The sequence below is a fragment of the Paroedura picta genome, chromosome 16 (assembly GCF_049243985.1).
Source record: "Paroedura picta isolate Pp20150507F chromosome 16, Ppicta_v3.0, whole genome shotgun sequence".
NCBI lineage: Eukaryota > Metazoa > Chordata > Lepidosauria > Squamata > Gekkonidae > Paroedura > Paroedura picta.
The window spans coordinates 12,226,326-12,297,366 of NC_135384.1; the positions used below are offsets into that span (position 1 = coordinate 12,226,326).

General features: G+C 41.7%; 8 protein-coding genes across 8 annotated transcripts in view; 7 read left to right on the forward strand and 1 right to left on the reverse strand.

Moving 5' to 3' along the window:
* Nucleotides 1-9,771: 9,771 nt before the first annotated feature.
* On the forward strand, nt 9,772-11,106 carry LOC143825242 (uncharacterized). Its single transcript, XM_077313267.1, has 4 exons — nt 9,772-10,285; nt 10,534-10,620; nt 10,740-10,859; nt 10,991-11,106. The coding sequence occupies exons 1-4, from the start codon at nt 9,943-9,945 to the stop codon at nt 11,104-11,106; spliced, it is 666 nt and encodes a 221-aa protein (XP_077169382.1). The 5' UTR covers nt 9,772-9,942.
* Nucleotides 11,107-11,678: 572 nt separating this feature from the next.
* Nucleotides 11,679-14,174, reverse strand: LOC143826335 (uncharacterized). The gene is made up of 4 exons (XM_077315085.1): nt 13,366-14,174; nt 12,722-12,805; nt 12,459-12,542; nt 11,679-12,179 (listed from the first exon to the last, which is right to left on the reverse strand). Exons 1-4 carry the CDS (start codon nt 13,985-13,987, stop codon nt 11,680-11,682), a joined length of 1,290 nt encoding a protein of 429 aa, XP_077171200.1. The 5' UTR covers nt 13,988-14,174; the 3' UTR covers nt 11,679.
* Nucleotides 14,175-22,702: 8,528 nt separating this feature from the next.
* LOC143824976 (olfactory receptor 14A16-like) lies at nt 22,703-23,941 on the forward strand. Its single transcript, XM_077312823.1, has one exon. The coding sequence runs from the start codon at nt 22,703-22,705 to the stop codon at nt 23,699-23,701; it is 999 nt and encodes a 332-aa protein (XP_077168938.1). The 3' UTR covers nt 23,702-23,941.
* A 13,907-nt stretch (nt 23,942-37,848) lies between these two features.
* Nucleotides 37,849-38,838, forward strand: LOC143825243 (olfactory receptor 14A16-like). Its single transcript, XM_077313268.1, has one exon. The coding sequence runs from the start codon at nt 37,849-37,851 to the stop codon at nt 38,836-38,838; it is 990 nt and encodes a 329-aa protein (XP_077169383.1).
* A 5,886-nt stretch (nt 38,839-44,724) lies between these two features.
* LOC143825244 (olfactory receptor 14A16-like) lies at nt 44,725-45,660 on the forward strand. Its single transcript, XM_077313269.1, has one exon. It carries the CDS (start codon nt 44,725-44,727, stop codon nt 45,658-45,660), a length of 936 nt encoding a protein of 311 aa, XP_077169384.1.
* Nucleotides 45,661-50,799: 5,139 nt separating this feature from the next.
* LOC143826295 (olfactory receptor 14A16-like) lies at nt 50,800-57,416 on the forward strand. Its single transcript, XM_077315035.1, has 2 exons — nt 50,800-51,701; nt 56,379-57,416. Exons 1-2 carry the CDS (start codon nt 50,800-50,802, stop codon nt 56,566-56,568), a joined length of 1,092 nt encoding a protein of 363 aa, XP_077171150.1. The 3' UTR covers nt 56,569-57,416.
* Nucleotides 57,417-64,369: 6,953 nt separating this feature from the next.
* On the forward strand, nt 64,370-65,305 carry LOC143825245 (olfactory receptor 14A16-like). Its single transcript, XM_077313270.1, has one exon. The coding sequence runs from the start codon at nt 64,370-64,372 to the stop codon at nt 65,303-65,305; it is 936 nt and encodes a 311-aa protein (XP_077169385.1).
* Nucleotides 65,306-70,840: 5,535 nt separating this feature from the next.
* LOC143825246 (olfactory receptor 14A16-like) overlaps nt 70,841-71,041 on the forward strand; it is a 912-nt gene continuing 711 nt past the window's right edge. The window contains exon 1 of the mRNA XM_077313271.1: nt 70,841-71,041. This exon is cut by the window's right edge and continues 711 nt beyond it. Coding sequence (XP_077169386.1) covers nt 70,841-71,041 — 201 coding nt within the window.

Here is a 71,041-nt window from a genome sequence, read left to right on the forward strand (position 1 = left end):
TCTGTGGAGGGCAAGAGAAAAGCTTTCTCCACATGCATCCCTCACTTGATAGTTGTTTCTCTGTTCCTCACTTTTGGTATGATTGCCCATCTGAAGCCAGCTTCCAGCTCCCCCTCTAACTGGGATCTTGCTCTTTCTTTAATGTATACTGTGGTGCCACCCACACTGAATCCAATAATCTATACCATCCGAAACAAGGAGATCAAAGCCGAAATTTCTAAAGTCTTTTGGGGGAAGTTTCTGGCAACAGAAAAATGGTAGTTTTTAAAATCCTTAACACATAGTTTTCCGAAACAAAATCAGAGTCCAGTGGCAGCTTTAAGACCAACAAAGATTTATTCAAGGTTTGAGCTTTCGAGTGCAGGCACTCTTCCTCACTCGAAAGCTCACGCCTTGAACAAATCTTCGTTGGTCTTAAAAGTGCCACTGGACTCTGATTTTTGTTTTTGTGCTGCTTCAGACCAACACGGCTACTCACTTGAACATATTTTTTCTGTTCTTGGTTCCAGAATGTTTTTAGCGAGAAAGCTTTCACAGAAATCTAAGGATTTCAACACAGAATAGTTTGGCTATCAAAGAAAACTGATTAATGGTATCAAATAATTGATACCATTTCCTTTTGTGTTTAAAATTTTCTAAACACAAACAGACGGACAGACAAACCCTTACTTAGAGAACCTAGATTAGCCTCATATCATATACAGGAGGATAAGCAGGGTCAATCCATTACAGTCCTACAGGTTTGATGGAGTCAGGGGTGAAATAACACTTTTAAATTTTTGTTCTGTAAAGAGAAACTTGGCATGCAAAACTGTTTAGTAATCAGAAGCTTGTATTTGACTGTATCTTGAAATATGAGAACTGGACTGTTCTCAAGGTCAGGGGAAGAAGCAATGGATTGTTTATGTTAACAGAGAATTGGGAAAGAACAAAAGTTGCCTTTTGTGACCTTTCCGGGGAGCTGGCATGGATACCACAGGGTGGTACTGTGGGGTGTGTAAGGGGGTAGAGACCCCAGGCTATTGGTTTGACCTGAAAGGGCATTATCTTTCCCCGCCTCCAATGGAATGTTATAAAGTCTCATGTAACCTTTCGTTCTGCTCACAGATTTGGGAAACGCTTCTGTGTCTATGTGTCCTCTGCAGTAAAAATATTAAAAGGTTTTTCTCTCGTGATTCATTGGGATGGGCAAAGGGAACCCTAATTTGTCTATCTGGCCATCAGGTTCCCTGCTTGTTCCCATTATAATACATATATAAAGACATTAGGGTTGCCAGGTCCCTCTAAGTAGCCAATGAGGGATGGCTGTACACTAACCGAGAGTCGGAAAGATTGCTGAAAACTAACACTTCATGCCTACATGACCTGAAATTCACAGAGGCAGCACTAGAAGCACTAGAAGATTAGCTTCTACCATAGAGTTTTGCTCCCAAACCAGAGCATTCTCCCCCCCCCCACACACACACATACCTACATCACCTCTGGGTCACATAGTCACATCACATTGATTTACAACTTTCCTCCTTTTGGGTGGGATACTTCCCCTTCCCTCAGCCACCTGGCTGGTGGTGGAGGGATGGGGTCTGAAAGTTGGAGACCTCCAACCTCACTGGGAGGGGGGGAGGTCTGTCACCTGTAAAATCAATACCTTTTAATGCCAAGGTTGTATACAAATGCCCCATACATAAGATTTTCTTTCAACTGTCTAATTTTGTGGGAGTTCAGATATTTCATATTATGTTTAAATCAGAACATTTATTTTCATCCACTGAAACCCACTGTTTTGAGAGAACAATTTTTACTACTTTTTTTTTTTAACTATTGGATTTCTAGCCCACCGCTCCCCTGAGGCTCGTGGCGGGTAACAACATGTAAAAACCCCCATAAAATTATGATTGTTGTGATGTTAATTCAATGGCTCTTTTCAATAGACATATTATAACAATAATTGACACATTGTCATCATTTTCATTGATTGCTGATACTGCAGCCTGCCTGCCCCAGTCCACCTGAGCTTCCATTTTAAATTTCAGCGGGGGCTTCTAGAGATAAGCCAGGTCAGGATATTCTAATTCCCCGCATTACTGGTACTGCAGCACTAATGATCATCCTGAATCTGCTGGCCAATCTTGAGATACCTAGCTTTTTAAATTTCTTAAAATTAAGAATGACAACACAAAAATAGTTTTGTTATCAAGTGATTAAAATAGTTAATTAAATGTCCTTTTCATTTGTGCTTGGAATTGTACTAAATACAGAAAGATGGAATCAGATAGATAGAAAAATGAGAGAGAGAGACAGACGGGCAGGTACTCATTTTACCGACCTTGGATGGAAGGCTGAGTCAACCTTGAGCCGGCTGCTGGAATCAAACTCCCAGCCTCATGGTCAGAGCTTCACCCAGCATGTTGGCTGCCTTACCACCCTGGCCAGATAGAGGCTCATTGTAATGTCATAACCATATTTAAAAAGCACCTTGGTGGTGGAAGGGGGGAGGCAAGGAAGCATGAAGGAGCACAATTAAAAGAAAGGTCCAAGTAGGCACCATTTAGCAAAAAATAACTTTTGGAATGGGGAAGACAACAAAGCATTATGGGAGGATGGTTGTTGTCCACCTCCCAGCCTCCTACCTCGCCTATCCCTCACCCCCACACACAGGTGGCCAAGGAAACATGACAACCCTAGCTACTGTCCTTTTCAAAATTTATGAAACTTAGTCATGGTTTAGATCAGTGGTTCTCAACCTTCCTATTGGCACGACACTTTAACACAGTTCCTCATGTTGTGATGACCCCCAACCTTAAAATTATTTATGTGTTCTTTCACAGAAATTAAACCCAAACGGACCAATGGTGTGTAGATCCATTGTTCATGATTCCATATAATTTTTTTTTCTGGGGTTTCTCTTGTCGCACCATGCCGATCTCGCTCTTTTCTGCTGCTCCAGACAGACGAACGCTTTATCTAGATCTACCCTTCAAAGCTGTTGTGTGGATGGGGCCTCCACAGCCAATCTGTTGCCCTGTCATGACCCCTTTGAAAGGGTAATTCAACTCCCAAAGGAGTCCCAACCCCCAGGTTAAGAACCACTGTTTTAGATAATTCAGCTAAAAAACAATATTAATGATTCTGAAGCAGAGACTCAACACACATACCATATTCACAAACAAGAACTTCAGGGACATAACTAATTTCTTCTGCAAGACAGCATATAAAGCATTAACCCTACTTTACTTTATGAGTGCTCTCTAATAAAGTGTTGTGTTTCACAGCCTTAGATGGATCCTATAACACATTTCTGTGGAAATAGGTGAAGTTTTGTCTTCACTTGGATAGTCCAGACTATCCAATCTATCTAGATCCTGGAAGCTAAGGAGGGTTGGCCCAGGCTACCTACCCCCCCCCCCCTACACACATCTTGAAAGCTAAATCAGATTGGTCCTGGTAATTATTTATATTGGATACTGCCAAGGTACCCCAAAGTTGCAATGCAGAAGCAAGCATTGATAAGCCACCTTTGAAAGGTTGAATGTCTTGGGATTGCCTTGTGATTGATGACAACAAAGGTAAAACCCAAATTCAAATATAAGGGTGATAATGGCCTTGAAAATATAAATGATGTATATAGTGCCACACAATGTGTACTCCCGTGTTTTGTTCATATACCTTTCTGTGCAAGGAAGATTTTTCCAATCAGGTAATAACACAGACTATGAACCTAACACATGATTTTATGTTCTTGGTTGAAAAGAGGAAACCATAATTAATCTTTTTTTACCAACTCACTGCAGTTGACAAGGAGTAATGACTTATCTTGGGACTAGTCACTGAACTCTGCTGAGCCTCTTGTGGCTCAGAGTGGTAAGGCAGCCATCTGAAAGCTCTGCCCATGAGGCTGGGAGTTCAATCCCAGCAGCCGGCTCAAGGTTGACTCAGCCTTCCATCCTTCTGAGGTCGGTAAAATGAGTACCCAGCTTGCTGGGGGGGTCAACGGTAATGACTGGGGAAGGCACTGGCAAACCACCCCGTATTGAGTCTGCCATGAAAACGCTAGAGGGCGTCACCCCAAGGGTCAGACATGACTCGGTGCTTGCACAGGGGATACCTTTACCTTTACCTTACACCATAAAAAAAAAGTTAAAAAAGAATGAAAAAATGCTTCCAGTGAAAGGTAAAGTCCATTTCTCTCTCTCTCTCTCTCTCTCTGTGTGTGTCTTCTCTGCTTTTGATCTATCCACCTTCATGGTCATACAGCAAGATTGTCCTCTGAATATTCTATATAAGACAAGATATAATGTGCTAGTATTAGTTTAAGTTTTTCCCCAGAGCATGATCAAAACTGGAATTAGCTACTGAAGGATGTAGCGATGACCAAAGGTATAAAAAGCTGACAGAGGATGTAGAGATGGCCATAGGAATAAACAATTTTAAATGGGGATTAGATAGATTCATGGAGGATAGGCCTATCAGTGGTTACTAGCCATGGTGACTGTGGGAAACCTGTTTAGAGACACTAAACTTCTGAGTCTGAGAGCCAGGAGTCGACATCATGGGAAGATGTTGACATCTATGCCTTGTTGCTGGACCTCAAGAGGAACTGGTTAGTCACTGTATGAGACATTATGCTGAACTAAATGGACCACTGGTCTGATACAGAAGCTCTTTTTATATTTTTATGTTCATCCTATTCTCTCCAGTGAACAAAATCCCTCAGTTTTATAATGGACATGCTATTGTAAAATGTTGTAATCTCAGTTCAGTGTGCATCTCTCTATATATGGGATATACATATACATATAGGAGGGGGGAAAGTCATTTAATATGTAGTTGGAACAAATAGTTGTGTTTTCATCTCTTCTGCCCCTGCTTTTCAGATATACATGTCCAAAATTATGGCACCCACATCCATTTTGCTATTTCTTGCAGAGACATTTTTAATTTTAAAATATTAATAAAAACAATGACATATGTTCAAAACAGTAAAGGATATACACTACATTGCACCATTATACAATAAAAAAAAACATAAGGTTACAACTGAGACTTTTAACACTGACATTTCTTGTATTGCTTTAGACCAGATAGAATCTAAATTCTCTATATTTTTGTTTAATCGGTTTAATCAAAGTATTTTAGGCAACCAATCTTGGATCCCTGGAATGTTGTTTTCCTTCCATTGTTTAGCTTCCACCCTCCTGGAAGCTGTAATCATATGTAAAACGATTATCTTATATTAACCTGAAATTGTAGGAAAATAGTTTAGTAACACTGTATCTGGATTGTGGGGAATTTTTATCTCTAATCGAGCGGACTTCCACATTTCCACCACATGTGAAAGAAGTCTGACTTCTTCTCAATGCAGGGTGAACAGTGGATGTCTTTATTTTTATGATTTTTGCCATCTTTAGCAGGTTCTCTCTCAGTGAAAGGTTGGCAGTGCAAGCCATATTGTGGGTAAAAATAAATCATCACTTTTAATCTTCAAAGTTTAATTTTTGATCTTGCCACTTCTCGCCTGTGTACCCAGTTCTTTTCTTCTCAATCATTATGCAGAAAATCAGCTCTAGAAACAAGGCACTAAAAATGAAATCAAAGTAGTTATTTGAGATATTTTAAAAGTTATTTGAATCCTAATACTGATCTGTTGAGCAACAAAGCGTAAAGTAGTAATGTTCTCAGCCAGTGTTTCCATTTTAATGAAGTTCAGGGAGACATACAAGGTTTCCATCCAATTCAGTTTCTCCTCACAATTTAATTTCTCTTCACAGCATCTTTGGCATGAGTGACCCATGGTCAGCCAGAGAGCCTTATGGGGGAGAGTAGGGAGTTACACTGTACCTTCCCCAGCACTGGTTATATAATCTACCAATTTTTCTCCTTAATGAATTCATGAAAAGCTAAGTAGGGTTGACCCTGTTTAGTATTTGTAGGAAAGTCCACCAAGGAACCTTGAAGTCACAATGCTGGACCATGCAATAACATATCATTTCTGAATATCTCTTGCCTTGAAAACCTCATGGGGTTGCCATAAAGCAGGTAGAACTTGATGCTAAAAGTGGTATTTAAAAATTAACTCCAAATATAAAGGTGATAATGACCTGGAAAATCTGAATAAAGTATGTCTATAATGCCACATAGTTTGTGTGCACCTGTGTTTTGTTTATACACATCCCTTTTTGGTGCAAGGAAGCTTGTGGCAATCAGGTAATCATACAGACTAAGATGATATTATATTCTTGGTTGAAACAAGGAGCCATAATTTATTTTGACTTTTATCAGCAGCTCATTGCAATTTACAAGCAGTAATAATTTATCTTGGGATTACTGTCACTGAACTCTTCTGGGCTTTGAAGACCATTCCCAAGAACTCAAAAACAACAGACGTTTATATAAAACCTCTTTCCCATAAGACACACATTGACTGTGCTCCTTATTGTGGAGTCTGTGGATGGGCAAGAAAATATCAGCACTTGCTCACTATTTTTTTTTAAAGAAGTCAAACAAGAATGAAAACAGTCTTGCATTGAAAGGTAAACTTAATCTCTCCTTCCCTCCCTCCCTCTCTTTAGAATCCTAGAGCCAGAAGGGGAAGTTCTTGGCTTCTATGCCTTGTTGTTGGCCCTCCAGAGAAACTGGTTGGCTGCTGTATAAGATACGTTGCTGGACTAGCTGGACCCCTGGCCTGATCCAGAAGGGCTCTTTTTATATTCTTATGTTCACCGTACCCTAACTGCACAGTAGGCTAATTCTCTGTGGGGATGAAACCAGTCAAGTGATAATACAGTATATTTATTTATTATATCCATGCATGCATTTTACATTCTGTAAACACTGGATTTTTTTTGGGTCTCTATATAGCTCTTCAATATGCAAACAAACATGTTTCCAGGTATTGGCTCATGCCAACATTGGTGAAGAAGGTTACAACCAAAACTTTTAACAATGACATTTCTTGTATTGCTTTAGACCAGGTAGAATCTAAGTTCTCGATATCTTTTTTATTTTGGTAAGCATCTAGTTTAAACAAAGTATTTTAGGCAACCAATCTCGGATCATTGGAACGTTGTTTTCATTCCATTCTTTAGCTTCATCTTTAGCAGGTTCTCTCTCAGTGAAAGATTGGCTGTGAAAGCCATACTGTGGGTAAAAATAAATCTTCACTTTTCATCTTGAAAGTTTTCTTTGAGATCTTGCCACTTGCAGAACTATTTAAAAATAAAGTATACCCCCCACACACAACAAAAATGTCTCCTCTCCTGTTTACACAGATCTTTTATTCTCAGTCATTACTCAGCAAATCAGCTCTAGAGACAAGGCACTAAAAATGAAATCAAGGTAGTTATTCTAGATATTGACTATGTTATTTGAATCCTAATACTGATCTGTTGAGCAACAAAGAGTTTATGAAAAGTAGTAATGTTCTCAGTGAGTCTTTCTCAGGGATGCACACAAGGTTTCCATCCAATTCACTTTCTCCTCACTATTTCCTTTCCCTTCACAGCATCTTTGGGGTGAGTGACCCATGGTCAGCCAGGGAGCCTTATGGGAGAGCAGGGAGTTACACTGTAACTTCCCCAACACTAGTGAGATAATCTACCAATTTTTCTCTTTAAGGAATTCATGAAAAAGTGAGATACAGAGGAGGAATTTTTTAATCCTTAGGGCCATTTCACACAGAGCTCAAAGTTGCTATTTGGTTGCCGTTTGTGAAAGCGCTACTTCAAGTAGCGAAATGTAACTAGCCGTGCCCGTAACGCACAGCTGCGGTTTTTGCGGAATTTGGCACTTTCACTTCTCGCCACTTTCGTAACCCACAGGCTTCCGGTTCTCCGTCTTATCGCTACAAAGGAGGTCCCTTTTTAGCGCTTCTGGCCTCCCGTGCCCGTCAATCAAACTGCAGGCACACCTTTGACCTCGACCCTAAAGCCGAACTTGTCGGGGTTCCCTTTTTTTTTAAAAAACCCAGGAAACCCCGTAGCAACGCGTTATCGTCCAATCATTGGCGCCCTTGGAACGTGTTTTCTATTGTTTTCTAGGAACCAGATGCATTGACATGTTTGATTGGTTAATCCCCGCCCACAGTACACGCCCACAGGTTACCTGCTTATATGCACCTGGGCAGACACGCGGTCGGCCTCACTCTTTTGTTTGCGTAGCCTACTGCCCGCAGCACAGGTCAACGTTGCAATGGAGAGGCTTATTTTTCAATTGCTGGCTTACATGCTCGCGGTGGTCCAGCGCATGAATACCGCCTTGTCGCGTCGGACGTATGCTATCGCGGAGTACCGAGAACGGGTGGCCGGAACGCTGACCAGCAGCAGAAGACGTTCTGTAAGGGTAACCATGGCGGCCAAGAAACGCTGGCAAGCTCTGGCAGAGGTCCGGTTCCCCAGACAGTTCTGGGTGGACGAACGATCCTCTGACTGGTGGGAGAATTTTGTGTGGACTCGCTGGGATGATGACCACTGGATTGCCAACTTCAGGATGTCGAGGGGGACATTTTTTGAACTCGTGGAGGCTCTACGTGGACGCATGGAGAGGCAAGTCACTGGCATGCGGCGCCCCGTTCCAGTTGAAAAAAGGGTGGCTGCCGCATTGTGGTACTTGGCCACCCCTCAGTACTTCCGGACAGTAGCCCAGCAATTCGGACTCGGAGTCACTACGGTTGGCGATATCCTTAAGGAGTTCTGCCTCGCCATGGAGGCGGAATTGTTCAGCAAAGTCGTGTGCCTCGGAGACCGGCTTGGAGCGGTGAGTGTCATTCTATTCCCTTTTGCCCTTTAAATTTTTTTTCTTGTTTGACAGGTCAGCAACGAAGACGCGATACACCCCACGCTGACATGCAATGGCTTATATTCTTTTCTTTCCCTTATTCCAGAGTATGGACGGGTTTGCCAGGCTTGGATTCCCGCATTGTTTTGCGGCCGTCGATGGAAGCCACATCCCTATCCGTGCCCCCGGGGGAAGCATAAAAGAGTACGGGAACAGGAAGGACTTTTGCTCTGTTCTCCTGCAAGGAACAGTGGACTTCTCCGGCCGGTTTATCGATGCCGAGGTGGGGTGGAGTGGCAGGAGGCATGATGCCCTTGTTTTCAGGGAATCCAACCTCAGGAAAGCCATGGACGAAGGGGTCTTTGTTCCAGGAAACCCCACCGCCACCATTGAGGGCGTGCGTGTGCCGGCGTTGGTCCTCGGGGACGGAGCCTACCCATTACGACGCTGGCTCATGACTCCCTACAAGCGGCCAAGGACGGACGTGCAGAGCCACTACAACCTCAGTCACTCCCGGGCAAGGAATGTAGTGGAGCGTGCCTTTGGACGTTTGAAGTCACGGTTCCGTTGTTTAATGTCACGACTCCATGTACATATTGACAATGTGACTCCGCTGATAATCGCATGTGTGATTTTGCACAACATATGCGAGGACAAGGGACATAACATCCCCTTCCCTGAGGACGAACCTGAACCTGTAGTCCTTCAGGATACACAGGACATCCCTGAAGCAAGGAGAAAAAGGATATATGCTGAGGGGTGCAAGGTTCGGGACGCCATAGCCACCCACATCTACAGAAACAGGAGGCGTGTTTAATTGTTTTTCCTACTCTGTTGTTGAATAAAGTTTTGTGTTCTTTGTTTAACCTTGTCTTGTGCGGTTTGTGTACTTTGCCAGCAAAAAAACGGGGATTCTCTGGTCCAAAAGCACTTTGACAGCCCTAAATGCTAACTCCCCACTGAAATTGACAAACACAATACGGAAGCGCTGAATGGGGAAAGTTCGGGGAGGCGGGTAGCCAGGAAGTATTGGCGACCCCTGTCAAACCGGAGGATCAATCCACTCATGTTCCAAGGAATAATTTTATTGGTGGGCAGCTTTGATACATTTAAAAAACGGGGTGGTCGATCGGAGCAACGCACGTTCGTTCCCTAACCGTCATTCCGAAGATGCCGAAGCCACGGAAGGGCTCCTTCTGGCAGCGCGCCGAGGCTGAGGCACTTCTGGAGCTTGTGCTACAATCAAAAAGTGTTGGCCGCCTAATGGCCAGCACCCATTGCCACACCAAGGGTGCCTACCTGGTGTTGGCTTCAAAGCTGAGGGAGAGGGGCTATGTCCGGACCTGGGAGCAGGTCCGGACAAAATTCAAGCGCCTTAAGCTGGACTTCCTAAACAGTCTGGAACAGTGGGGGGGGATCCCGCAGCCAAGTGGGAGGACGGTCTTCCACGACCAGATGGTGAAAATATGGGAGAAGGCTGGGAAGCCCCCCCTGGACATGAGGAGGCATATGGGTGAGTGCTGCCCTCGTTGTGTTTTGCCCTTAAACATGCATGGAATGACTAGCTGCCTCTTTCCCCTACTGTCCCCAATGAAATTCGAGAAAGTATTTAGATGCTGTCAACCCCCTCAGACTTAGCCAGCCAGTACTGTAGAACCACTTTGGTTATGCGCTTAGACTCTAACTGTGGTGTGTCCACCAGCTGTGTTTCATCTCTGTTTTGTGTGCTTTTAATTATGATTTGTCTTTTTCTTTGCCCAGCCACACAATCACCATCCAAGCTGGCAACAGCACCTGAGCGTGAGGAGGGGGAGGAAGAGGGACCTTCCACCTCGGGACAGGCTGCAGGTGAGAGTTTTATGTATGTGAGGGAGACCCATGTGTGTGTACCCACACGGAGCCATATGGGAGCCTGATGTGATGCTTCCTTTTGGAGTGTGATCAAATTCTTTGTTTGATTTCTATAGCTGAAACTGTGGAGGCAAGGCTGCGTGCCATGGAGGCCAGAGTTACTTCCCTGGAGGCTCAAGTGGCGGAGCTGAAAGGGGAGATTGAGCAGCACAGGCAACAGAGGGAGGCGGAAGAGCGTAGGTTATGTTCCCCACTGCCCAACTCTTCTCACACTGTGGCTAAGGCCACTTAAAAGTGTATGCATGTAAACTAAAGAAATTTGAAAATATGTGTGGTACTAATGTGTACTTTTTCTCCCTCCCCACAGTTAAGAAGAAGGAGGACGAAGAGCTCTTCCGGCGCAAAGTTAGGGGGACCGTGGGACGGCTGTGCAGGAGAGTTAGGGCGATGGAAGGGGCTGGGGAGGGGAGCGGTGAGACCTGAGTTTTGTTTCCTGTTTGTGTTTTGGGGTAGGGGTTGGGGGGGGGGGCTCCAAGTTTCATTCCCCAATGTTTTTCCCCTGTTAAATGTATACTTTTGTTAAAAAAAATTGGTTTTCCAGGGGGGTGGGGGGTGGTGGTGCTGGTGGGGCTCCAAGTTTCATTCCCCAATGTTTTTCCCCTGTTAAATGTATACTTTTGTTAAAAAAAATTGGTTTTCCAGGGGGGTGGGGGGTGGTGGTGCTGGTGGGGCTCCAAGTTTCATTCCCTAATGTTTTTCCCCTGTTAAAATGTTTTTTAAAATAAAATGTTATTGCAAATTTTATAACAAGACTCCAGTGTGACTTCTTAAACTCGCACATATTTAACCCCACACCACACTCCTAAAACTCCTCGAACTAACACCCCTCCAACCTCCAACCCACACAGCAGTACCACAATATACACAATCACTAGAGAGGCCGCTTTCAGCCTTGCAGATTCTACAGTAGGGTACACAGAGACAGAGTCAAAAATATAAACTTTATTCAACAAACAACAAAACACAGATAACATGAAATAGAAAAAGTGGGCAAAACTAGGAGGGGGAGTACTTGTCTGCTGGTTTTATTTTTCTCTTTCCGAGAATAGTCCTCCTTCTTGTTTGGGTGGAGGCATTCTGAGAGGGAGTCGGTGGGGTGGGTGCTGGAAGTGGTGGTGTTGGTGTGGGTGGTGGTGGGGGGGCGATTTGTGGAGGGTAGGCCCTTTCCATGACCGCTACAGCCCTCTCCATGAGTCTCCTTATCAGACGCACCTCCTCCACGCCTTCGCGTAGGATTTGGTTTGTCTCTCTAAGGACTGCCCTCAATTTTCTCCCCTCCTGGGCAATGAGTGTGAGCATGGCTTGGTCAGCGGCCGCGGCACGCCGTGACTCCTCATAGCAGTGCTCAAGGAGCCTCTCTCCCACGCTTGTCAAGACGGAGACGCGCCTCAGCCTGCCGCGTTCCCTCGTAAGCCTCTCCTCTGCTGGGAGCGCACCTCTAGGTGGTGGGCTGCCTGGAGCCAGGGGTGGTTCCTCCTCCTCATCTGAAAGAACCTCTGTTGGCAAAAAATGAGAAACAAAACTGTTAGTAACATCCAAAAAGTCAAAACACACCATGGTGGACATGGTGTTCTTTTTTGTCCCCGTGTTTTCCTGCCAAGAATTTAAACAATCCCCGGCGAGCACATGGCTATTGTTTGTTTGCCCATGGTGTGCTTTTACTTTTGCCTACTTTCACAGCAGGACTCTCAACAATTAAAAGGGAGCACATGGTTAGTGCCTAGCGACATTGTCCTGCAGCTATGGCTCGAAAGGAACAGGTCATGCACGCTCACCATCTTGAATCTGTATCCGCCTGCGCCGGGCAGGAGGTCCAAGCACCCTAGGCTGTTCCTCCTCCTGTGTTCCGGGTATGAAATCTGCAAAAAAAGGAAAAAAAACAGATCTAGGACCAAAGGGTGGCAAAGCCAGCTTCAAAGCCTACACCAGCAACGCAGAGGGACTCTCTTCTTTCTCTTAGCAGTGCTGCTGCCCTGCACAAACAGAAAAGCACAAAGCAGTTAAAACAGCCCCCCCCCCTATTTTTACTAATACCTACCAATGTTAGTTGATGCCCCCGAATCACTATCCACGTCAGGTGCTGCTGGAGACTCTAGGGGCCCCGTCCCTGGCAACTGTGTCTCTGTGGACAAGAGCAGAAAATAGTGAAAAACGAGCAAGCATACACCATGAACCACAAAGCAAGCTCCCAAAGTTGTGAGCCAAAGTACTGCAGAAGGCCTATGGGCGAGGCATGCTGCAAATATTTTGGGGCTGTTGGTTAAACATGACCGTTTCAAATACTAACCACATCAAGCACTCCACAGCCAACCATCTTAATAAATCTTTTAAAAATTAAAATTAAATTATAAAATTAAAACCGTTTCAAATAGTAACCACAGCAAGCACTCCACAGCCTACCTTCTTTTAAAATCTTTTAAAAATTAAATTATAAAATTATAAAATTAAAACCGTTTCAAATAGTAACCACAGCAAGCACTCCACAGCCTACCTTCTTTTAAAATCTTTTAAAAATTAAATTATAAAATTATAAAATTAAAACCGTTTCAAATAGTAACCACAGCAAGCTCTCCACAGCCTACCGTATTATGCGTTGCAACGAACACACGAGAAAACGATGCCCAAACGTCAGAACACACATTTGCTTAAAAGGAAATATAAAATAAAAAGAAAATCACTTACCGGAGGCAAGGGGCGTTTGCTCAGGAGCCTCCTCTGGCTCCCCAGGAACGATGGCGATCAGGTCCAGCGTTACCGATTCCGCGGCTCGTTGCTGGACGGGGGGTGGAGGGCGAAAGCTGGAGGAGGTTCCCTCGCCGGGATCCTCCTCAGCGGGTGGTTCCTCGACCGGGGCAGCCGGCTTCCGAACCACCTTAAGGCTCCGGCCGACGCGCTTCGGCCTGCCGGATCCTTCCCCGTCCCCGTACAGCTGGCGCTGCTCCTCGAAGTAGGGGCAGGTCACCTTTTCGTTGCCGGAACCCTTGTTATGGTTCACGGCTCTCATGTACTCTGCCCTCATTGTCTTGGTCTTCGACCGGCATTCAAGGCCGGTCCTGTTGTGGCCCAGGGCGCGCATCTTAATAGCCACTTGTTCAAAAACCTCCCTATTCCTGTGGGAGGACTGGAACGCGTCCTGGATTTTCTCCTCCGAGAAAATCCCGATCAGGTCCCTGATCTCCGCGTCCCTCCAAGTTGGGCCACGGCCGGTTGCAGGGACGGACGAGGCTTGAGAAGACGATTCCATGTTGCTTTTGCTAGTAGCTGAGCAAAATGGTGGTGGGAGGTGCAGGGTGCAACGGATCATATACCTTCCCGCACACAAAGACAAAGGGACTAGCCGGCTCCTGATTGGTGGAGGGCAGCAGGGGACACGCACATTGGCCACATCAGGTCACATGTCACGTTCAAAACTCCTCGCGCGGGAACAGGATCTGCTCCTAATGGCCAGATTGGCGCCCTTGTTGTTTGACTTAACGCATGCGCGTATTCGTTTACACGCGAGAAGAGCAGTTTGAACATGCAGCGGGAGCCATTTTAGGAAAATGTCCGCCATTACACAAACGCATGCCGGTGTTCAACCGAGAGCAAGTGCGGCAGTACTCGGCAGTTCCCCAATAATATTCACCAGCCACAGCATAAATCAACCAAACATGACATGTAACTGGCGTACGTTCGTTGGCACGCTCAGAGGAATGTTTTTTAAAATGAACGGGGGACGGCGACTCCGCTTGCCGGAGGTCTAGCCGCCAATGGAAGGGGTTGTCCGCACCCAAGCACAAGCACGCACCGGGAACCACACAAAGACCCACTACACATAAGCCGCCCCTCATGATATCACCTCGAATCATGTCTATTGAACCCCTGTAAGCTAAGCAGGAGACTGCGAGCGGCGACCGTTCGTTGGCACGCTCAGAGGAAAATTTTTTAAAATGAACGGGGGACGGCAACTCCGGTTGCCGGAGGTCTAGCCGCCAATGGAAGGGGTTGTCCGCACCCAAGCACAAGCACGCACTGGGAACCACACAAAGACCCACTACACATAAGCCGCCCCTCATGAAATCACCACGAATCACGTCTATTGAACCCCTCTAAGCTAAGCAGGAGACTGCGAGCGGCGAATGTTCGTTGGCACGCTCAGAGGAAAATTTTTTAAAATGCTCCCTGTACGTTGACTCCGCTAGGACTGGCCGATGGTAGACGGGGTTTTAAGCTTTGGGCAAATTTTGGGAACGTGACGGTGTGTGCCACTGTGCTTGTGAAAAACTCTTGTGGTGTCCGGGCAGAATTTCCGAAAGTGATCGTGCTTGAAAGCCAGTCGCTGTCCCGTTGCCTCGTAGATCCCCGCTCGCTCGGAGAAAAAAAAAATGGCGAACAGTTCGCCGGAAGTTTGGAGGACAGGCTCGGGAGGAGGGACTTTGAAGAACCCGCAACAATGGTAACGCACAGGTCTTTAGCGCTACTGTTGCAGATTGGTTGCAGGAGTGTATCGCTATCCGGAGGGTGAATCCAGTTTTCTGGATTCCCCTAGAAGCGCTACAACGAAGCGCTTTTTGCGGGTCGGTTTCAGGATTGTTGCAGATTGTTTACGACGTCGTGCGTTATGGCAAATTAGTAGCGTTTTCAATCAGCAACCATTGTGCTATTTTTAAGCCGTGGGAAATGCCCCTTAGTTTCCGTTCAGATCCTGTCTTTTGTTTTAATCCAGCTCATTTAGTAGAGTGCTTTGCCAATTGCAGTTAATTTTATGGGTGGGCTGCCAGAAGTAGAGCAAGACTTCTGACTATTAGGTTTTTAAGGAAGGAGTCTGTTAGTCTTTTCCTGTCATCCACCTAATGCCTGTTTTTCTCCTACACAGACAACAGACCTGCTACCCAAGATACAATGTCCAACCAAAGTGCTGTTTCTCAGTTCCTGCTCCTGGGATTCTCAGACATTAGAGAGATGCAAATATTAAGCTTTGGGTTTTTTCTTGTAATTTACATGGCCACCCTTATTGCAAATATTGTTGTCTTCACCGTTATAGCCAGTGGCCACCATGTTCATACTCCAATGTACTTTTTCCTAATGAACTTATCAGTCATTGACATCAGTTCCATCTCCATCACTCTCCCTAAAGCCATGGCTAATTCACTCCTAAACACCAGGCTAATTTCATATTATAACTGTGCTGCACAGGTATTTTTCGTTTCCTTCTTCTTGTTTGCAGAAGTGATCTTGCTAACTGTCATGGCATATGATCGATATATTGCTATCTGTGATCCCCTGAACTATGGACGAATAATGAACAGGAGGTTCTGTTTTCAAATGGCCATGAGTGCCTGGATGGAAGGACTTTTGTTTGGAATTGTTAATGTGACTAGCACATTCAAAATCACTTTCTGCTCCACTGTAATTAATCAATTCTTTTGTGAAATTCCTCATCTGCTCAGACTCTCCTGTTCTAATCTTTATCTCATTGAAACTGCAGTTCTCATAGTAGGTTGCTCTATTGGAACATGTTGTTTGGGTTTCATAATTGCATCTTATGTTCATATTTTCAAAACAGTACTAGGAATTACTTCTGTGGAAGGCAAGAGAAAAGCTTTCTCCACATGCATCCCTCACTTGATAGTTGTTTCTCTGTTCCTCACTTTTGGTATGACTGCCCATCTGAAGCCAGCTTCCAGCTTCCCCTCTAACTGGGATCTTGGTCTTTCTTTAATGTATACTGTGGTCCCACCAATACTGAATCCAATAATCTATACCATCCGAAACAAGGAGATCAAAGCGGAAATTTCTAAAGTTTTTTTTGGGGTAGTCTAAAAATAGTAGTTTTTAAATCCATAACACATATTTTCCCTGTTCATGTTTTCAGAATGTTTTCAGTGGGAAAGTTTTCACAGAAAGCTAAGGATTTCAACACAGAATAGTTTGGCTATTAAAGAAAAGTGATTTAAATAGGTCATTAAAGATGCTTTCTGTTTGTGCTTGGAATTGTACTAGAGATGGATGTATGGGTAGAGTTGAATTGGATCTGGCATCCCTAAAATCAATGTAATTTGATACAAAGATTGTGTTCTTTGCCTGGAGCAAGGAGATTTGCCGATCACTACCACCATCAAACTGGTATTCCATCTTGACTGACTTAAAGGCTACTTCAAAACATGTCAAATTAATGGAAATTTCAGATGAATAAGAATTTATCTTATATTGTTGCCAAATATGCACGATTAGCAATAAAATCTAGGTGTGCCTGAGTGAATATGTGTAAGGGTTTAGATGCATCTTTTGGATTATGAAGAATTACCTAATCTTTAATCAAAATAATATTGTTGTATTCTACTGTTTTTATTTTGTCCTGGTTGCCAACCTCAATAAATGTATTGTGTTTTGAATCAGACAATGTTTTTATTCTATCATTGAAATGTAATGCTTTCCAAAATGAAAATGGCTACAGATGATTCATAAGATGTTATGTTGTCTAATTTGTTGAAATTTCTAAGAAGACACATGATGTAATAACACAGTCATAAAACAGAAAGAAAACAATTATAAATACAACTACTGCTGCACACAGCTGTTTTCATTCAAACCAAGCAACTTAAGTTTACAGCACAAGACATGCTGGCTGATACAAGATTGCATACAAGCATAGAACAACTGTCTATCTATCTGTCTGTCTGTCTGTCTATCTATATCTATTTTATATATTTATATTCTAAAAAGAAGAAGAAGAAGAAGAGTTGGTTCTTATATGCTGCTTTTCCCTACCCGAAGGAGGCTCAAAGCGGCTTACAGTCGCCTTCCCTTTCCTCTCCCCACAACAGACACCCTGTGGGGTGAGTGAGGCTGAGAGAGCCCTGATATCACTGCCCGGTCAGAACAGTTTTATCAGTGCCGTGACGAGCCCAAGGTCACCCAGCTGGTTGCATGTGGGGGAGCGCAGAATCGAACCCGGCATGCCAGATTAGAAGTCGGCACTCCTAACCACTACACCAAACTGGCAGAGACATCACCCTGCCAACAAAAGTGCGTTTAATCAAGGCTATGGTATTCCCAGTTGCAATGTATGGCTGTGAAAGTTGGACCATAAGGAAGGCCGAGTGTCAGAGAATTGAGGCTTTTGAACTCTGATGCTGAAGAAGACTCTTGCGAGTCCCTTGGACTGCAAGGCGAACAAACTGGTTAGTCCTAGAGGAGATCAGCCTTGACTGCTCCTTAAAAGGCCAGATCCTGAAGATGAAACTCAAATACTTTGGCCAGCTCATGAGAAGGAAGGACTCCCTAGAGAAGAGCCTAATGCTGGGAGCGATTGAGGGCAAAAGAAGAAGGGGATGACAGAGAATGAGGTGGCTGGATGGAGTCACTGAAGCAGTTGGTGCAAACTTAAATGGATTCCGGGGAATGGTAGAGGACAGGAAGGCCTGGAGGATCATTGTCCATGGGGTCGCGATGGGTCGGACATGACTTCGCACCTAACAACAACAAATATTTATATTCAGCTTCTTTTTCAGCAATTTATCCTGTAACTCCAGCCTATAGAACTACTAACAATGCACTTATTAAATGTTCAGTTAATAGAAAATTAAAATAATGCCTAATATCAGCATGAATACCAAATTTTAAAAAATCACAATTCATTACTAGTATTGAAACCTAAAGGTGCAAGAGACTGTAGTTTGTCTATATAAATACATATCCTATGGTAAAATTGCTTTGCTGGCATTGCCTGGATTAAGGGGATGAGACACGCTCAACATCGGAAACTGAAAACCAGAAAATGAAGGTCATTTTCAGAGAGCTCCATTTCAATGTAGTGGCTGACTAAAGGAGTCCCCTAATATCCATTTTTAATGCAGGAACGTTGTTCCAAAATGTGCATTTTGATAGCCTGCACAGATTGGCCAACATAGATTTTTTCAGAAGGACAAATTATAAGGTGAACTATATTTTGGTATTACCACTTAAAAAAACAACAATATTCTTTTTTAAATCCATTGCTGACCACTCAAAAGTTTGGCCTTAATACTAAATAGTCATGCTACACAACTAGAATGCCTATAATGATCCATTGGACCCTCCTGAGATTCTATGGTACGAGAATGTGGTATCAATGTATACTAAAAGACTCCTAAAATATATGTTCTTCCTAAAACAATTAACAGGACATCCTGGCAACCTGATAAATCTGAATTTAAATGCCAATGTTTCCGCAGAATGCTGCTAATATGGTTGGAAATAATTGTTGAATAACAAGCAACAGTATCTTCACTCATGAAAGAGTTCAGTTGTTTATTCTGATTCAAGATTAGTGGAGTAAGGAGATTAGTTCTGTATAAATGGAGATATTTACAAAATATATCAACCTCTTTGGGATTCTGATGTGCAAGTAAAGAATATTGTTTTTTTTTACTATTTGAAAAATATAAGAGGTTGTGTATTACAACAGAGAATGTTTGCTCTCATTCAAATTGCATCTTGACTTGGCATAAGCATTTTGCTCACAAAAATATACAGACTGTACAAAAGTTAATACAAGTTAGCAGCATTATCATGCCTCACTGTGACAAGCTAAACACTTGTGAGATCTGCCAGCAAGCTAAAGAGACTGCCTCACACTATAAGAAGATGTGGAACACAAATAATGAAAAACTGTTAGAAAGAGCTGTTTCAGATCTTCTGGGACCTCTTAAGCACTCTCCAGGAGGAGGAAATATTTTGTGACTTTTATTGATGCTGGAAACCATTTTACAAGTATGTGTTTTATAAAATCTAAAGATTAAGCATGAGAGAAATTTAAAATTCACATCGTGATTTTGAATAACAAATTCAATAAGATTCCATAGATCTTGTTCACTGATAATGAGACTGAGTATTGCAGCAGCAAGTCTAAAAGATTTCTGAAAGAGGAAGGAATACAGCATAATACTAGTCCTCCATTTTCCTCAATAAAACGATTCAGCTGAACATCTTAAACAGGACTGTCCAGGAGATGGCACATTGGCTGGTCTGACACCTGCTGGGCACAGGCTGTAAACACAGGTACGTATTTCAAAATTGCTCATAATATAACACAGTTCATTGTAAATAGGTAATTTTTCCTGACCAGGATAAGCAAGGCTACCTATTCTCAACAGATTTTGGAAGCTAAGTAGGGTTGACCCTGTTTAGTATTTGTAGGAAAGTCCACCAAGGAACCTTGAAGTCACAATGCTGGACCATGAAATAACAAATCATTTCTGAATATCTCTTGCCTTGAAAACCTCATGGGGTTGCCATAAGGCAGGTAGGACTTGATGATAAAAGTGGTATTTAAAAATTAACTCCAAATATAAAGGTGACAATGACCTGGAAAATCTGAATAAAGTATGTCTATAATGCCACAAAGTCAGGCAATCATATAGACTAAGATCTTTACACATGATATTATGTTCTCGGTTGAAACATGGAGACATAATTTGTTTTGACTTTTATCACCAGCCGACTGCAATTTACAAGCAGTAATAATTTATCTTGGGATTACTGTCACTGAACTCTGCTGGGCTTTGAAGACCATTCCTAAGAATTCGAAAAGAACAGACATGTATATAAAACCTCTTTCCCATAAGACACACATTGGCTAAGAACCTAAAGTGCTCCTTATTGTGGAGTCTGTGGATGGGCAAGAAAATATCAGCACTTGCTCACTATTTTTTTTAAGAAGAAGTTAAACAAGAATGAAAACAGTCTTGCATTGAAAGGTAAACTTAATCTCTCCTTCCCTCCCTCCCTCCCTCCTTCCCTCCCTCCCTCCCTCCCTCCCTCCCTCCTTCCCTCCCTCTCTTCAGAATCCTAGAGCCAGAAGGGGAATTTCTTGGCTTCTATGCCTTGTTGTTGGCCCTCCAGAGAAACTGGTTGGCTGCTGTATAAGATACGTTGCTGGACTAGCTGGACCCCTGGCCTGATCCAGAAGGGCTCTTTTTATATGCTACCCTAACTGCACAGTAGGCTAACTCTCTGTAGGGATGAAACTAGTCAAGTGATAATATAGTATATTTATTTATTATATCCATGCATGCATTTTACATTCTGTAACCACTGGATTTTTTTGTCTCTATATAGCTCTTCAATATGTAAACAAACATGTTTCCATGTATTAATATAAAAACATGATGCTCATGCCAACATCAGTAAAGAAAATCTCTCACATTTCTTGTTGACAAGCTTTGGTTACACATTGTAATATCAATTCAATGTGAATCTCTTTATTTGGCAGAAGCACTATAGATACAGGAGAGGGGGGGGGAGGAAAAGAATTTAAGATTGAACCAGATTTTTAAAGATGTATTTCCATCCCTTCCATCACTGTCTTTTGCCAAGTTAAAAGACAACACTTACAAACATCCCTTTGGCTATTTCCTGCATAAATCTTTAAAAGGAAATTATCCCCACCCCAAAAAGCCCCGCAGTATCTTGTCACTGTATGAGATCCATGTAACACACAATAAAACAAGCACTTTCTCTCCCTAGCAGGACTTCAAATCCTGATTTAGACCTTTTTAAGGAGTCCTGTAAACATAACAATCATTTCTTCAGTATGTACAAACTGGATAAAATGACAAACTCTCATTTCTTAGGAAACATGAAATAGTTGGTCTTCAGTGCTAGAAAACCTAAGCAGAAAACAGAAGATCACAAATCATTATCTTTTGTATTCTGTTATCAGTTTTTTTTCAGATTCAGATACCTTTATTGGCATATGATTAGATATACATATAGCAACAAATACTAAAATTCCAGGCAAAGACATATGTATTACAATAATAGTGCCTTATGTCGTGCAGCCAATCGGCATCTGAGGTTAATTGGTTCTTAAGATAATTGACAGAATTTTTGCAGTGTCCACTATCCATGAAGGCTCCTTCCCACTCAACATCATCTTCACTTGATGTTTCTCCTCAGCAAACATATACTTCAGTTTTCCCATAAGAAAACCCCAGATAATGATGGTACATCTTAAATTTGGGGCAGTTGAATAATAGGTGTGGAAGTGTGTCTGGTAATTTACATCTGTGCAGGCTACCTCTCTCATTTTGGGGAATTTGAAGGAAATGATCTCTTGATATGTTTGGAAGAAAAATATTTAGACACGCAAGAAGAAAAGCCCTTTTGGGGAAGTAATCATCTAACACTTTTAGGAATAGTGGCATTGATTTGTAGGCTCAAGGGATGTCCCAGTGTCCAGGTGAACAGTCCTATGTCTTTCAATCTGCTGTGAACAACCCTTATCCTATTGCTCCCTTTTAATCTTTTTGTTAAAATGTAATGTTAGCAAGTATGACTTATTTTTTTTTAATTTAGCTTTCTTTTACCACTCTGGAAGCTCAAAGGAATTTGATGTTGGCAGGATTGGGGAATCTCTCTTTACTAGTTTATCATTACAACTATTTTTTTTTCCGGAAAGGAAACCCCTCTGGACAACTTCATGCCAATCACATACACGAAAATACAAACAGTTTAGGGCAATGGCTTTCATCATTTACTGTGGCTCTCATGATTTTGCCTTTTCAGGGTGGCACTCCTATGCAATCACACATAATGGCTGTCACTATCAAATGCTCCATACAAAACAGATTGCCACAATATTCCAGTTATCAGTTTCTATCAGTGATCATTTCTCAATGCTTCAAGAGGTTTCCAGAGCACCAAAACATAAAGAGAAAGCCTTTATGAAATATCTGTGCATATCCTACCTATCTGCAAGTTTCAAACAACATAAGTGAGATAAAAATTAATGCATTTCTGTTGGGCTGAAAGGAAGGGGAGGTCTCCTTTGACCATGCCGAAAAGCTACACTTGGAATAATGAAACCTTCACATATAAAATCTATATGGAACTGGGTAAAGAGGAGACTTGGGTGAAACAGAACAAAGAATGAGAGAGACAGAGAAGGGGGGGGGCTGTATCCAACAAAGTGAGAATATTCTCTTCATTAATATAATCGAAATCAAAGTTTTATTTTTTTCCTCCACAGTAATCCAGGGAAACTCCATGGAAAGAAATGACCAATTCCAGCACTGTTATGACTTTCCATCTTTTGGGTTTCTCTGACACCTGGGAGCAGAACGTATTGTACTTCATTTTGTTATTGGTGATTTATTTGGCAGCTCTGACTGCAAACTTCCTCATCATTTCAGCTGTGTCCCTGGACCAGCACTTACATACTCCTATGTACTTTTTCTTAGTGAATTTATCTGTGGTCGATCTGGGATCCATATCTGTCACCATCCCAAACGCCATGATTAATTCCCTCTTGAACACATGGGAGATTTCGTATTCTGGATGTGTCGCACAAGTGTATTCCTTGTTCTTTTTCTTGATATCAGACTTGTTCCTCCTCACAGGCATGGCCTATGACAGATATGTTGCCATCTGTGACCCACTACACTATGAGACAGTCATGGATAGAACAGTCTGCATCAAGATGGCAACCAGTGCATGGGTTGTTGGTCTTCTTTACTCAGGCTTACACACCGGCAGCACCTTTGCCATCACCTTCTGCTCCAACGTCATCAACCAGTTCTTCTGTGAGATCCCACAGCTACTGAAAGTGTCTTGTGACAATTTGTATCTCATTGAAGTTGGAGTTGTTGTTTTCAGTGCATTTATAGTCTTCTCGTGCTTTGGTTTCATAATTGTTTCATATGTGCACATTTTCAAGTCAGTGCTGAAAATCCCTACCACCCAGGGCAGGAACAAAGCATTCTCAACATGTGTCCCCCACCTTATTGTGGTCTCCTTGTTTGTCAGTACTGGAAGCTTTGCCTACCTGAAGCCCGTCTCCCATTCCCCTTCAGATCTGGATCTGGTGGTAGCTGTTCTGTATTCCGTGGTCCCTCCACTGATGAACCCAGTCATCTATACCATGAGGAACAGGGACATCAAAGCTGCACTATGGAAAATATTACAATGTGGCATTTTTTCAGGTAGAGAAGCAAGCTTTCCTGTTATCAATCTACTTCCAAGGCACAATTTATCAAAGAAGAAAGACTTTTCATAGCCAAAAGTTCCTTGAGAAAGAAAAACCTCCTAATTTACCTTGCGTCTGGATAGTTCTGAAGGGAAGCTTTTTTCCCTTCAAAGTTTTGATGTGGTAGTGATGTTGAAGAGAAGATTTAGACCTCTTTCCCATAGCTTTGGCAATATGAGACTATTTTTGAGAATCATCTACATCTCTGATTAGAAAGGTTGCAGAGCACTGATTTAAAGGACAAGACATGCCGGCTGATACAAGATTGCATACAAGCATAGAACCACTGTCTATATATATTCAGGTTCTTATTCAGCAATATATTCTGTAACTCCAGCCTATAGAACTGCTAACAATGCACTTATTAAATGTTCAGTTAATATAAAACTAAAATAATGCCTAGTATCAGCATGTATACCAATTAAAAAAAAATCACAATTCATTACTAGTATTGAAACCTAAAGTTGCAAGACTCTGTAGCTTGTGTATATAAAATATATCCTATGGTAATAGTGCTTTGCTGGCATTGACCTGATTAAGACACACTCAACAGCGGAAACTGAAAACCAGAAAACGAAGGTCATTTTCAGAGAGCTCCATGTCAATGTAGGGGCTGATTAAAGGAGCCCCCTAATATAGGTGATTGGGACGTACCCCGGGCGTGATTGCCATTGCGTGGAAGCCGTCGGCAACAGAAGACGTGGGGGGACTACAAGTCCCAGAACACCCTGGGGCATCTTGCGCACGAGGCTGGGGGAAGAGGGAACTCGATCAGCTCTTCCCAGCCTCCTCTCTGCTTCCCTTATAGGGAGAGGGCTGAGAGGCTTCTGCCTCTTGGCATCCTCTGCCCTGTCAGTTCTTAATCCATGCTGGTGGCACCTGCTTGTCCCGCTACCAATTGGGGTCTGTGCTAAGTTGCACTCAGGGCCAATTGGGGTTACCAGCTGAGCAATTTGGCACCCATTCGTTTTGCATGGGGTTAGCGACTGAAGTGGCTGCTTCAGGGTTATCCCCGGAGGATATAAGGGCATTGGGTCGATGGCGTTCAGTAGTGCATAAACAGTATGTGCACCCCAGTCTATTGCTATAACGATTATGTACCATGTTCCATGTTGCAGGTATGGATTGCGGCCTTCTGAGAGTGCTGGTTATTGAGCACAGTATTGTCCATTGGGCTGCTTGTTATTCTGTGAGATCCGGATAGAACAATAACCTTGGACTGGATGGTCATTACTGGATTTCATGGGCAGGACGCCGGGGAATGGAATGGCCCTCATTGTTATCAACATGAACATGGCTGTTCGATGTACTGGTATTCCCGACATCTTAATTGTTCAACTTGGGGGAAATGACCTCACCAGCATGACAGCTGTCAGTCTGGTGGATTCCATCAGAAGAGATTTCAAGTTCATTCCTGCCAATTTCCTGGGATTCGGATTTGGCGGACAGCTTTGTTAGAGTGGAAAGTTTGGAGAGGGGCTGTTTCCCCTAAAAAAGTTGATGTTGCACATAAAAAGGTTAATCAAGCGGTGGCTAACTTCCTGGTTCAGGAAGGCGGTATATTCATTCTGCACCCTGTCATCGGTTATGGGCCTTGTACAGGTCTGACGGAGTCCATTTTTCTGAATGGGGGATGGATTTCTGGCTGCATGACTTGTGTCATGCCCTCTTGGATGCTTACAGGCTTTGAGCGTTGGCAGGAGCTTTGGTATGTGGTTCCCCCATCCCTTCTCTGTGGCAGGATTTGAGCATGGGGAGGAACCATATATAAGCAATCCCAGCATGTGTGCTGGCATGCTCTAGTGAGGGGGCCTCTGTAAGAGGCTGTGGGCAAGCGAAACCAGGAGGCCATCACTCATGGAGGATGGGCCTTGGCAGAAAATCTGCACTTCCGGGTGGGTCGGAAACCGGCAGAGATTCACACCTCAACGGGTTCCCAAAAAATCTGGTCACCTCCCAAAATCCATCCAACAGGTCATTGGGGGCACAGGGAGCACGGTGGGGTGCCAAATAACCCTGTGCATACCTGGTTGGATTAACAATTGTCTGCCTTGTGGCCAGTGGGCCACAAGAGGACTGGTTCCTGCACCCCCATGCTCTCCAATGCTCATTTGTTAATACCATTGAAGTTGTGGACTGTTTAAAGTCAAAATAGTGGTGTTGCGTGTCTTTGACCCATTATGCACGGGGGTTTTAGCGCACATTCGGGGTGGAATGGCGGCGACTAAAATCACCGATAACGCACAGAGCCGGCTGCAACCGGCTGCAGCTTCGGTGCATGCCGCCGAAAAAGCCGCGTCAGTGAAACGCGGAAGAAAGCGCAGCTTCCGGGTGAGCGGGGCGCAACCAGAAGCGGCGCCCGGATCGGCGCATGCATAATCGGTTACTCTGGGTTTTGCCGCCGTTGCGCCCCGCCCCGTGTATAACCGGTATGCGTCGCGTCTTCCCCCTCCGCGTTTTCCATGTGACCCGAAATCGCCGTTTCGGCGGCCGTGCATAATGGGCCTTTGTGGCGAAAACATATTCCCCAGCATGGCAATCATTTTTAATGCAGGAATGATGTTCCAAAATGTGCATTTTGATAGCCTGTATAGACTTGCCAACATAGGTTTTTTCAGAAGGATAAATTATAAGGTAAACTATTTTTTTGGTATTACCAATTAAAACTCAACAGGTTTTTTGAAACCCAGTGCTGGCCATTCAAAAATTTGATCTCAATAGGAAATGGGCATGCTACACGACCAGAATACCTATAATGATCCATTGAACCCTCCTGAGATTCCAAGATCATCTGGTCTCAGTGTGTACTAAAAGACTCCTAATAGATGTGGTCTTCCTTAAAGCAACTAACAGGACATCCTGGCAACCTGATAAATCTGAATTTCAATGCCAATGTGTCCATAGAAAGCTTCTTATATGGTTGGAAATAATTGCTGGAATAACAAGCAACAGCATCTTCACTCATGAAAGAGTTCCATTGTTTATTCTGATTCAAGAATAGTGGAGTAAGGCATAAGGAGATTAGTTCTATATAAATGGAGATGTTTACAAAATATATCAACCTCATTGTGATACTGGGGTGCAAGTAGAGAAAACTGATTTTTTGCATCTTGATTTGGCATAAGCATTTTGCTCACAAAAATATACAGATTCTACAAAAGTTAATACAAGATGGCAGCATTATCATGCCTCACTGTGACAAGCTAAACACTTGTGAGATCTGCCTGCAAGTTAAAGAGACTGCCCTTCACTATAAGAAGCTACAGAGCACAAATAATGAAAAAAACTGTTAGAAAGAGCTGTTTCAGATCTTGTGGGACCTCTTAAGCAGTCTCCAGGAGGAAACATTTTGTGACTTTTATAGATGCTGGGAGCCATTTTGCAAGTATGTATGTTATAAAATCTAAAGATGAAGTATTAGAGAAATTTAAAACTCACAATGTGATTTTGAATAACAAATTCAATAAGACTCCATAGGACTTGTTCACTGATAATGAGACTGAGTATTGCAGCAGCAAGTCTAAAAGATTTCTGAAAGAGGAAGGAATACAGCATAATACTAGTCCTCCATTTTCCTCAATAAAACGATACAGCTAAACATCTTAACATGACTGTCCTGGAGATGGCACATTGGCTGGTCTGACACCTGCTGGGCAGAGGCTGTAAACACAGCAGTTTGTTTTTATAGCTACGCATTTCCAAATTTGTCATAATATAACACAATTCATTGGAAATAGGTAATATTCCCTGACCCAGATAAGCCGGGCTACCTGTTCTCACCAGATTTTGGAAGCTAAGTAAGGTTGACCCTGTTTAGTACGATACGATAACTTTCATTGTATGTAGCCAAAGGCCGTTAAAAACACAATTAAAACAATATGGCACAAATATAAATAAATAAAACAATATTTCTCCAATGTATATTTGTATGAAAGTCCACCAAGGAACCTTGAATTCACAATGCCGGACCATGAAATAACAAATCATTTCTGAATATCTCTTGCCTTGAAAACCTCATGGGGTTGCCATAAAGCAGGTAGGACTTGATGCTAAAAGTGGTATTTAAAAATTAACTCCAAATATAAAGGTGATAATGACCTGGAAAATCTGAATAAAGTATGTCTATAATGCCACATAGTCTGTTTGCACCTGTGTTTTGTTTATACACATCCCTTTTTGGTGCAAGGAAGCTTGTGGCAATCAGGTAATCTTACAGACTAAGATCTTTACACATGATATTATGTTCTTGGTCGAAACAAGGAGCCATAATTTGTTTTGACTTTTATCACCAGCCGACTGCAATTTACAAGCAGTAATAATTTATCATGGGATTACTGTCACTGAACTCTGCTGGGCTTTGAAGACCATTCCCAAGAACTCAAAAAGAACAGGCATGTATATAAAACCTCTTTCCCATAAGACACACACTGGCTAAGAACCTAAAGTGCTCCTTATTGTGGAGTCTGTGGATGGGCAAGAAAATATCAGCACTTGCTCACTATTTTTTTTTAAGAAGTCAAACAAGAATGAAAACAGTCTTGCATTGAAAGGTAAACTTAATTTGTCCTTCCCTCCCTCCCTCTCTTTAGAATCCTAGAGCCAGAAGGGGAATTTCTTGGCTTCTATGCCTTGTTGTTGGCCCTCCAGAGAAACTGGTTGGCTGCTGTATAAAATACGTTGCTGGACTAGCTGGACCCCTGGCCTGATCCAGAAGGGCTCTTTTTATATTCTTATGTTCACCGTACCCTAACTGCACAGTAGGCTAATTCTCTGTGGGGATGAAACTAGTCAAGTGATAAAACAGTATATTTATTTATTATATTCATGCATGCATTTCACATTCTGTAACCACTGGATTTTTGGGGGGGTCTCTTTATAGCTCTTCAATATGCAAACAAGCATGTTTCCATGTATTAATATGAAAACATGATGGCTCATGCCAACATTGGTGAAGAAGGTTACAACCAGAACTTTTAACACTGACATTTCTTGTATTGCTTTAGACCAGGTAGAATTTAAGTTCTCTATATCTTTTTTATTTTGGTACGCATGTAGTTTAAACCAGTGGTCCCCAACCTTTATTAGGCTGGGGACCGGCAGGGCATCGGGCCGCGCCCGCAGGGCCCGCGGCCACGCCCACGCTTCGGGCCGCGCCCGCGGGCCGCGCCCGGCCGCGCCCGCGGGCCGCACCCGCGGATCGGGCCGCGCCCGCGAGCCGCGCCCGGCCGCGCCCGTGGGCCGCACCCGCGGATCGGGCCGCGCCCGCGAGCCGCGCCCGGCCGCGCCCGTTGATCGGGCCGCACCCGCGGGCCGCGCGGGCGCGGCCGGCCCTCCCCGCAGTAAGTAGCTTCCCGGGTTTTTTACTGCGGGGGTTTTTTACTGCGGGGGGGGCGGGGAGAGGGAGCCGCGGCCCGGCGCTTTGGTCTTTGCGGCCCGGCGCCGGGCCGCGGCCCGCAGGTTGGGGACCACTGGTTTAAACAAAGTATTTTAGGATCATTGGAATGTTGTTTTCATTCCATTCTTTAGCTTCATCTTTAGCAGGTTCTCTCTCAGTCAAAGATTGGCTGTGAAAGCCATACTGTGGGTAAAAATAAATCTTCACTTTTCATCTTCAAAGTTTTCTTTGAGATCTTGCCACTTGCAGAACTATTTAAAAATAAATTATACCCCCCACACACAACAAAAATGTCTCCTCTCCTGTTTACACAGATCTTTTATTCTAAGTCTTTAGTCAGCAAATCCGCTCTAGAGACAAGGCACTAAAAATGAAATCAAGGTAGTTATTCTAGATATTGACTATGTTATTTGAATCCTAATACTGATCTGTTGAGCAACAAGGAGTAAATGGAAAGTAGTAATGTTCTCAACCAGTCTTTCTCAGGGAGGCACACAAGGGCCTAGTCTGCACACAATAGATAATGCACTTTCAATGCACTTTAGAAGTAGATTTTCCTGTTCTGCACAGGAACATCCAGCTGCCAAAGCACATTGAAAGTGCATTATCCTGTGTGTGCAGACTAGGCCAAGGTTTCCATCCAATTCACTTTCTTCTCACTATTTACTTTCTCTTCACAGCATCTTTGGGGTGAGTGACCCATGGTCAGCCAGAGAGCCTTATGGGAGAGCAAGGAGTTACACTGTAACTTCCCCAACACTAGTGAGATAATCTACCAATTTTTCTCTTTAAGGAATTCATGAAAAATTCATGAGGAATTTTTTAATCCTTAGTTTCCATTCAGATCCTGTCTTTTGTTTTGATCCAGCTCATTTAGTAGAGTGCTTTGGCAATTGCAGTTAATTTTATGGGTGGATTGCCAGAAGTAGAGCAAGACTTCTGAAGATTAGGTTTTTAAGGAAGGAGTCTGTTAGTCTTTTCCTGTCATCCACCTAATGCCTGTTTTTTTCTCCTACACAAACAGGCCTGCTACTCAAGATACAATGTCCAACAAAAGTGCTGTTTCTCAGTTCCTGCTCCTGGGATTCTCAGACATTAGAGAACTGCAAATATTAAGCTTTGGTTTTTTTCTTGTAATTTACATGGCTACCCTTATTTCAAATATTCTTGTCTTCACTGTTATAGCCACCGGCCACCATGTTCATAACCCAATGTACTTTTTCCTAATGAACTTATCAATCATTGATATTAGTTCCATCTCCATAACTCTTCCTAAAGCCATGGCTAATTCCCTTCTAAACACCAGGCTGATTTCATATAATGAATGTGCTGCACAGTTATTTTTCTTTTCCTTCTTATATTCAGAAGTGATCATTCTCACTATTATGGCGTACGATCGATATATTGCTATCTGTGATCCCCTGAACTATGGGCGAGTAATGAACAGGAGGTTCTGTTTTCAAATGGCCATGGGTGCCTGGATGTCAGGACTTTTGTATGGAATCGTTAATGTGACAAGCACATTCGCAAACACTTTCTGCTCCACTGTAATTAACCAATTCTTTTGTGAAATTCCTCATCTGCTCAGACTCTCCTGTCCTTCTAATCTTTTTCTTATTGAAAGTGCATTTCTCATATTAGGTGCCTGTATTGGAACATGTTGTTTATGTTTCATAGTTGCCTCTTATGTCCATATTTTCAGAACAGTACTCGGAATTACTTCTGTGGAAGGCAAGAGAAAAGCTTTCTCCACATGCATCCCTCACTTGATAGTTGTTTCACTATTCCTCACTTTTGGTATGGTTGCCCATCTGAAGCCAGCTTTCAGTTCCCCCTCTAACTGGGATCTTGCTCTTTCTTTAATGTATACTGTGGTGCCACCCACACTGAATCCAATAATCTATACCATCCGAAACAAGGAGATCAAAGCAGAGATTTCCAAAGTCTTCTGGAGAGCAGTTCATGTCAACAGAAAAATGGCAGATTTTTAACCTTAATATGCACCATTCTTATGTATGATTTTCAGAATGTTATTTAGTGAGGAAACTTTCACAAAGCTCTAAGGATTATTACATTTAGATAGTTCCGTTATCAAAGAAAACTAATTTAAATACATCATTAAATATGCTTTTTGTTTGCATTTGGAATTGTTCTAGAGATGTATGTATGTATGTTTAGAGTTGAATGGGATCTGGCATCCCTAAAATCAACGCAATTTGACACAATGATTGTGTTCTTTCCCTGGAGCAAGGAGACTTTCCTATCACTACCACCATCAAACTGGAATTTTCCATCCATAGAAGACTCCTTATTCCATCTAATCTGACAATGTGTATATGTCAGGATGGTAACACTGAGAACACCAAATGGGTGCTTTTTGATTGCTGTGTGTACAACCAGTTACGTCAGGAATTGCTGTGTTCCATTTTGACTGACTTAAGGGCTACTTCAAGACATCCCAAATTAAAGAAACTCACTCCAGATAAAAATAAGAATTTATCTTATATTGTTGCTAAATATGCAAGAGAAGCAATTAAATCTAAGAGTGCCTGATTATGTATAAGGGTTTGGATGGATCTTTTGGATTATGAAGAATTCCAGAATTTTTAATCCATATTATATGGCTGTATCTACTGTTTTGTATTTTGTACTGGTTGCCAACCTCAATAGATGTGTCGTGTCTTGAATCAGACAATGTTTTTACTCCACCTTTGCAATAGAATGCATTCCAAAATGAAAATCACTGGCTACAGATGTTCCATAAGATATTATTTTGTCTATTTTGTTGAAATTCCTAAGAAAGTATAAATAGAACTACTGCTACACACAACTGTTTTCATTAAACTAAGCAACTTATATTTAAAGTACAAGACATGCCGGCTGATACAACATCTCATACAAGCATAGAACAACTGTCTATATATTTTTTATATATTCAGGTTCTTATTCAGCAATATATTCTGTAACTCCAGCCTATAGAACTACTAACAATGCACTTATTAAATGTTCAGTTAATATAAAACTCCTGGCACGAATGAATGCTTTCCCCTCAAAGGTCTTAGAGGGAAGATTTCACCATATCCCATACCATGCGAGACTCTGTCCATGTGGTTCTGGCTGTCCTGACTCTGTCTCACACATTTTGTTAGATTGCCCCTTATATGAGCAGTGTCGGGATGACAGCTTTGTTGCTTTGCTGGGAAACAAGCCTTCTGTAAGTAAATCTATGACCTTGCAATTTCTGCTCTCTGACAAAGACCCAGAGGTAACCATTTTAATTGCCAGAGTTTTAACTAAGCTGTTTTTATAATATGCTGCCTACCTTGTATTTTATATTTTATAGTTTATTTAATCATTTTAAGATCTGTTTGATTATGTAACCCCATAGCCTATTTTATTATTTTGTTGAAATTTTAATCCCTATTTTTATGTCTTATACATATTTTATGCCAATAAAAAGTTACTGACTGACTGACAACTAAAATAATGCCTAACATCAGCATGTATACCAATTAAAAAAAAAACAATTTATTACTAGTATTGAAACCTAAAGGTGCAAGAGTCTGTAGCTTGTGTATATAAAATATATCCTATGGTAAAAGATGCTGGCATTGACCAGATTATCTTTTGCCAAGTTAAAAGACAACACTTACTAATATCTATTTTGCTATTTCTTGCAGAAATCTTTAAAAGGGTCAAACTCTTTTCACAACAAAAACTTGGATTATGGTCTTTAAATTTTAGTTTGTCAAGTGAAGACAAACTCACAAACAAACTTCTATAGAAAGAAAGCTTTAACTGGAAGTAGCTCTGAACACTATAACTTTAGAAGTCAAGACTGTTTGATATCAAAAGAGCAAGCAGTTATCAATACAATTCTCCCACCTAAACCCAAGCGTTCCCAGGGGAGGGGGGAACCTCTCACCCAGGTGCCTTGGCTTCCTGCCAAGGTGTTGATGTTAGCATGGCCTTGGTCAGGCCGGTGCCTCGGGCTAGCAGATAAGATGTTTACAGGAACATTGGCAACAATGTTTCCCAGCGGGGACGATATGCAGTGTGAAAATGCAAGGATCAAAGGAGGGGCGAAATCAAAGGAAAACTACAGGCATAAGCATTCTGGTTACATGGGAATGTTCTCACAAAGACACAGCACACCAAGATGGAGTCTCTTAGGTTCATGGAAATGCAAACATGGCAGAGAGCAGGGACTGATCCTGACATAGTTAAGGGTTCACTTTAACAGCGAAGAAGGAAGTCTGATTCAGTTTATACTGAAAGAAATCAAAACATCCAGTCGGATTCGAATTGTGGAGGGCAACTCTAAAGAACTCAGACTCAGCTGCAACCTCTTATCACAGGACGGAAGTCAAACGTGAGCTATAGAACAATATAAAAAATTAACAATTATTTATTAAAGTGCACCAATATTAGGTTAAAAACAAAGTAGAATTATATTTAAAAACTATACAGATCTAACTGCACATGAACAGACCAAATACATTTCGACCCTACTGGGTCTTCCTCAGTGGTCAATAATATTAAATAATATTATTATATAATAATAATATTAAATAAAATTATGAAGTATAGTTAGTTGGTCAAGGGAAATCTGTTAGGTATAGACCCAACAAATACTGGTATAGTGTTTCCTTTTGGAGCACCACCTTCTGTGATATGTAATCTCTAGGAAAACCACTCTCATCTATTGTTTTACTCTGCATAGATAGTGCATCTCAAGTGTGTCAGAAAAAACTATTCAACCTCTTATCACATCAATCTGAGAGAGATCTCTTGCATAGAAAAAAGGCTAGTTGAGCTAGATTACCAAATATTAATTATTGATGCTAATAAAGCATGCTCTCCCCTGACCTTCGGTATCCTCCCCTATCTGGGCCAAATGGACCCATATATCAACATTTTAACCAACCCAAATCTGCACAGAGTCATCATACAGGCAAGGATTAAAGTGATGCCATCTGCAATCCTGGAGGCCAGATTTCGAGAGATTCCCACTGGAGTTTCAAAGCGGTTTATAATCCCCTTCCCTGCTGGCAGCATGTGGGGGAGAGTGGAATCAAACCCGGCTTGCCAGATTATAAATCCACTCTCCTAACCTCTACACCAAGCTAGAAATGCATTTTTAATATGAAATAACATTCATTGTGATTAAATTAAATTCAATTAAGTTAAAAGCAGTAGAAAGAAACTCCCATGATCAGTCTGAAAGAAGTGGACAATTTTGAAACATCTATCTTTATCTCTTCTGTACCCCAAAAGAAGACCTGAGACAACAGCATGGGTTTAACTAGCTACTACCAGTTTTCAGAAGATGTTGCTCTGCACCAAAGGCACTACTTCACAAGCCCTGTCCCACCAGCAAGCCTGTAATGTTCAGGACACCACCTCCATCACACCACATGGCTCAGGGTGCTCCCTGCTTATATCTACATTCAATTAGTAACCCACTATACCCCCCTACACTGGTTATTGCCTAAATGGTAAGAGAACCAACTTAATTAATCCACATTTTTTACAAAAATAATTACCACCAGCCTGAATCTTATGAAGCAGGTGAACGAGGGCCCTGCCCAAGTGCCAATCAAAAAAAAAAATTCTTGTTGGGCTTCAAATAATGGCTGGATAATCCTGTGATATCAAAAGTGGATGGTTGGGTCAGCAGCATGTGGCAAGCTAGAATGTTTAACCCTTTCCATCTGCCTTCCCATTGCACATCAGTTTCATCATACAACTAGTTTGGCCTTGAGCCTCATCAGTGCCTGCTACAGTCAACCTGAGCTTCCATGGCAAATTGGTTTGGGAGCTTCTGGAGGCAACCCTGGTCAGGATATTCCAATTCCCTTCCTTTTTTGCATCAATAATTAATATTCTTTTCTAAAAAAAGAAACACTAATTCTTTCAGTGGAAGCATCATAAGTCATCTGGCTTTGGAAAGGGTCCGGTATGATGCTCATCCATGCTGTGAATTGGAAGATCACTCCTATAGCCACATAACCCAGCGAATATTTTTAGCAGCAAGTAATCGCGGTCTACAGACAGGAATAGCATCTCTTGGGAACGCTGTTATTGAACTCTTCTGAGGTATGTGGTGTACATCCTCAAGAACAGCACAGAATATATATGAAACTTCATTCCCACAAAGTATACCTTTACTATGGATTCAAAGAACATATAATCAGTGAAGATGTGGATGGACTTGAAATCCTCAGTCAGCTCAGATATACTGAAAGTGCCTCCCTGAAAGGTAAAACTCTGTCATATCTCCTTATCTCCCTTTTTCCATTGTCATCAAACACCCACGTTCTCAGACTTGCAAGGGTGGTAAAGATATAATCTACTACTGTTCCCTCTCAGGCTAGGCATCATTCCTTCTTATCTACTCCCTAAGCCTAGTTTATAAAATTATTGTAATCATGAAGAAACTTATGCCTAGAATCAATTGAAATGTGGAATGTGCTATCTAAATGTTGAAAACTAGATATGAAAGGAAAATATTTGGAACTAAAATAGGTTTTACAGGCATGTTTGGGCTATCTGAGAGACACTTCAGATATTCCCCGGGCAGAATCTTGCCCAGTTCTTCTGCTTACTGCAGCCCCCGAGCCATGTGGCATTTGTCCAAGCTGGTCTTATGGTCCCCAGTGTAGTATTTTGGAGTGGTCAAAAAAGACCTCTGCTCCCCTTTTCACAAGGGGGGAATGCGGATTGGCTCTGACCAGCATCTCTCAGTTGTTTTATTTCCCACCATCCAAACCCTTATGTTACCGTAAAACCAGAGACCAGTAGCCATGTATTTCTTGGAAACATTATTCCATTTTCTGCACCTACAACCATGGTTTCCCCCAGCTTTTCTGCTATCATGGTATGAAGAATTGTGTTTGCCAATACATGGTAACCTCACTTGTGTGCATCCTTCAGATTGGTGGAGGCAGACTGAGACATAAGACTAGAAAGTATTAATAAAACTAATCTGGATATGTATCCTATCTCTTCACTCATTCCTTTTCATACTGACATGCACCTACACATGCCCAGCCAGTTATTTCGGCATTCCCACTTTTTACTAGCAAACTATTCACTACTCCCCAGAGATATACATTCCCTTTTCACAAAGTGCTTTAGATCAGGCAGTAATTTCATATTCAGCAACTCTCTTTTAAAGACAAGAGACTGAAGACTGGGCCAAGGAAGTTAATTGCGTTATATTCAGCCCCCAATAGTAATTTTCAATTACAAATGAAGGGAATCTTGATCTTTTGATCTTGAATGGACATTAGAGACCTTTGTTGTTTGAACAAAGTGTAGTAGTTACTAGTCTAGCACCGTAATAAAGACTATGATGATGATGAAGTGTAGTAGTTAATCTGTCTGGTTTCAAGGTAGCCTCATTGATCTCAGTCTGCTGTAACCCTTGCAGGCAAACAAAACAGCAGTGTCTTGTCAGTGGGTTAGATCGTGATAAGACATAAATAAAAAAAGCACTTTCTTTGCCTATCAGGAGTGCAAACCATGGCTTAGTCATTTTATGGAATCCACTGTAAACATTTAAAAAAATCGTCATCATGTCCAAACTGGAAAAAAATGGCAAACTGTTTTGTTGGGAAACATGGAAAGGCTATTCTTCAGTGAAAACAGTGATCCCTACAGTCAAAGATGGAGGCCATTAACCTAAACTATTTGTTTGAGGTGTACATGAAACTGTCCCGAGAAATTTATCTCTTGAAATATGCCTCTACCGATAAACTGTAAAGAGATTTCCCCCCCCTCATTGGCCAACATCACATTTCTCTGAGCTTTTAATGTGGAACAATAAAAGGTAAAGGTATCCCCTGTGCAAGCACCGAGTCATGTCTGACCCTTGGGGTGGCGCCCTCTAGTGTTTTCATGGCAGACTCAATATGGGGTGGCCTTGCCAGTGCCTTCCCCAGTCATTACCATTTACCCCCCAGCAAGGTGGGTACTCATTTTACCGACCTCGGAAGGATGGAAGGCTGAGTCAACCTTGAGCCGGCTGCTGGGATTGAACTCCCAGCCTCATGGGCAGAGCTTTCAGACTGCATGTCTGCTGCCTTACCACTCTGCACCACAAGAGGCTCTTTGTGGAACAATAAAAGTAGGTAAATGAGTTGTGCTTGGTATGATTTCATTTGAAATACAGGACAGTAGGGGAGCAAAAAGAAAAAAGTTCTTCATAAGCAGAGAGAAAGGGATGGTACTGGAGGTGGCCAGCTTTTCTGTTGGCAAATCCGATCTCGGAATACAAATGATAATTCTTTGTGGCCTTTTGTTTTTTGTTTAATATTTTGCCTTTGTTCACTCCTTTGCAACTACACTGGAAAGTGGTCACTGTCATCAGTGATATACAAGAGAAGTTGCCACAATATTTGAGTAAGCAGTTTCTATCGATGAACCTCAATGCTTCATGGACATATAAAGAAATCCTTTCTGGAATAGCTATGCAAATCCTAGCTATTTTCAAGGGTTAAACAATACAGAGTTAATTGATTGGATCCAACCATCTTTGCTGTTGGAAAGAAAGGATGGTGGGTGTCCATTCTGACCGTGCAAAAAAAACATACTGGAAATGATGGGAACTGCATATACAAAACCCAGATGGAACTGTGGAAGGGGATTGTAAAGAGGAGAATTGGGTGAAAAAAGATGGCTGAATCTAACCCACTGAGAAAATGCTTGTTATTACTAAAATCTGAATCAAGGTTTCGTTTTTCCTCAACAGCAATCTAGGAAACGTACGTGCAACAAAATGTCGAATTCAACTACAGCATTCCTTCTTCTGGGTTTCTCCGACACCTGGGAGCAAAACGTATTGTACTTCATTCTGTTATCAGTGATTTACTTGTCAGCTCTGACCGCAAACTTCCTCGTCATTTCAGTTGTGTCTCTGGATCAGCACCTACATATTCCAATGTACTTTTTCTTGGTGAATTTATCTATCATTGATCTGGGATCTATATCTGCCATCATCCCAAATGCCATGATTAATACCCTCTTGAACACCTGGCAGATTTCATATTATGGGTGTGTAGCCCAAGTGTTTTCCTTGTTGTTTTTTTTGTCATCAGACTTGTTCCTCCTCACTGGTATGGCCTATGACAGATATGTTGCCATCTGTTACCCACTACAATATGAAACAGTGATGGATAGAAAAGTCTGCATCAGGATGGCAACCAGTGCATGGGTTGCTGGTCTTCTTTACTCAGGCTTACACACCAGCAGCACTTTTGTAATCAACTTCTGCTCCAACATCATCAACCAGTTCTTCTGTGAGGTCCCACAGCTACTGAAAATATCTTGTGACAATTTGTACCTCGTTGAATTTGGAGTTGTTGTTTTCAGTGCATTTATAGGCTTCACTTGCTTTGGATTAATAAGTCTTTCATATGTGCACATTTTCATGTCTGTGCTCAGAATCCCTACCACCGAGGGAAGGAACAAAGCTTTCTCAACATGTGTGCCCCACCTTACTGTGTTCTCCTTGTTTCTGAGCACTGGGAGCTTTGCCTACTTGAAGCCCAGCTCACAATCTTCTTCAGATCTGGATCTGGTGTTTGCTATACTGTATTCAGTGGTCCCTCCTTTGATGAATCCAGTCATCTATACCATGAGAAACAGGGACATCAAAGCTGCAGTATGGAAAATGTTTCAATGTGGCATTTCTTCAGGAAGAAAAGCACAGTTTCACTGCCATAATTTGTTAAAGAACAAAGAATGTTCATTACCAAAAGTTCACTGAGAACAGGTGTGGATATTTGCCAGGCTCTACACAAGGACAGGAGACTTCCTAGGCTCTGTGGCAGAACAGGTGTGAAGTAGGTGGCACTTTTCAGATTTGCAAGAAGAACTTGTTGCAGGTCCTGAAAAATAAATGAGAAGCCTCCTCCCTCACTTCTGCTCTGTGGCAGAGCTTACTGGGCCTTCTGCCCTACAGTAGAGCAAGGGTAGTCAACCTGTGGTCCTCCAGATGTCCATGGACTACAATTTCCATGAGCCCCTGCCAGCAAATGCTGGCAGGGGCTCATGGGAATTCTAGTCCATGAACATCTGGAGGACCACAGGTTGACTAGCCCTGCTGTAGAGGTCCACTGATGGTTGTTCCCGTCCTCTGGCAGAGAGGTTGTTAGTTCAGTTCTGGCTTTTGCCAGTAATTTTTCCAACTTGAATGGAATAGGCATCAATCTGTATGTGTGTTCACTGCAATGTCCTATCAGTGCTAGAGAGAGAAACTGACTGCTCTAACCTGCCCTCTGTTGCTGAAAAGACAATCTATCTTTTATCTGACCAGGTTGATAAAATAACATAAAAGGTAAAGGTATCCCCTGTGCAAGCACCGAGTCATGTCTGACCCTTGGGGTGACGCCCTCTAGCGTTTTCATGGCAGACTCAATACGGGGTGGTTTGCCAGTGCCTTCCCCAGTCATTACCGTTTACCCCCCAGCAAGCTGGGTACTCATTTGACCGACCTCGGAAGGATGGAAGGCTGAGTCAACCTTGAGCCGGCTGCTGGGATTGAACTCCCAACCTCATGGGCAAAGTTTTCAGACGGCTGCCTTACCACTCTGCGCCATAAGAGGCTTAAAATAACATATAAAACCACTATTTTTGCCCTTGGCTGCAAGGAAAATAAGGACCAACATTGTTAAGGCAAGCTCTTAATACTCTTGCACTTGTACTCATGTATGCTGCTTCAGTTCTTTGGTCTTACATTGTATATTTTTATACAGTTCTTTTATTCTATTTTACTGTTTATAAATCTGTATTTTATATTTTGTAAAGGCTTATGGCTATATACAAATAAATGTATAAATTATGGACTGCTTGTTCCAAGTTGGGATCCATAAGAGGTAGACAGGTTCTAGGGGATGAGTGAGACGGAACAGGCAGAGCCAATACTCTAGTGAGAACATGGAAAAAATGCATATGCAGATGGGCAAAAGTTAAGTTCCCAAGCTTGCAGCCATAAAACTGTCCAGTCTTCCTCAGCATCTGCCCCATAGAACAGCACCTGCCCCATTGAGGGAGGAGGGAAACCAATATTTTGTTTGAGGAGGAGGAAACTGCTACAGCCATGGTGCCAAAACATGGATGTGACACTCACGCTTCTTGACTGTCATGATTTGTAAACTTGGTCCCAGTGGGTCATGTAATGTCTGGCCAGGCCCTAGGGTCCAGTGCGGCTGCTGGCTGGGCCCTCCATCTTCTGATGCACTTGTGGGCGGGACAATGGACGTCACATCCGTCTGCACTTCCATTAATGAGGCACACCAGAAGATGTGTCCCATATCAAGAACTAACCCTTCCTGTCTACCAACTCCATATTTATATAAATATGTAATGGTTGAAGATGTCTTGTTTTACTGTATATGAAGTATGCATTTACATGAAAGCTTGAATAAAACTTTGTTGGTGTTGAACATACCGCTGGACTCCAACTTTGTTTTGTCTGAAGAACAGATAAAGTTATTTGTGACAAATTATCTGATGCCTATATTTATGTAAAGTTACCTTATTCCTGTTGCCTGTACCTCATAAGTCTATACTTGATTTCGACCTGATCATTTGCCCTCAAGGATTTTAGTCTCTCCCCTTGCCATTGAGCTTGGGGATCTCACCAAGCTCTCAGCCCCTAGCTGCGTACTTCTACCATCTAATCATCCCACAACAGCGTAGAGCATTCATGTTAGCTAGAACTAATGCTCTACCTTCTGCTGTTCTATATGGGAGATTTCAACAGATCCTGCATTCAGCTAGGCTGTGCCCATGTGGACAATGCTGTATAGAATCAATTGCACACGTTTTCTTCCATTGTCCATTTTATTCTTCGATCCGAGCCAAATTTCTTAACTCACTGCTGTGTTTAAGAGAACTGCATTCGGATGAACAAAAGACTCAGTTGTTTTTGACATCCCAGAACCCTGATATAATTGAACCAGTAGCAAAGTGTTTACATCTTGCCATGAGAAATCGTGAATGTATTATGTCTAAAGCATGATCTTTGCATTTGTTCTCACTAGCAGTGGATCCTTTTGCACTTTCCCTTCTTATATTGCACTTTTATATGCTATTAAAGGCTTGTTGTTGTTGTAGTCTCTCCCCTTGGCTCCCTAGCTGGGTCAGCATGTAACAGGGTGGGGCATCCAGAGAAGAAAGGAGAAAAAAGAGAAGAGGGGATGTTCCCTGCAATGGGAAAACCTAGGAGGGAAGGTGAAATTGAAAAATCCACAAAATAAATATTGGGGGGCAGGAATGGGGTTTTGTGCATAGTCTATTGCAACTTTTTGGGAACAAAAAGAAGCAGTCATTCTTTCAGCGGAAACATCCTAAGTTAAATGTCTGGTTATGGAAAGGATGGGGTATGATGCTCATCCATGCTATGAATTGGAGGATCATCCTATGACCACATCATCCAGTGAATATTTTTCATCAGAAATTCATTTCAGCCTTGAAATAGACATACATTCCCTTGGGACCTTTGTTACTGAAGCCCTCTGGGATATGTGGTGAACATCCTGAAAACCAGTACAGAATGCATATAAAGCGTCTTTTCCTCAAAGTATGCGTTTACTTTGAATTCAGGCACCAAATCATTGCAGAAAATGTGGAATGGGTTTGAAATCCACTGCCAGTTTCTGATAACTTTGTGGAAAGAAGAAATCAGATGACAAAGGGCCTCCCCACAAGGTAAAACTCTCATTCATCTCCTTTTCTACTCATTTCCATCCATCTACTTGAAATTGCAGAGTGGTAAAGACATAATCTACTACTCTTTTCTCAGTCTGTTTGTTTGTTTATTTATATTTGAATGTATATACCACCATTCCCCGGTGGGCTTATGGCGGTTTACAACAATAAAGAGTAAAACACATTAAGACCCTATAAAACCTCCCTTATTATAACCAACAAGTCCTACCACTACTAAGGCGGCAGGCGAAAAAGACACTAAGGCCCATTATGCATGGCCGCCGAAACGGCGATTTCGGGTCACATGGAAAACGCGGAGGGGGAAGACGCGACGCATACCGGTTATACACGGGGCGGGGCGCGACGGCGGCAAAACCCAGAGTAACCGATTATGCACGCGCCGATCCGGGCGCCGCTTCTGGTTGCGCCCCGCTCACCCGGAAGCTGCGCTTTCTTCCGCATTTCACTGACGCGGCTTTTTCGGCGGCATGCACCGAAGCTGCAGCCGGTTGCAGCCGGCTCCGTGCGTTATCCGTGATTTTAGTCGCCGCCATTCCACCCCGAATGTGCGCTAAAACCCCCGTGCATAATGGGTCTAAATGTCTCACCCCCTCGTCCAAACAGGGGCCACCTTCCTATTGTTCTACCGGTGGGAGTGAGTCTAAGCATCCTTACTTTTTTTATCTTCTAATCATTACTAAAATCACACATGCAACATTTTGCAAAATGTAAAATATGTTCTCTAAATGTTGAAAACTAATGAAATAAGCTTACAGTCTCCTGGTTGAGCTATCTGATAGAGACTTCATGCCTGCCCTTAGCACCATGTAGTCAATAAACAGAACCCCATCCAATTCTTCTGCTTATTACAGCCTCTGAGCCTTATGGCATTTGTCCAAATAAACCCCATGTTCCCCAGCATATGGATGGTCAAAGAAGACTTTTGAGCTCCTTTTCACAGGTGAAAAAGGTGACTGGTTCCAACCAACAGTTTTTCTTCCAGTATTTTATTCTTCTCTATGCAAACCATGACATTACAGGAATTTCTGTAGAAACATGATTTCATTTCATTTCAATTGCCATGGCTCCCCCCAGGTTTTTTGGTAACATGGTATGAACGATTGTGTTTGGCAAGAGATGGTACCCTCTCTTTTATGCACCCCTCAGCATGATGGAGACATTACGCAGACTGAAACAGAAGAATGTATGCATAAAAGCAAAATCTGTATGTATCCCTATCTCTTCCCTCATTCCCTTTCCCACCCAGTCATTTTGGTATCCCCACTGTTTACTAGCAAATACCTCTCCAGTCCCTGCAGATATAGATTTTGTTTACACAAAGAGCTTTTAATTGATCAGTCATTTAATCTTCAGCCACTCACCTTCAAAGACAAGAGAGTCAAGAGACTATGTCAAAGTAGAAGAAGAAGAGTTGGTTCTTATATGCCGCTTTTCCCTACCCGAAGGAGGCTCAAAGTGGCTTACAGTCACCTTCCCTTTCCTCTCCCCACAACAGACATCCTGTGGGGTGGGTGAGGCTGAGAGAGCCCTGATATCACTGCCCGATCAGAACAGTTTTATCAGTGCCGTGGCTAGCCCAAGGTCACCCAGCTGGTTGCATGTGGGGGAGCGCAGAATCGAACCTGGCATGCCAGATTAGAAGTCCGCACTCCTAACCACTACACCAAACTGTCTCTCATCAAACTAGATACTAGTGTTGTATTCAAACTGCAATAATAAGTTTTCAAGGAACATTATAAGTGAAGGCAATCATTTTTGAGTTTGGATGGACACTAGAGACCTTTGTTAATTGACATAATATGTATTAGAAAATCAATGAGTGAGTCCATTTAATGTTGAACCCACATATTAGTAGCAGGTCTGGTTTCCAAATAGTCTCATTTGTCTCAATCTGCTCTAACCTTTGGAAACAAACAGAACTGCACTATCATGTCATTGAGTTAGGTCCAAATCACCCACAAAACAATCATTTTCTTTGCCTATCAGGACTCCAAACCAACATTTAGTTCTTTTATGGAGTCCTTTTCTGTAAACATAATCTGTAAATGTAATCATGATGTGGAAAGTGGACAGAATGACAAACTGTGTTTTCTTGAGAAATATGAAAAAGGCTAGCTAGGACCACAAAGAACTATCATTTGTATTGTCTTTTTGTTCAAATGAAATGTTCCCAATCACAACTGGTGCTGGTCTAACTGACTTTAAATAACTGAACTTGATGAACTTATTTAGTTTCATTGTTCCACTGTGAAAGCTCAGGGAAATTTGATATTAGCTGGATGGAGTGGGTTAGTTTATCAATAGAAGCATATTTCAAGAGCTAAAATCTCTCTGGATAGTTTCATGTAAATCTCAGACAAATAGTTTAAGAGAACTGTAAACAACACAAGTCAGATGAAAGTTGAGAGCTAGTTCGGTGTAGTGGTTAGGCGTGCCAGGTTCGATTCTGCACTCCCCCACATGCAGCCAGCTGGGTGACCTTGGGCTCGCCATGGCGTTCGTCATGGTTCTGACTGAGCAGTGATATCAGGACTCTCTCAGCCTCACCCACCTCACAGGGTATCTGTTGTGTGGAGAAGAAAGGGAAGGAGACTGTAAGCTCCCTTGGGTAGAAAAAAGCTGCATATAAGAACCAACTCTTCTTCTTCTTCATGCCCTTGGATCAAGCCATCCTTGCTGTTGGGCAGAAAGGAAGGAGAGGTTACCTTTGACCATGCACAAAGGCTATACTGGAGAACATGCGACCCTCATGTACAAAATCAATATGAAACAAGGACCGAAGTAAAGGGGACTGAGTGAAATTGATGAAACAAAAAGATGGCTGGATCCAACGCAGTGAGAAAATTCTCTTCATTAATAAATCCTGAATTAAACTTTCAATTTCTTTTAACAGGAACTCAGGAAAATTCTGTGCAAGGATATGTCCAATTCAAGCACTGTTATGACTTTCCTTCTTCTGGGTTTTGCGGACACCTGGGAACAAAATGTATTGTATTTCATTCTTTTATTAGTAATTTACTTAGCAGCTCTGACTGCAAACTTCCTCATAATTTCCGCTGTGTCTCTGGATCACCGCCTCCATACTCCAATGTACTTCTTCTTGATGAATTTATCTGTTGTTGACCTGGGAGCCATATCTGTCACCATCCCAAATGCCATGATTAACTCCCTCTTGAACACGGGGGAGATTTCATATTCTGGATGTGTCGCACAAGTCTATTCCTTGTTCTTCTTCTTGGCATCAGACTTCTTCCTCCTCACAGGCATGGCCTATGATAGATATGTTGCCATCTGTGATCCACTACACTATGAGACAGTCATGGATAGAAAAGTCTGCATCAAGATGGCAGCCAGTGCATGGATTGCTGGTCTTCTTTACTCAGGCTTACACACCGGCAGCACATTTGCCATCACCTTCTGCTCCAATGTCATCAACCAGTTCTTCTGTGAGATCCCACAGCTACTGAAAGTATCTTGTGACAATTTGTATCTCATTGAATTTGGAGTCATTGTTTTCAGTGCATTTATAGGCTTCACTTGCTTTGGATTAATAAGTCTTTCATATGTGCACATTTTCATGTCTGTGCTCAGAATCCCCACCACCGAGGGAAGGAACAAAGCTTTCTCAACATGCCTACCCCACCTTATTGTGGTCTCCTTGTTTCTGAGCACTGGGACTTTTGCCTACCTGAAGCCCAACTCACAATCTCCTTCAGATCTGGATCTGGTGGTTGCTGTCCTATATACTGTGGTTCCTCCATTGATGAATCCAATCATCTATACCATGAGGAACCGGGATATCAAAACTGCACTATGGAAAATGTTACAATGTGGCTTTTTTCAGGAACTAAAATAAAGTTTCCTCTTACCAGTCTGGTTCCCAGATGTAATTTGTCAAATAAAAAAGAATTTTTATAGTCAAAATTTCCCTGAGAAAGTAGAGGACATGACCCCAACCTACTGTTTTACTTTCTGCATTGGTAGCTCTGTAGTGGTTAGGATTTCCAAGTTCTAAGTTGATGAGCCGGGTTTGATTCCCTGCTCCCTCACATGCTTTGTGATCTTGGGCCCACCACAGCACTGATACAGCTGTTCTGATTGAGCTGTAATATCAGTGTGCTCTCAGTCCCACTCACCTCTTAGGGTATCTGTTGTGGGGAGAGGAAAGGGAAGGTGATTGTATGCCATTTGAGACTCCTCCTGGTAGAGAAAAACAGCATTTAAAAACAAACTCTTCCTCCTCCTCCTCCTGCTCCTTCTTTATGATATAAATTATACCCCTTTCCCATTTCTTTTGCAATATGAGATCCTTCTCGAGTAGTATTTATATCTTTGATGAATGGAATATATTTTAAATAGTTGCTATGATAAATAATTAATAGCTTTTAAAACTAAATATTTCATGCACCCTAGTTCAAGCCCTTCAAGCTGTTTGAATCCCCATCCCCAGGAGATATATTTCTGCATTAACAGTGTTATGCCAATGCTCCATAAAAGGATTTGGACTGAGTTCTCCTGCATATTATAAACTTGCTCTCTCCCCTAGCTATAAGGTATAGGTAAGCACCGAGTCATGTCTGACCCTTGGGGTGACACCCTCTAGCGTTTTCATGGCAGATTCAATACGGGGTGGTTTGCCAGGGCCTTCCCCAGTCATTACCGTTTACCCCCCAACAAGCTGGGTACTCATTTTACCGACCTCGGAAGAATGGAAGGCTGAGTCAACCTTGAGCCGGCTGCTGGGATCGAACTCCCAACCTCATGGGCAGACAGCTTCAGACAGCATTTCTGCCTCTTACCACTCTGCACCACAAGAGGCCCGAGCTATAGGCCTACTGTTATCTCCCACTCTGAAATTTCAGTCTCTTTTAAGGAAGGGATAGTGACAGATTACTTAAAAAAGTAATAGATAGGAGTGCTGAATGGCAAAGCTGGGGGGAGGATGAGCTTAAATGTTTTTTTTTTAAGAATGCTGAAGATGGGGAAGTAAATGGGGAAAGGATGGGTAAGGAATAGGGCAAAGGTGCCAACAAAATGTTGGGCAGAAGAGAATGAAAAAGGAGAACCTAAACACATTTCAGAAAACAAAATAGAAGAGAAATGATATGATATGATGAGATTCCTCTGTCATGTCCTCACTAGTTCTTTAACTATCATAATGACCAAGTTGGAAGCTAGAGTATGTCATAAATACAAGGACTTAAATACAGGTCATCTGTCCCTTCTCAGGCTGCTTACTGTTCTTCATTTTTGTAGTGCCTATGTTGTTTCCATTTGAAATGATCCACTAGAAGTTTCAGAAATTGTAAAGAGATCTTTTACAGACTGTGCTGATGTTCATCAAATTGAGTTTCTTACGGTAACAGAGGCTTATGCAATTAAAAAATATTCAGAAATTTAACTCTTCTTACTGAAAGGTTTATAGACCTTCAAAAACAACCACTGAGGTCCACATGCACAACCCAATGTCACGCAACTAGCAATTTCAACTCTTTTCTGCCCTTTATTGACCCAAGACTTGTAAAATAAGCTTTTCTCTTGAAAGAGCACTACCCTCAGCACCTCTCAGTTGATCTATCATTCTTCTCTCAATTTGTCAAGTCCTGCTTTATATGTCCTATCATGGTCATGGTGTCAATGAGCCTTTGCCGAACATGCTAGTCAACACTTGACTATGTATACATCTGCAGTCCGCTAGTCTGGTGTGGCTTAAGGTCTGCCATAAGTATTTGTGATCTAGTAATCAGATGTACACCCCCAATCTTTTTTTTTTCTATTACAGGCTTATAGGAGCCTGGAGAGGCCAGAGGTTAGAGCAGGTAGGGAATTTAGTATGACATAATCCCATGCTGCCTACTGTCCAAAACAGTCATTTCATCCAGGTAAACTGATCTCTGTAGCCTAGATCACAATTGTAATTCTAGGAGATCTTCTGGCTCCATAGGGAGATTCATAAACATACCATGTTTTAGTCCTCCTCCCCCTTGGGAACCACAGTTTGCCCTTCTACTATTGAACCGTCCTTCCCATGGCAGTTTCCCCAGGCCTCAGACAGATTTGTGGATGGGGCTAATGACATCCAAGTAATCTCTCATGCTGATTAGATGGCTCCAGTAAAATGTTTCCACTCCACCCTCTGTTATAAAGGAGTTAATTGTTGGCAAGGGTTCTGGTGATAAATATGAATCTTGTAACTGGTTTGAAACCTTAGTGGTGGTGGCAGTTCCAGAGTGTGAGTGGTGGTGGCAGATCCAGAGAGTACATGGCCAGAATATTTAGATCCCATATCTTATTGACACTGCAATTCCCATGATCATTATGAAGCCAGTGACCAGTTTTGACACATCTATCCTTATTGCTTCGATATCTCAAATGTAGACACAAGACAACAATGTGGCTTAAACTAGCCACTACCAGTTCTAGGAAGATGTAGCTCTGAATCAAAAGTCCTTCACAAGCCCAATCCTACCATCAACACGATGAAGGTGTGTTTAGGACATAACCTCCATTATGCCTAATGGCTCAGGTTGCTTGCAGTTGATTCCTTCCTGCAATGAATAACCTGCCATATCCATGAAAAACTAGTTATGGACTAAAAAGTCCAGACCTAATTAGTCCTCATTTTTTAAAAATAATAATCACCACCAGTCTGAATATCACAAAGCAGGTGAACAAGGACCCTTCCCAATTTTGAATCCATTAGAAGGCCCCCAAATTGCTGTTTGATGTCAAATGATGACTGGATGATCTAGTCTTATCCAAAGTGGGTGGGTGGGTCAGCAGGAGGTGGCAAGTAAGAATAAGTAACCCCCTCCAGCTGCCTTACCATTGCATGCCTGTTAAATCATCCCACCAATCTGACCTTAAGCTTTATTTATGCCTCCATAGTCAACCTTAGCTTAAATTGCAAATCACATTAGGAGTTTCTGGAGATAAGATCATGATATCTGAAATTCTCTTCATTTTAGGTTCTGTAACTCCTATCATCATCCTGAGTCTGGTGGCCTTCACTCTGAGAAAGGGTGAGATACAACTGGCAAAATTTTTAAAAAATATATCCCTACCCTTTTTTTAAAAAAGGAGATATACCTGCTAGAGTTAACCATACTTCCAAAGCAAAAAATGGTGGTAGAGTTTGGAAAGCATGTTGATAGCTGTAAAATTACACCTATGGCCTCTTTACTTACTTTGCAGAGTCCCAGACAAGAATCCTTCAAACAAAAATGTCCATTACATATCCTGCCTTGCTCACAATCATAGTAGCTTGTGTATCCTACAAGCTTTTCCTTTCCACCAGTAAAACCGTGCAAAAGGATGTGCATTGATTTTTTTCAAAACCCTGCATTTGTTAGGATTGCATTGAGAAGACAAACATATAGGATCCAGCTGTAGGTAGATTATTGCATGGTATCTCAAAAATAAAGATGGTACTGTTCTTGAAAAATCTCCAGAGGTAATATTGGGTGGCATGGATGAAGTTTTGTGCACTGCCCATTAACACTTTTGGGGAATACCATTGTCCCACTGACCTTTACAATCAGAAAAAAGTTCTATTCTAAAAAGAAACACTAATTCTTTCAATGGAAGTATCATAAGTCAAAAATCTGGTCATGGAAATGGTTGGGGAAATTATGTTCATCCATGCCGTGAACTGGATGATTGCTCCTAGAGCCACATAATCTAGCAAATATTTTTAGCAGCAAGTAATGACAGTCCACAGATAAGAATAATTTCTCTTGGGACCTCTGTTACTGAACTCTTCTATGATGTGTGTTGTACATCTTCAAAAACAGTGCAGAACGTGTATAAAACTTGATTCCCACATTATGTACCTTTACTACAGATTCCAAGAACAAATCATTGTAGAAGATGTGGATGGACTTGAAACCACTGTCAGCATTTAGGTATATCTTTGTACAACGAAGAAATCAGCTGAGAAAGACTGGATGTCCCTCCTGAAAGGTAAAACTCTGTCATTTATCTCCTTGTCTAACTTCCTCCATTGTCATCAAACTTCCATGTTCTCAAACTTGCAAGGTGGTAAAGGCATAGTCTACTATTGTTCCCCCCCAGGCTAAGCAGCATTCCTTCTTATTTATAAAGTTCTTGTAATCATCAATAAAATCATGTATAGAAGCAATTGGAACATGTGGAATATGCTATTTAAATATTGAAAACTGGGTATGATGTGAAAATATTTGGAAATAAAATAGGTTTTACAGTCTAATGTTTAGACTATTTAAGAGAGGCTTCATTTCTGCCTTTAGCATCCTATATCCCAGTTCTTGCCCAGTTCTTCTGGTTCCTGCAGCCCCCAAGCCATGAGGCACTTGTCCAAGCTGGTCTTGTGGTCCCCATTGTAGTATTTTGGTCAAAGAAGACCTCTGCTCTCCTTTTCACAAGTGGGAATGCTGATGGTTCTAACCAGCATCTCTCAGTTGTTTTATTTCCTACCATCCACATCATTATGTTACCATGTATTTAAACAGAAATATTATTTCATTTTCTGTATGCATGAGCACGGTTTTCCCCAGCATTCCTGTTAACATGATATGAAGAATTGTGTTGGGCAACATGGGGTAATCTCATTTGTGTCCATCCCTGATAGTGGTGAAGGCATTAGGCAGATAGAAACACAAGACTAGAAAGTATCTATTGAACCAATATGTATATGTATCCCCATCTCTCTCCTCGTTCCTTTTCATACTGACATGTCTACCCAGCTATCATTGAGTTTCAAACATTAGAAACATCACAAGTGAGGTAAAAGTTAGTGCCTTGGATCCAACTATCTTTTCTCTTGGACCGAAAGGAACGTAGGGTCCACTTTGAGCATGCAAAAAGGGTATAGTAGAAAGAAGAATTGGATAAAATAGAGCAGAGAGAGAGAAAGAGAGATGGTTGGATCCCACCCAGTGATATTATTCCCTTCATTAAAATCTGAATCCGCTCTCATTTCCCTCAACAGCAATCCAGAAAAAGTCCATGCAAGGAAATGCCTAATTCAAGTACTGTAACAACTTTCCTTCTTCTGGGTTTCTCTGACACCTGGGAGCAAAACGTATTGTATGCCATTTTTTTATTAGTTATTTACTTGGCAGCTCTGACTGCAAACTTCCTCATCATTTTAGTTGTATCCTTGGACCAGCAGCTCCATACTCCCATGTACTTTTTCTTGGTGAATTTATCTGTCCTTGATCTGGGATCCATATCTGTCACCATCCCAAATGCCATGGTTAATTCACTCTTGAACACCTGGGAGATTTCATACTCTGGATGTGTCGCACAAGTGTATTCCTTGATCTTTTTCTTGGCAACAGACTATTTCCTCCTCACTGGTATGGCCTATGACAGATACGTTGCCATCTGTGACCCACTACACTATGAAACGGTCATGGATAGAACAGTCTGCATCAAGATGGCAACCAGTGCATGGGTTGCTAGTCTCCTTTACTCAGGCTTACACACTGGTAGTACTTTTGCCATCACCTTCTGCTCCAACGTCATCAACCAGTTCTTCTGTGAGATCCCACAACTACTGAAAATATCTTGTGACAATTTGTACCTAATTGAAGTTGGAGTTGTTGTTTTTAGTGAATTTATAGTCTTCTCTTGTTTTGCTTTCATAATTGCTTCATACGTGCACATTTTCAAGTCAGTGCTCAGAATCCCCACCACCCAGGGCAGGAACAAAGCTTTCTCCACATGTCTACCCCATCTTATTGTGGTCTCCTTGCTCATCAGTACTGGAAGCTTTGCCTGTCTGAAGCCCAACTCACAGTCCCCTTCAGACCTGGATTTGGTGATTGCTATTCTGTATTCTGTGTTACCGCCATTGATGAATCCAGTCATCTATACAATGAGGAACAGGGATATCAAAGCTGCACTATGGAAAATGTTAAGATGTGGCATTTTTTTTGGGAAGGAAAGCAAGGTTTCCTCTTATCAGTTTTGTTCCAGGGCATAAAAGAATGTTCATAGCCAAAACGTCGTTGAAACATTAGAGGACAACCTCAGCAAAAGAGTATTTTATGAGTTCATGGATAGCTTTGAAGGAAAGCTCTTAAACGAGTGTGTTATTTTGTCAAAGTTGTCAATGTGGTAGGGATGTGTAGGATAAGGGTTACACCACTCTTCCATTGCTTCTGCAATATGCAGTCTTTCTACATCCTTGATTAATAGGATATATATATATATATATTTAAAATGCTACAACAAATAATCCTTGGCTTGTAAAACAAAATATTTCATGTCTCCTAGATCAGGCCCTTCAAACTGCTTGAATCTCCAGAAGACATAAAACTGGTGTGACAATGTAATGCAACTGGCACATGAGGAACTGGGCTGAGTTCTTTTGCACATTATAAACATGCTCCACCCCTAAGCTATAGAACTGTTACCTAGGTATGTGCATTCAGTTTAACCAAGCCAGAAGAAAATACCCCAAAATACCCTAACCTGTATTGTTTGGTATTTTCTAATCTGAATACCAATTAGGGAATCTGTTTTGGCTATTGGGTGGTGGTGTGGTTATTTAGGGATATTCAACTAAACATGTCAACAGGGGTGGCAGGAGCTCTTAGCTCCTGCTGTCCCAGCTGAACATCAGGTCTGCATACAGTGGAAAGAGCTCTCTCCCAGCCCCAGGCAGATTCTGGGGACAGTTTTAGTACTGGGAACTTCCAAGTGCCTGTATGCAAAAGTCTTTGGAGCAACTGAGACTGAGCTGGGACAGCACTAATCAACTCTCAGGGATAGCTTCTGCTTTTAGCAGAAGCCTCTCCCAACTCAATTTAGACACTGAGAACAGCTTCTTCTACTGGGTGCTTCAAAGCACCCTTCTGCAGAATCCTTTGAATCAGGGGAAGTGTCTTTCATATTCACTTATATCCCAGGGACAGCTTCTTCTACTGGGGGTTTCAAAGCACTCCTCAGTCTTTGAAGCAGCCAGATCTGAGTCTCCCAGCCCCACTCAGATCCCAGAGACAATTTCTGCTTCTGGGTACTTCAAAGGTTGATTTCTAATCTGCTCCAAAGAGACCTTGTGCTCATTTTTGAATTTTTTGGTTGCCTGCAGTCATCTTTATTATTAAGCTGAAGAAGTCTTACAATGAAACTAGACATTACCTGGGAGTCTGGTCTTATTTCGATTGTATTAAGGATTCTGAAGACTTGTTTTGATTATATTAAAGACTCTGAAGACAAGAACTTCTCTTTGTGCTTAATGTTAACCTCTAGTAGGAACATAGGAATTCTTTTGATAACTGTAAGGTTAATTGAACCACACACACATACCCTGTTTGTACACATCCTCTTGTGTGTATTTCTACTTTGTTATCTGAAAATATTCTCATGCAAGGCTGTGGTCCACCAGGCCAATATGAAGACAAGAAGACATATTTGTGAGTTCTAGTTGACCCTGTATGAAGATACATGAAACAGAAAAATATACCTGGGATTTTTGTTCGTCCTTGGTTTTGTTCACATTAGGACTCTTGTGAAACATTTATTCCAGCTGATATTGATACTGTGACTCTGTGGACATTTTCCACCAGGCATGGAAAAGATAACCTCCAATGAATTAATCTGATTTTTCCCACAGTGAGTGGATCTATTTGAAAGTCTTTGGGTTTTTTTAATGGTTGTTGTACATCACTGTATTTATTAATATATGTTGTATATGAGTCTCTACTTATTGTTAGCATTCTAGTGTTATATCTATTTTTGACTGTAAATGTTCAGGTGGAAACTAGGACCTGGAGAGCCCGTGGAATCATTCATCTCCAGGCCAAAGAGATCAATTCCTCTGGAGAAAGTAACTGCTTCGGAGGGTAGACTCCAGAGCATTATACGCCACTGAGCTTCCACACAGCCTCAGTTCCCTCCCACACATGACTTCACCACCAAAGTCACCAGGTATTTCCCAACCTGCAGCTGGCAACCCTAATCATTATACTGGTAGCTGGTTTCCCCATGACTAGCTTTATTTTCTGATGAGTTTTGCCTGCCTTGGCAAATGCCATGGGGATGGGTGGTTTCTTTACATAACCTGAGTCATGATGTCTCTATTCCCCTAATTCTTGGCACTGCATGTCTCATTGCCACCTTGAAACTGTCCATCAGTTTTGAACCCTTTAGCTTCCAATGCAACTAGTATATGGGTGGTGGTAGTGAGGGTTCCAGACAGCCTCGATATTTTGATTCTATACCTGAATGGCACTGTAATTGCCATGATCTTTCTGAAGTGAGAGGCCTATTTCAAATCTTATTGCCTCAGCACCTTAAATGAAGACACGAAACTGCAGAATGGGTGTAACTAGCCTCAACAGTTTGGGGAAGATGTTGCTCTGCACCCCTTCACAAGACCCATCCTGTCATCAAGCTTGTGATTGTCTGTTCAGGACATAACTTCGACCATGCCTGATGACTCAGAGTACTCCCCACTTATCTCTACCTACATGGGCAACCCACCATATCCCTCCTAAACTAGTTGTGGCCTAAACAGTTAAGCAATCGTCCTTAAAAAAGAACAATTCTACCAGCATGAATATCACAAAGCAGGCCCTGTCTAAGGAGAAGGTCCCCAAATTCCTGCTTAGCCTCAAATGGTGACTGGCTAATCCCATGGTATTGAGAATGGGCAGGTGGGTCTGCAGCACATGGCAAACAAGAATAATTAACCTGCTTCCCATTGCATGTCTCTTTCATCATCCAGTCCGTCTGGCCTTGAGCTACATTTATGCCTGCCGTAGCCAACCTTAGCTTCTATTGCAAATCACTTTGGCCCATTCAATCAATTTATTTACGGTCATAGACCAGCCAGTAAAAAAGCATAAAATTACAAATATAAAATCAATTATAAATGGGTGAAAACTAAGAAATAAGAACAATTGTATATAGATCCAGTATAAAAGAGAGAGAGAGGAAAAAAAAAAAAAACACTAGGGAACAGGGTTGGTCCAGCTCTGCCTTATTTTTATAGCTACCCAAGCAAATCTAGCGATAATTTTTGTTAGATCTTTATTTGTGTCTGAAAGTAGTAGCTTAAGACGCTGTTTCCTCAAACCTCTGGGGCATTCTGCGAGCAATGAGGCCAGTGAATTTGTACGGATGTGACGATAGAGCCTGCACTCAAATAGGACATGTTCAGCTGTCTCTATTTGACCTTCGCCACAGACACACTTACGTGCTTCTATCGGTAGCCCCTTGAACTTTCCTTCCAGGAAAGCGGAAGGGAGGGCATTATAGCGGAGAAGAGTAAAAGATCTTCTTTGTTCAGAATGTGGAAGATCAGTTAGATATGGCATTAAGACAGCCTTGTTAAGAAGGTCTTTCCCAAAAAGTGGGTCCAATATCTTATTGATATCATGCTGTCTTTCTACATCTATTACTCTGTTCCTTATTAATTCTTTCGCTTTGTCATGTCCCAGGCCCAGAATAAATTGATAGGACAGACCATAGGAACACAGCTTCTCTGGTAGTGCTTTTAGCCAGGGTGCGACAAATGAGTCTGTTAGTAGAAGGCTGATAAGACCCCTCTGCCGAAATACCAGTTTAAGCCAGAACATAAGGGTTGCCATCCAGAGCCTAGTCTGAACATTAACCATTCCAGTCTCTATCCTAATTGCGATATTGGAGATGTTATTTGGCAATTGGAGAATAGTTCTCAGAAATTTAGACTGGACCTTCTCTAGGTTAGATAGATTGCCAGAGATGCTTATTGGGGCCCCATAGGTTAGTTGTGCAAGAGCTTTAGCCTTAAAGATGTTGATGGCCGCTTGTATGCATCTTCCACCTTTTTGCCAAAAAAATTTCTGAATTGCACTTGAGCTTTTCTGCGCATTTGATGAGATATAATTTATATGTGCAGTTCTAGCTTGTGTGGCCTGAATTATGACTCCCAAATATTTGTATTGTTTTACTTGCTCTATCAGGGTCCCATTTATTCTCCAAATGTGAGATTTTGGCCTCTTTCCACAAACCATCACCTGAGTTTTATTATGGTTCACTTCAAGGTAGTTTGCTTGGCAATACAAGTTTAAGGCACTCAAAGCTCTTCTCATTCCTATGGGAGTCCTAGAGAATAAGGCTAGATCATCGGCATAAAGCAAAAATGAGATGTGTTTTCCACTGATTTTTGGAGGATGGAAATTTGGGTTTTTGAGATAGCTGCCAATGTCATTAATAAAGTAATTAAATAGGAGGGGGGCCAATATGCATCCCTGCTTAACTCCCTTTGTTGTCTTGATTAAATCTGTGAGATGTCCTTGAGGGCTACATTTATGGCAGTATTTTCATGTAGTTTTTTAATAAGCACAAGTAGCCTCCTGTCAATGGAGGTCCTGCCTAATTTGGCCCATAACAGATCTCTTGGAATAGAGTCAAATGCAGATTTAAAATCAACAAATGAGATATAAAGGGAGGTTGATTTCTTTGAGGAGTATTTAGCTATTAGGTGATCTACCAGCATACAATGATCCAGTGTGGAATATCCTTCTCTAAAGCCTCCTTGTTCCTCTGCTAGGATGTTCTCTTCTTCTAGCCAGTCTCTATATTTCCAGCAAAGGTGCCTAGCATACAGCTTACTTATGGTGCTGAGGAGGCTTATTGGTCTGTAGTTTTGGGGTTCCTTCCTATTTCCTCTCTTGTATATGGGTACCACCACTGCTATTTCCCAACCTTTTGGAAGGATACCTGTTCTATCAATTGTTGTAAACAGCTTAGCCAATACTGGCACCCACCATTCTATGTTCCTTCTAATTAGTTCAGGAGGTACTAAATCATAGCCAGGGGCTTTCCCTGATTTAAGGGTACCAATGAGCTTCTTGACTTCAGAGTGATTAACTTGTGGCCATTCCGGTATCCTGGTCAGCTCTCCCACATCTGTTGCCTGAATTAGCTTTATCTCTAATGAAGAGTATAGCGCCTTATAATGTGCTTCCCATATTCCCGGTGGGATGGTTGAAGCTGAAACTGATTTTGCTTTACAATCAGACACTAGTTTCCAGAACCAAGATGAGTTTTTATCGAGAACAGCTTGCCTGATTTGTTCCCAGGCTTCTAGAGCAGCCTTCTTCTTTTTAACAAGAATCACGCTTTTATACTTCTGTTTTAATTGCTTGATCTCATTTCCTATAACATCAGAGGGATCAGTTCTATAATATATGTATTTATCTCTTAGGGCCTGTTTTATGGCTCTACATTCTCCATCGAACCAAGTATTGGAATGGCTGTTTGTCTGCTTATTTTTACCTTGCATAGCATTAGATAATGCATCCTGAAAGACCTCAATCAGGCTTTCATACCTGTTTAGGATTGAGGTACTTTCAGAGTTAGAGAGAAATTCTTTTGTTTTGTTAATAAAAGATGTTAGGCTAAACAGATCATTAATTATTTTGTCTGTCTTGATGTTCCATTTAATTCTTGGTAGACAGTTCTCATCAGCTGCAAGCCCCTCAAAGCACTGGGTTAGCCGAAGCCGATTGAATGGAAGAGTACAGGATATTACTAAGGGAAAATGGTCACTATCATAGAAGGATGAAACCTCAAATGACCTCAGAACTTGTATCAGATTTTTAGAGACAATTATATAATCAATTGTACTCATTTTATCCCCAGCCCAAAATGTAAACTCCGCTGGATGGTCCTCAATTGCTGCACCATTTAAAATAACTAAATCCAATCTATGTGCCATCTGAGCCAGCATAAGTCCAGCATAGTTGTATTTGGTGAGGAGACTGGAGCCAGCTTAATAGCAAGATATGCAACTCTGACCGCAAGTACTGTATCGAGTATTTTTGATATGGTAGGTGATATCAAAAAGGATTTGAGAGATCTCTCTCTAAAAATTGAATCATTAATAAATGTGGTACAGTCAAAACAAGGAAGTAATGCCCAGTACTTCACTAAGCCATTAGAGAAGAAGCCTGGACGTATTGGTTGGTCAACAGCTCAGACTATCCAACCACTGTCTCATATCCAGAAGCTTATTCTCCAAAAAGAAAAAATTTGCCTGACAGTCTGCCCACTTGGAGGATTCCTACCACCATGGGCCCCTCTAAGAATAGCAATAAGACATCTGAGCAACATCTTAAGGAGACCACTATATTCCATCAACCTGATTGCAACGGAGTTGCTAAACAGCCCGAAACAAACAACAAAAGTAGTATTAACTTTTAGCTCTGCAGCTATCCCTAGGCTGTTGATGAGGCAGAAGGAAAGGCTAACTAGGATGGGGCTGTTCCCTTGTAGGGTATTTAAGAACATTGACATCATGCCTCTTTTAATCTATAAACATCAGCTGAAAGAAGAATCAGTCTTGAAACATATCCCAGCAGCTTCGAATAAAAATTTATCAGAACAGTCACTGACTAATCAAAGTAAAAATAATGGACAAAAAGAGACAGAGAGTGGGACATTTTATCTGGAAAACTCGATAGAAGAAGATCTTTTAAAGTCTTTTGGAAAACTGCCCAAGGTTGAACAGGATGCAATAACATCACGCTTGAAGGATCTTGGGGCTAAATTAGAAGAAGTAGCGACCAGTGTAAATAGAATGGAAACGGCCTATACAACCCCTTATGAAAATGTAAGTACAATGAAGGAATCAGTTCAGCCCATTGATGTGAATCTGGATGTGCCTTCCATACATAAGAACACCAGTGATTGTGTTGGACAACTACCCCAGATGCTGCTTAATAATAATTCGCCACAGAAACATCAACACATCATGGGGAACGAACCTTTGCCACCAAAGAATGGATGTGTTTTCAATGATCAAGATGGTCAACTGGATCTTATCACTTTGGACTGACTAGATAAGCAAGAACTGAGGGAAGAGGTTGTGGGAGGGCAGGACCTTACCTTGATATCATGGAACACCAGAGGTTGGATTAATAGGAAAACTGATCCACAAGTCTCCAAGCTTCTTAACATCTTTGATGTTATCATGGTTCAGGAGACATGGCTTCTAAATTCCCCATATTTACCTGGCTATAAGTCATTTGATCTTCCAGCACAGGCTTCTTTGCATGGTAGAGCAAAAGGGGGGCTAGCCATTTTAGTGTCCACTCAGCTAACGATAAAATCAGAATCATTGTCTAATTTTGGACAGCTAGCCATGGCTGTGATCTTGTCATTCCAACAGATGAAATACTTGCTTGTAAATGTATACTTTCCCCCAGGGGGAACAAAAGCAGAAGTGGAGGCTTCCTGGGAGGGCTTTGAGAACTATGTAAGTCAACTAATGCATGCTCATCCCCTTGCACGTTTTATACTTGGAGGAGACTTCAATGCTAGGATGGGTTATGATGATTGTGCCCTATATGCTGGCTATAATTTACATGTACCTGAAATTGACACACCTGAGCCTTTACTCGCAAGAGTGTTCAAAGACACTTTGGCCCATTATGCACGGGGGGAATAGCGCACATTCGGGGTGGAATGGCAGCGACTAAAATCACCGATAACGCACGGTGCCGGCTGCAACCGGCCGCAGATTTGGTGCATGCTGCAGAAAAAGCCACGTTAGCGAAATGCGGAAGAAAGTGCAGCTTCCGGGTGACCGGGGCACAACCAGAAGTGGCGCCGGGGTCTCCGCGTGCATAATCGGTTACTCTGGGTTTTGCCGCCGTTGTGTCCTGTCCCGTGCATAAGCGGTTTGCTTCACTTCTTCCCCCTCCGCGTTTTCCATGTGACCCGAAATCGCTGTTTCGGCGGCCATGCATAATGGGCCGTTGAGGGCTTCTTGGGATAAGCGAGGTTAGGATATTCCAATTCCCTTAATTTTTGGCCCTGCAGCTTCAGTGACCATCTTGAATCTGGTGGCCAATTTTGAAATGCCTTGCTTTCTTGACAAATGAGATATTATGGTCAGAGTATGTTACCAGCTTTAAAAATACACATGTCCCCTTATCCCTTTAGGAGGGATTGCATGTCAGGTGGGTATGAATGGAGACCTTAAAGGAGGACACTACCCAAATCCTTTTGTGATAATTAGGTCATAGCTTTATTGCAAAACACAGACAAGGAATGTCAGCACAGCATGGGCAGATCCTGCCACCTCACGGCCAGCCAATTGCAAGGAAGTTCCTGTCCACTGCTTTATTTTAGATTGTGACCATGTTTTAGGTACCTGGACCTCACATCCAGCGGTGAAGAGATGAAGAGTCACAGACAAGGATCCTTTAAAGAAAATTTTCCATTATGAATTCTGCCCTGTTCACGATCATAACAGCTTGTATCCTGCAACTGTTTGCTTCCCACTAGTAAAACCAACCAAAAGGATATCCTTTGATTCTTGGGATGTTTCTTTATAAACATCATATTGGGCAGGGTTGCACTATTAAAATGAGGTCAAACAAACAAACAAAAACCTGGCTACTGTTTGTGTTATCTGATAGAGACTTCATGTCTGTCTGTAGTATCATGTCGTCACTGGGCAGAATTCTGCCCAATTCTTCTGCTACAGTTCCTGAGCAATGTGGCATCTGTCCAACTATATCCCCGGTTTAGTGGTTTTGGGTGGTCAAAGAAGATCTCTTCTCCCCTTTTCACAAGTAGGAAAACTGATTGGATCCAACCTACATTTTATCTTTTTGTATTTTACTCCTCACCATACAAACAATTATGTTACTATGGATTTCACCAAGAACATTATTTCATTTTTCTGCACCAATAAGATCTGTACCCATAAGATATTCTGTGAGATCTCACAGCTACTGAAAGTATTTTGTGACGATTTATACCTGGTTGAAGTTGGAGTTCTTGTTTTGCAGGTCCTTGATTTCTCTTGAGAGTTCATTCCACCAGGCAGTCGCCAGGACCAAGAAGGCCCTGGCTCTTGTTGAGGTCATGCACATTTCTTTATGGCCAGGGATCCTTAACTGATTGACATTGGTGAATCTAAGAGCTCTCTGGGAACATGTTTAGAAAGGTGGTCTATCAGATACACAGGACCCAGACCACATAAGGCCTTGAAGGTTAGAACCAAAACATTGAACCAGATCTGGAATTCCACTGGAAGCCAATGCAGCTTCTGTGGCACTGGTCTTATGTGGGCTTTTCATGAGTTTTTTGTAAGAACCCTAGTAGCTACATTTTGGACCAGTTGTAGTTTCTGCAGCAGGGTCAAATGTAGAGTGAGTTACATGACCCTTCCCTTATTTCTGACCTGGAAACTGTAACTGGTCGAGAATTCAGCAGGGTCCTCAAGAGCATATCTTGAAAGTGCAAAAATAACGTCTTAAAAATGTTATTGTTTTAAACTTATTTTATTGTTACCAATTATATACTGTATACATGTCTTGAGCCAACTCGCCAGGATGGCATTGGATGGATGGATGGATGGTTAGATGATAGAAGATAGGTAGATAGATGTTGGCCAATTTGAATGCTATAATTTTAATAATCTGTCTTGTTTGTGACCATTTCCCTATAGAGCCATGTCTTTGTGGGGGGGGGGGTCTTCACTTTAACATTTAGATAGAACTCCTATTCCCTTTGGGACTAATTACTACAAACTCCAGGGTAGAAACCTCTGGACACCCCTGTCTATGAAGCAGAGATAAAACTTCCACCCCAAACAAGCATTCTTCCCCTGCTTATGATTAGTAGTGATCCCCTTTAGCAAAATAAGTTTAGGAACCGCAGTTCCTTCCATGGTTACAAATAGACAATGGATTTTTTCCACAGTGCAGAAATATAAAGATATCCACAGCTAAAACCTGAAAAAAAATACCGGAGTGTGGTCTTTAGGCCTCCGAAGAATTCTAGTTCGTAAAGCAGTAAGTGGTGGTGGTGGTGGTTTTCTTTCTTTCTTTTTTTTTGCTGTCTTTCTGTCATATATCCATGCTTCTTTGTTCAGTACATCACCATGATCCTCCTTGTTTTGCTACTGAAAATTCTTAAGATAGTCCAGTTTGTACAGGAACATACCTAAATTGTGCTCCACAGCACAAGCTGTTTTGAAACTCTGAAGGGATCAGAGCAGGGCAAAACATATCATGTGTGTGAATAATATTATCCAGGTAGGATTAATTTTCCTCACATAAAATTCTTCTGTTTGTTCATCATGAGAAGGAAACGGACATTTCTAAAAGCTGGTTTCTCTGAGGCATGAGCAGAATATCTCGTCAGGCATCCATTTGCCTTTACGGTGTGGCAACTCAAAGGCTTGATCAGGATATTTTGAAAAGAAAATCTCAGAACGGTGGGGGACATTTCACTCTCTTAAATAAATGGGACCACTGATTTCTGGTGAGGTGGACATTATTCAGACAGGTTTGACTGTTTGCCAAGTAGCTGCTGAGTTCCACCTTGCAGATACCATCAAAAGAAGTCTGAATCCATATCAGATAAAGTATTCAGAAATACCCTGTCCTGTTTCCCTTGGGCTATGAGCTTAAATGCATATTCTGCAAAGAAGGTCCAGTGGAAATAAATGGAAATATTTGAAAGCTCTAGAATTACAGAGTGATTCAGTATTTTGGGGTAGAATTTTGGGTATGATGCCTCCAAACTCAGTCCATAATATTATGTATGCCTACTATAAGGTTTGTACAGGTCTCCAGTATGTAGGTTCTCCACATACTTTGGTATGGAACTGAAAATTAGGTGACCAGCTCTTTTCATAGAATTGGGTGAAATTGGAATCTACATTGGAATTTAGTGAAATTGGAGTCTACATGACCCATCCATGTCATTTTTGTGTGTGGTAAAACATGAAATGCCATTTGGGATTATATTTCCACACTTTTAAGCTCCATTTCAATGACTGAAAGACAACCTTCTCCCGAGAGGTAATTCACGATAGAAGAAAATAGCATAAACACTGAAACAATCCCATTATCAAGTAGCCCTAAAACCTAAAATAAAAGGGTGGTGGGGAAATCACAGCTAAAAGCTGTGGCATGTAAAAGGAACATCACTGTCAAATAACGAGATAAGGAAAAAAAACTAATATCAAGATTTACCATCCAATGGTAAATCTATCAGATAAGAATGACAGTGCAATAATAAATATTTGTGGGATGTCAAAGAAAGGTATTCATTGATGTCACAGGGGGCAAGGACAGGGGAAGGGTGTTCTAATATAGCCAGGAGGTAGATGCTGGTTTTTTTTTTTTTACAATGCCTCACCTGTGAAATATGAGGAATATGAAGTGGTACATGAGATGACAAATGCATTGACCAGGCAAGATAAGCTCCAGTTTCCTCTTTTTGTTGTCCTGGGTTTGGAAACTAAACGGATGTTTTGCCAACACCTTAATTGATTTCCATACAAGGATGTTGAGCCTTTTGTGGCTCAGAGTGGTAAGGCAGCCGTCTGAAAGCTCTGCCCATGAGGCTGGGAGTTCAATCCCAGCAGCCGGCTCAAGGTTGACTCAGCCTTCCATCCTTCTGAGGTCGGTAAAATGAGTACCCAGCTTGCTGGGGGGTCAACGGTAATGACTGGGGAAGGCACTGGCAAACCAGTTTTAAAACTGGTTTTAATGTATTGATTTGTAATGAACTATTGTGAACTGCTGCAATACGGTTTCCAAGAGTGGCAGTCATATACATCGAAAAAATAATAAATAATAACTAAACGGATGTTTTGCCAACAACTTAATTGACCTCCATACAAGGATGTTGGTCTACCACTATTGGTGAGACACATTTTCCATGTTTTTGTTTTTATTTTAGATTCCTTTATACATTTACAATTGCCTCTCTGTTATTGTTGTTTTTGCTGTTAAATTTGCAGGGTGATTTGTCATGTCTGTGCAAGCTATCTGCTTTTTTATGTATCATTTCGATGACATTTATACATATAGCATCACATCAATTTGTCATCAACATAAAATGCAGAATGCTAATTTAATGACAAATAATATTGTGGGGAGTGTCCATTTTATGGTGCAAAAGTACAGGAAATGGTAAGGAAACATAAAGAACCACAGGTACAATTTGCACTGGGGGGGGGAATGGAACATTTCCAGTGGAAAGAACACAGATGAAAGATTTTAAACCATCCTGATCTGCCACAAGTTTGGGGAGGTATCAGTTACGCTCATCAGTTATACATAGTGCAGGGAGTTGGACTAGATGACCTATGATGTCCCTTCCAACTCTATGATTCTATGATTCTATGGAACTTTTCACTACCCGAAGAATCTTACAATCAGGAGAGATACTGTTTACATGGATGTAGTGTCCCTAACACGTTGTACCATATACTTCTGGTGTGTCCTAAGTTTGAAGTATTTCGTCGCCCATTAGCTAATTATCTGAAGAAATTGAGATTCAGCTGTGTTAATGAGAAACACTGGATTAAAATGATATTAAATGTGAGGGACTCAGCAACTATTATAAAAGTAGCAAAGTTTTTACTGGCAATTTTCAATGAAAATCTTTTATGATAGATTTTACATCTGAAACTGTTTGAAATTTTCCTTTTATGCTTTGCAATTTTATGCCAATAAAGGTACTCTGAATCTGAATCTATGATTCCATGATCTGACATAGACCAATGCAAGATTTTTGTTTTTTAACTACAGGCAGCGTACAGTTTTGCCATGAAGGAAATGGCCAACCAAAGTGTTTTGACTGAATTCCAGCTCTTAGGATTCTCTGACATTCCAAAATTGCACATTTTACACTTTTTGGGCTTCTTGCTTATGTATACGGCAGCCTTGGTTGGGAATGTTCTCATGATAACAGTTGTAACGCTCAACCGACATCTTCATACGCCAATGTATTTTTTCCTGGCTAATTTAGCTGCTATTGACCTCAGTTTCATCTCAGTCACAGTGCCCAAAGCCATGACCAACTCTCTGATGAAAACGAGGATGATTTCCTACTTTGCGTGCATGGCACAAGTCTTCTTCTTCTTCTGGGCGGGTGCCTCAGAGTTCTTCCTCCTGACGGTCATGGCCTATGACCGTTATGTTGCCATCTGCAACCCCCTGAACTATGTAAAAGAAATGAACATGGGCGTCTGCATAAAATTGGCTGCCAGCGCATGGATGTTTGGGATGTTGGACGCAACGTTGAACACCGCTTGCACATTTGCCATCCCTTTCTGCTCCAATGTCATCAACCAGTACTTCTGTGAAATCCCACAACTGCTGAAACTTTCTTGTGATAACTCCTACCTCATGGAAATTGGAGCTCTTATCCTTACTGCACTCATATGCATCACCTGTTTCTTTTTCACCATTGTTTCCTATGTGCACATTTTTAGGGCTGTGTTTAAAATCCCTTCAACGCAGGGAAGGAAAAAGGCCTTAACGACCTGCCTGCCTCATCTGGCTGTGCTCTGCTTGTTCTATTTCACAGGACTCTATGCTTGCTTGGGGTCGACATTTAGGACATCATCAGGTTTGGATCTACTTCTTGCTGTGCTGTATTCTATGGTCCCTCCATTTATGAATCCCCTCATCTATAGCATGAGGAACAAGGATATCCTAGCTGCGCTTTGGAAGCTGTCACATGGACACAAACATCCAAGTTCCATTTAGAGACTTGTTTTCAGATTGCACGGCTCCAACCCGGGTGAAGTTATCTAAGTTTGGATGAACCTGGTGGCATGTTCATGATGGGACTATCTTTAGATAGTTTGGGGCTGATGCCTTTATGAAAATGAATATCTTGCAGTTCTCTGGAATTTTCAAAAATACCAGTGCCCATTCTTCACATATTGGATAATGCACTTTCAAAGTGCTTTCGCAGCTGGATTTTCCTGTGCAGAACAGAAAAATCTACTTCTAAAAGGCATTGAAAGCGCATTAGCTAATGTAGGTGCAGAATGGGCCCAGGTCTACCATACTTGTACTGGCCATTTCCCCCCTTAATTTTCCATCGCCACCAACTCCCCAATTGTAAGTCAGCTTCTGGTGCCTTATCATTTTGAATGATAAGTAAACTCACTTCAGTTTACACTTGCTTTTTCATGAATGCATTGTGAGAGCAGCTAAATTATTTTATTTATTCCATTTACAGTCCACATTTCCCTCTCCCTGTGGCTAAGTAAGATCCTTCCCCCTGATTATCAACCCTGTCAAGTAGGTTAGAGTGAAAATGTGTGACTGGTAAAGTAAGTTCTCAAGGCAAATGGAGGTTTCAAACCTGGGGCTCCTGGATCCTCGTCCCAATATAATACAGTGCTGAAGATTTGACTTTGAACAAAGCTGATTTGAATCAGTTGGAATGTCCTGTCTCATAGGTGGCCCTTTCCTTGCTTAAACACAAGGACAGAGAGAGAGAAAGAGAGAGAGAGAGAGAGAGAGAGATGCAGAGGTCCAAAACTGCCTTGAATCTGGAAGCCCTTCTGTCTGAATCTAACAAAGTGGGGAATACTCTCTGCCAGCTCAGGCCAGAGTATCCCCCCCCTCCTTCTTTCCTTCACATATCCAACTGAATGTCGATGCCAGGACTAAACCATGATGCATGACAGTGATGATATCTGATTAAGGTGGGTAGCCCTGTTGGTCTCAAGCAGCAGAACAAAATTTGAGATCAGAGGCACATTTTTAATTCAAGGGATAGCTTTTGTGTGCATGCACACTTCCTCTGTATTTGACAAAGCGTGCATGCACATGAAAGTTTGAACTTTGAATAAAATGTTGTCAATGTAGGAAACAACAGGGTACTTTAGCAGGAGGGGATGAAGCTTTAGGAAGGCATTGCTTGTCTCGGAACACCAACTGAATGAAATTTTGAAACATTATAGGACCTCCTTTCCTGCTCCTTTTGTGACAAAATTCATTCAAAATAGACTCCAAATCCTTTAAAAAAAAAGAAAAAGGAGTGGATTGCTGGATTCCAGGCAGAAATTGAGTAAAGGGTAATTCCTTTTAACAAAACTAAGCTCACCAACCACTGCACAGTACTGTATTATCAGTTGTATTTGTAGTACAAATCCTTGTAGTCGTACAAGTAGTAGGGATCACACAAAAAACAGTTCATTAATGAAACAATTTGAAATAATTTGGGAGTATCACTAAATTTTTGGAATGATGTCTTTTTGAGATACGGAAATCAGTGCAAGGTAGTTTGCAATTTAATGAAGATAATCTAATAAATGTAGATAAATCTAATAAATTTAGGCCATCAGAAGAAATGGGTTGGAAGTAGCCAGGGTTCCTAAAACATTTTAAGCATGTGGGTACCTTTGATGTGGTGGGCACAGTCACAAAATGACTGCCACAGAATAGCCGCCATAGAAGGTGGAGCCAGTCACAGAGTGGCTGACGCAGTGAAGAGCCTTGTATGGTGACAGGACCTGCTGCCAAATCCAATAAAATCTGCCATGGCAATCAGATGTTTTGGTCATCAACAGACTGACCTGATCCTACCACTTTCTAAAAACACTTGGAGGGCACTAAAAAGGTGTTGATAGGAACCATGGCACCCAATGACCATGGGAATCCTTGGAATCAGCAGTCTACATTTTATTATTTTTCAAACCTTCCCTTTATTATTATTGTTGTTGTTGTTGTTATTGTTATTATTATTTTTAGATTTATTTCCCGCCTCTCCCGACAGGCTCGAGGCGGGTCACAACAACTAACCCCATTAAAATTCCCATTTGTTTTCTAAACATCAGCAATGAAATGTTGCTGTAATTTTGTAAGTTTGATTTATGCTATAGATTATTCTGACAGAATCTCTTTAATCATAAACTGATGCATAAGGTCTACTAGATTCAGTGTTCTATTCCCCCTCTTTCTTTCTCTGCTTTTCCCAGCGGAAATGTCTCCCAGTGGACACTGATAATGGCATGGCCAACTGGAGCATCATAACCAAGTTTCTTCTTCGACAATTCCTTGAGATCCAAGAGATTCTGTACTTTGTGTTATGTTTCATCATTTTTTTCTGGCAGTCCTGACAGAAAACCTGCCAATGATGGTTGCTGTTCTTTTCCACCAATGTCTTTATACTTGGCTGTACTTTTTCCTGGTGAATTTAGCTGCTATGGACTTTGTTTATTAGGAACCAGACAAATTGCATATTCTGAATTCCTCTTTTATAACACTGGAATTCTTCCTCTAGACTGTTATGGTCTAAGGCTAATATGTTGATACCTACACCCCACTGCAACATGATCATCTTGTGAATAAAGTATCTTGTCACCTAGTGGTAGCCAGAGTATGGCCTTCTTTAATAATCTTTTAGAAATTAATTCAGTGTTACAATGCTCCAACAGGGCCCACAGCTCTTTGTGGAGCTTATTCCACCAGGTAGTGGCTAGGACCAATAAGGCCCTGGCCCTTGTCATGGCCAGGTATGCTTCCCAGGTTCCTGGGATCATCAGCAGATTCATACCTGCAGAGCATTTCAGAGTTCTGAAATTCAGATTTTATCTGAAGCTTATATCTGTAGAACTCATATAATTAAAGATTTAAAGAACTATTCAGAAAATAGATTGTGGTCATTCAGGGAGGAGTCTGACTTTGACCTTTGAAAACTATGATGCAAATCATGGGACCTGCATGGACAGAAGATCTGTAGAATGGGAACTGTAGTAAGGAAAATTGGGAGAAACTGTTATGGGTCAGATGGATCAAACCCGCTGCCTTTATACAAGTTTCCTTACAGTGAAATAACATAGGAAAATAAATAATTATAGGCAAAACCACAGTGAACAAGAACAATTTAAATTCAGGTTTAATTAGACTTCTATTTTTATAAGAAACTTTCTTGAGTTAGGAATAATAGTATAAGATTTTCGGAGAATGAGGATAGACTAGTGTTGAGGTTCAATATGGAAGAAGCCTTCCAAGTCACAATGAATTGCTCCTTGGTACTCAGGTAACCCAGAATAAAGAAGAGTCCAACACTATGAAATGCCAACATGCTTACCAAAAAAGCTACAGTAAAAATGATGGCTGGAACATCCAGGGAGCTGGATACAAAGCAGAATATGGGGAAGAACACTTGATCACATGCTACTATGATTTGCTCATTATACAAATTACAAGTGCATGAAGAAAATGGGAATGGAGTTGGGATCACCAGCCGTATAATACAAGTACACATTTGCAAAAGGGAATGGGAAAGGATAATAAGTACGTGTGTTTCTTTGGCAATTTCCTTATCTTCTTGCCTTAGTTTGCAGCCATGAAGGCCAGACCCACAAGAAAGGAGGGGGAGAGGTTGGCCAGATCATATAATACCCAAACCATTCATCATTCCATTCCATTCCCATTTTCTGACAGCCCCAATGTCATAAAAATCCACTAATATGCTTGAAAGAGGAAGTCAAAGGGTTAGGCTCTCTTTACACCAACACTCAGATTCTTGCATATCATTTAGTAGTTCACCTGCGTCTTTTTTAATTTCACTGAATGTGTACACAAATTATAGAATTTTCACCTCTGAGCTTTGCTAACCTCAGGGAATGACTCTCTGAATACTCAAATATCAGAGCGTATTTCCAATCTGAAGCTTTTGTTTCTGCTGCTTTGTTCTGAGTTATACAATATCAAACGGATGGAGAGAGAATGTCTTCAAATATTGATCAAAGTATACAAAGGTTTGGCAAAGAGGGAAAGAATGTGGTCTAATGGAAGCAATCTGCAGATAATGCAAATATTGTCAACAAATCCACATGCCAACTGTATAACTCCTATCCAGTCCTGTTTTCTGTTCTGCTTGGGTCACTGGAACAGCTTGCAGGAGGTTATAAATTCTATTCTGCAAAAAGGTTTTGCTGTTTTCTGGCTTGCATGAATATTTGCTTGCATTGTGATGACTAGATTATAGCACTTGTGTTTGTGTGATGTTTGGTATACTTGTCAGTATATGGGGAAGGAAGGAAGGAAGGAAGGAAGGAAGGAAGGAAGGAAGGAAGGAAGGAAGGAAGGAAGGAAGGAAGGAAGGAAATTCCATTCTTCAGCTGTACTTTTCAATTTTTCTCCCCTGTACTATTTTTCAGTGATCTATAATACCCACTCATGTTTGCAGTAGCTTGCTGCCATAGGCTAAATCAGGGGTAGTCAAATGCTGGCAGGGGCTCATGGGAATTGTAGTCCATGAACATTTGGAGGACCACAGGTTGATTACCCCTGGGCTAAATGACCAGCAGCTTCTGGCACACATGTAAATATGAGAGTAAAGGGGGGGATATAAAGATATTTCAACACATTAAATTTTTCAATGTAGTAAACCCTGGTCTCATTTGGATAGATGCCTTTACATAATTTTAGTTAATCAAGTTTCAATGTGGGTTCCAAGAGATGGACAGGACTCAAATTTAAAAGCTTTCAATATGCAGCATCTTTAGTTTTCTTCCTTCTTTCACCAAATATACATTTCATTATGTGGAGCAGTAACCTAATAGAAGCAATAACCTTTTGATTTTTTTTTTATTTTGAACAATCTGAATGTAATGTGATATTAGTAATATGTAATATGATTTTGAATATAACTCTCTTGTCTCAGTACAAGATAACTTGCCAGCCCAGATTGTCACTTGCAGGGATGCTTCCATGCTTGGGTGGAGATGGATGGGGCAAGCAACTAGTCTCTTTTAAGTATTTCTTTTCACAACTGGGAAAGTGTCTGCCATTAATTGCCAACCTGGACAGTGTTATTTCTCCAATGTTTTTGTGAACTACAACTGAACTCAAAAGGACCGATTAGCTGTTTTAGCAATCCTATGGCATAATTTGGTTACTATGATACAGCTTACTAATTTACCACTAATTTACCTTTGCTATATATCTGCACTCTCATGATTCTTGTTCTATTTTGTCTGCTTGCACTCAAAAGCTCACGCCTTGAATAAATCTTTGTTGGTCTTAAAGGGGCTATTGGACTCCATTTTTGTTGTCCACTTGAATCGGGGCTCTGAAACAGAGAATTGTCAGTTCTTCAGAAGGATTTTCACGATGCAGAACATTTGATTTGAACATGATTCAGTGTGAATTCCATGAGACGATACTGAAGAACTCTTATCTTTATTGGCTCAAGTGACCAGACCTTATTTTCTGCCTGAACCTATAACTTTGCTGTTCCATTGCAGATGCTACATGAGATGCCCTGAGGAGGAAATGCCCAACAAAAGCACCATCACCTACTTTCTACTTATAGGCTTCTCTGAAATTCCAGAGGTGCAAAATTTATACTTTATGGCCTTTTTCTTAACTTATCTTGTGGCTCTGATTGGGAATCTTGTCATCATCACCATAATAGTTCTCAACCACCACCTCCATACTCCAATGTATTTCTTTGTCTTAAATCTGTCTGTTGTT

Coding starts and splice junctions, on each gene's coding strand:
- LOC143825243 (XM_077313268.1), top strand. CDS start 37,849: ATGTCGAATTCAACTACAGCATTCCTTCTTCTGGGTTTCTCCGACACC.
- LOC143825242 (XM_077313267.1), top strand. CDS start 9,943: ATGCCGAAGCCACGGAAGGGCTCCTTCTGGCAGCGCGCCGAGGCTGAG. Junction 10,621..10,739: donor CACCTCGGGACAGGCTGCAG/GTGAGAGTTTTA, acceptor TGATTTCTATAG/CTGAAACTGTGGAGGCAAGG. Junction 10,860..10,990: donor ACAGAGGGAGGCGGAAGAGC/GTAGGTTATGTT, acceptor CCCTCCCCACAG/TTAAGAAGAAGGAGGACGAA.
- LOC143825245 (XM_077313270.1), top strand. CDS start 64,370: ATGGCCAACCAAAGTGTTTTGACTGAATTCCAGCTCTTAGGATTCTCT.
- LOC143825244 (XM_077313269.1), top strand. CDS start 44,725: ATGTCCAATTCAAGCACTGTTATGACTTTCCTTCTTCTGGGTTTTGCG.
- LOC143824976 (XM_077312823.1), top strand. CDS start 22,703: ATGACCAATTCCAGCACTGTTATGACTTTCCATCTTTTGGGTTTCTCT.
- LOC143826295 (XM_077315035.1), top strand. CDS start 50,800: ATGCCTAATTCAAGTACTGTAACAACTTTCCTTCTTCTGGGTTTCTCT. Junction 51,702..56,378: donor AAAGCTGCACTATGGAAAAT/GTTAAGATGTGG, acceptor AAAGGTGCCTAG/CATACAGCTTACTTATGGTG.
- LOC143826335 (XM_077315085.1), bottom strand. CDS start 13,987: ATGATCCGTTGCACCCTGCACCTCCCACCACCATTTTGCTCAGCTACT. Junction 12,806..13,365: donor GCAAACGCCCCTTGCCTCCG/GTAAGTGATTTT, acceptor TCTTGTCCACAG/AGACACAGTTGCCAGGGACG. Junction 12,543..12,721: donor GGGGGCATCAACTAACATTG/GTAGGTATTAGT, acceptor CTTTTTTTGCAG/ATTTCATACCCGGAACACAG.